We start from the raw sequence: 72089 nt of genomic DNA, 5'->3' as shown, positions 1-72089 counted from the left end.
AGTCCTTCTCCCTGTCAGATTTACCCAGTGGTTTCCCATTCAGTGTGTAATGGTGATATTGATTCCTTCTTCCCATGTGTATAACCTTACATTTATCATTGTTAAACCTCATCTGCCACCTTTCAGCCCAAGTTTCCAACTTATCCAGATCCATCTGTAGCAGAATACTATCTTCTCTTGTATTAACTGCTTTACATAGTTTTGTGTCATCTGCAAATATTGATATTTTACTGTGTAAACCTTCTACCAGATCATTAATGAATATGTTGAAGAGAACAGGTCCCAATACTGACCCCTGCGGTACCCCACTGGTCACAGCGACCCAGTTAGAGACTATACCATTTATAACCACCCTCTGCTTTCTATCACTAAGCCAGTTACTAACCCATTTACACACATTTTCCCCCAGACCAAGCATTCTCATTTTGTGTACCAACCTCTTGTGCGGCACGGTATCAAACGCTTTGGAAAAATCGAGATATACCACGTCTAATGACTCACCGTGGTCCAGCCTATAGCTTACCTCTTCATAAAAACTGATTAGATTGGTTTGACAGGAGCGATTTCTCATAAACCCATGCTGATATGGAGTTAAACAGCTATTCTCATTGAGATAATCCAGAATAACATCCCTCAGAAACCCTTCAAATATTTTACCAACAATAGAGGTTAGACTTACTGGCCTATAATTTCCAGGTTCACTTTTAGAGCCCTTTTTGAATATTGGCACCACATTTGCTATGCGCCAGTCCTGCGGAACAGACCCTGTCACTATAGAGTCCCTAAAAATAAGAAATAATGGTTTATCTATTACATTACTTAGTTCTCTTAGTACTCGTGGGTGTATGCCATCCGGACCCGGAGATTTATCTATTTTAATCTTATTTAGCCGGTTTCGCACCTCTTCTTGGGTTAGATTGGTGACCCTTAATATAGGGTTTTCATTGTTTCTTGGGATTTCACCTAGCATTTCATTTTCCACTGTGAATACCGTGGAGAAGAAGGTGTTTAATATGTTAGCTTTTTCCTCGTCATCTACAACCATTCTTTCCTCACTATTTTTTAAGGGGCCTACATTTTCAGTTTTTATTCTTTTACTATTGATATAGTTGAAGAACAGTTTGGGATTAGTTTTACTCTCCTTAGCAATGTGCTTCTCTGTTTCCTTTTTGGCAGCTTTAATTAGTTTTTTAGATAAAGTATTTTTCTCCCTATAGTTTTTTAGAGCTTCAATGGTGCCATCCTGCTTTAGTAGTGCAAATGCTTTCTTTTTACTGTTAATTGCCTGTCTTACTTCTTTGTTTAGCCACATTGGGTTTTTCCTATTTCTAGTCCTTTTATTCCCACAAGGTATAAACCGCTTACAGTGCCTATTTAGGATGTTCTTAAACATTTCCCATTTATTATCTGTATTCTTATTTCTGAGGATATTGTCCCAGTCTACCAGATTAAGGGCATCTCTAAGCTGGTCAAACTTTGCCTTCCTAAAGTTCAGTGTTTTTGTGACTCCCTGACAAGTACCCCTAGTTAAAGACAGGTGAAACTGCACAATATTGTGGTCGCTATTTCCTAGATGCCCAACCACCTGCAGATTTGTTATTCTGTCAGGTCTATTAGATAGTATTAGGTCTAAAAGTGCTGCTCCTCTGGTTGGATTCTGGACCAATTGTGAAAGATAATTTTTCTTGGTTATTAGCAGAAACCTGTTGCCTTTATGGGTTTCACAGGTTTCTGTTTCCCAGTTAATATCTGGGTAGTTAAAGTCCCCCATAACCAGGACCTCATTATGGGTTGCAGCTTCATCTATCTGCTTTAGAAGTAGACTTTCCATGGTTTCTGTTATATTTGGGGGTTTGTAACAGACCCCAATGAGAATTTTGTTACCATTTTTCCCTCCATGAATTTCGACCCATATGGACTCGACATCCTCATTTCCTTCGCTAATATCCTCCCTTAAAGTGGACTTTAGACAAGACTTTACATAGAGACAAACCCCTCCTCCTCTCCGATTTTTACGATCCTTTCTAAACAGACTGTAACACTGTAAGTTAACTGCACAGTCATAGCTTTCATCTAACCATGTCTCGGTTATTCCCACTATGTCAAAGTTACCTGTAGATATTTCTGCTTCTAGTTCTTCCATCTTGTTTGTCAGGCTTCTGGCGTTTGCGAGCATGCAGTTTAGAGGATTTTGTTTTGTTCCAATCTCCTCGCTGTGGATTGTTTTAGAAATGTTCTTACCTCTCATCTGAGTATGTTTTCCTGGGTCTTCTTTGTTCAAGTCTAATGTTTTTCTTCCCGTCCCCTCTTCTTCTAGTTTAACGCCCTCCTGATGAGTGTAGCGAGTCTTCTGGCGAATGTGTGTTTCCCAGGTTTGTTGAGGTGTAGTCCGTCTCTGGCGAGGAGTCCATCGTACCAGTAATTCACACCGTGGTCCAGGAATCCGAATCCTTGTTGTCTGCACCATCGTCTTAGCCAGTTGTTTGCATCAAGGATCCTGTTCCATCTCCTGGTGCCATGCCCGTCTACTGGAAGGATAGAAGAAAAAACTACCTGTGCATCCAGTTCCTTTACTTTCTTCCCCAACTCTTCAAAGTCTTTGCAGATTGTCGGTAGGTCCTTCCTTGCCGTGTCATTGGTGCCAACATGTATCAGAAAAAATGGGTGGACGTCCTTGGAGCTGAAGAGCATTGGTATCCTATCGGTCACATCCTTGATCATCGCACCTGGAAGGCAGCATACTTCTCTTGCGGTTATGTCCGGTCTGCAGATGGCTGCTTCTGTGCCTCTCAGTAGTGAGTCTCCCACCACCACCACTCTTCGTTGCTTCTTGGCTGTACTTTTTGCTGTCACTTGTTGCTGTGTGCCCTTTTCTTTTTTGCTTGCTGGTATTGCTTCATCCTTAGGTGTGCCATCTTCATCCTCTACAAAGATTTGATATCGGTTCTTCAGTTGTGTGGTTGGTGATTTCTCCATGGACTTCTTGCTTCTTTTGGTCACATGCTTCCACTCATCTGCTTTTGGAGGTTCTCTGACACTTTTTTCACCTTCTGTGCCCTTAATCATCAAAACAGTTAATAAGTAACATTTACCACATGTCTACTTCACATCAGCATCATTTTTAAACTTTTTTTTGTTAGGAAGTGCTAAATGTTTATCAGCAACTTGCAATGCTCCTCTGGGAAATATAATATGCAAATTTTCTCTTCTGAGAAAAAGAGGACTTAAATTCTATAGCGCCACCTGTTGCAAGTAGCGATCCTACAAGTCACATTCAACCCATTAACGAGTAGTGCAATATGACTTAGGATAAAAGCCAAATCAGTATCCCAATTCGCAGACACGGTGTTTCGGGCTGTTGGCACTCACATCAGCAGTATCAGCAATTTCTCATTTTTCCAACAAAATTTACAAAACCAATTTTTTTTAAGGAAAACATTTCATTTGAAGTAACGTTGATGGTCCTATATGACAGAAAATACCCAGAAGTGACATTATTTTAAAAACTGCACCCCAGAAAGTGCTCATAAACACATTCAAGAAGTTTATTAACTCTTTAGGGGTTTCACATTAAAGCAACGTGGGAGGAAAAAATTTACATTTTACTTTTTCCACAAAAATATTGCTTTAACTTGAAAGTTTGCATTTTCAAAAGTATAAAAAGAGAAAATGGACAAATTATTTGATGTGCAATTTCGCCCAAATGCAGCAATTCCTCTAAGGTGGTAGAAAACTACTGTTTTGGTGCATGGCAGGGCTTGAAAGGGAAGAAGCTACAATCAAATTTTGAAGCACAAAATGTTAGGACTGGCGGAACGCACCAAGAGAGATGATATAGATGCGTTCGCAGTCCGGGGTCCACCGTGCAGGTGAAACCTGCTGCTAGGAAATGACAGACTATATGGCGGTATCCAAAAGTATACACGCGTGGGTTAAACCTCACCCAGCGTGAAGAAAGCGATCCTGTTGTGTCACAGGACCGCGGTACTGCACATAGAGCGCGAGCAAGTGGTCAGCGAACTTAACCCCAACAGGGATTGTAGTCCGATTAGACCCTTGCTGGCACTACACCGCTACTGGGTGTGTAAGGAAATATATAATTATAGCACCGAAGTGCGAACTGTGCCGTGCTGGCAGGTTCCACAAAGCACCCAGACGTGGGTCAGGAAGCGCACACTGGCGCGTGGCACCGCACTGGCGGTCACAGCAATAGACGCTGATACGTGTGTGACACGTTGAGTGATTAGTCGGGCGCTAGATAGCAGCCATACACCATACGCGAACAGTCATACAATAGGGTAGGGGTATTTAAAGAACGACTTGCACTCACAACAAACACACGTATTAAATTGTACACTAGCGCATGGCCGTGCGGTCATGCGCAGTTTATATAGTTGCAGGACAGGAAGTGGCCACAGAAACTTTGCCCTTCCAAGACCTGCCAAGAGGACCAATAGAATGCGCTGCAGAGTCTGAGCACATGACCCTCGATCTCCAACGGGAGATCTTGCCCTGGGCATGCTCAGTGTGCGCAGACAAGGACTTAGTCCCAGAGAAGTCCACTCGCTGCTGACCAGCACTGACTTTAATGGCAGGAGCTGAAGAAGCAGCAGTAACTCTCTGAACAGAGTGAGACCGAGCAAGACGCTGGGACCGACGTCCCTGCTGAGCAGGCTCCACTGCGGCTGGATAGGAATGGGGGACCGCAGCGGAGACGGCTCGAGATTCCCCCTGTGCAGAAGCGGGAACTCGAGACCTAACATTACCCCCCCTCCTAGGGCCCCCCCCTCCTTGGGCCTCGCTACGCTTGAAGGCAGCAATGAGCTGTGGGGCCCGAATGTTTTCAGCAGGCTCCCATGACCTGTTCTCTGGACCATAACCCTTCCAATCCACCAGATAGAACTTTTTGCCGCGTACCACCTTACACCCCAAAATAGCGTTCACCTCGTAATCGTCCGTAGACGAACCCGATGTCCCGGCAGATGACTCGGAAAACCGGGACATGTATACGGGTTTCAAGAGGGACACATGAAAGGTGTCCGTGATACCCAAGCGAGGAGGAAGAGCCAGGCGGTAGACCACAGGATTAACCTGTTCGAGAACCTTGAAGGGACCCAAGTAGCGAGGAGCAAACTTAGTGGACTCAACTCGCAGCCTGATGTTACGGGCGGAGAGCCACACCAAGTCGCCAGGAGCAAAGGTCGGAGCGGGGCGCCGATGAACATCGGCGGAGGACCTCATTCTCTCCTTGGAAGCCCGAATGGCATCCTGAGTGCGATCCCAAATGTCCCGTGCCTCCACAGCCCAGTCTGCCACCCTGGAATCGGCGGAAGACACGGGCATGGTCACAGGTACCCGCGGATGCTGACCATAGTTAAGGAGGAATGGAGTCTGTCCAGTGGAGTCAGCTACAGCATTGTTAAGAGCAAACTCCGCCCACGGTAGCAAAGATGCCCAGTCATCTTGCTTAGCAGAGACAAAATGTCGCAGATATGTGACCAAGGTCTGGTTGGCTCTCTCCACCAACCCATTCGTCTCGGGATGATATGCCGAAGAGAGATTCAACTCGATACTGAGAAGGCGACAAAGCTCTCTCCAGAACCGAGATGCAAACTGGGGACCCCGGTCACTGACAATTTTGTCTGGCATACCGTGAAGACGGAAGATGTGTTTAACAAACAATGCTGCCAAGGCCCGTGCAGAAGGTAGCCGAGGAAGCGGCACCAAATGCACCATTTTAGAAAAATGGTCGGTGATAACCCAAATGACAGTACAGCCACGTGACTTGGGCAAACCCACCACAAAGTCCATCCCGACCATCTCCCAGGGCCTGTCTGCCACCGGCAGAGGGTATAACAACCCAGCTGGCCGTTGACGGAGAGACTTATTTTTGGCACAAGACATACATGCCCGAACGTAGTCTCCTACGTCACGAACCATATGTGGCCACCAATACATTCTCGCCAACAACTCAGATGTCCTCTTTGCCCCAAAGTGTCCACCCACTCTGGACGAATGAGCCCACGAGAGAACCTCCGGACGCAAATTGATGGGAACAAAAGTCTTGCCCGGAGGCACAGACTCAAGCGAAACCGGAGCTACGGTTCTCAGACTCTCTGAAGGGACAATGAGCCGAGGCTCGTCCTCCTCCTCCACAATTGATACCAGGGAGCGAGAGAGAGCGTCAGCACCAATGTTCTTCTCCCCGGCGAGATAATGTAGAGTGAAGTGGAACCGGGAGAAAAACAAGGACCATCTGGCCTGACGAGAATTCAGCCGCTGGGCTGTCTGTAAATAGACCAAATTCTTGTGGTCCGTGAAGACTTGGAATGGGAACTGAGCACCCTCCAAGAGATGTCTCCATTCCGAAAAGGCCAACTTCATTGCCAGCAGCTCCCTATTCCCGATGGAGTAATTTCTCTCCGCTGGTGAGAAGGTCTTTGAGAAGAAGAAGAATGGGTGCTTCCGACCTTGAGCATCGTTTTGATAAAGGACTGCTCCTGCACCAACGGATGAGGCATCCACCTCCATTAGGAATGGCTTATCCACATCGGGACGATGTAAGATGGGAGCGCTAGCAAAGTGGGACTTAATAGAAGTGAAGGCCTTGGAGACCTCTTCGGACCACAATTTAGGATTCGCTCCCTTCTTGGTGAGGGATACCAAGGGAGCCACCAGGGTTGAGAAGTGGGGGATGAACTGACGATAGTAATTTATGAACCCCATAAAGCGCTGCACTGCTTTCAGAGAATGGGGTTCCTGCCAGTCCATCACTGCCTGTAGTTTGGCAGGATCCATAGCCAATCCCTGGGCCGAGATGATGTAGCCCAGGAAAGGTAAAGACTCCTGCTCAAACATACACTTCTCCAACTTGGCATAGAGGGAGTTTGCCCGTAGGAGGTCGAAGACTTTGCAAACATCTCTCCGGTGGGAGTCAATATCTGGAGAGTAGATGAGAATATCATCCAGATAGACTACGACCGAGGTGGAAAGCATATCCCGGAAGATATCGTTCACAAAGTCTTGGAAAACGGCTGGGGCATTACAGAGCCCGAAGGGCATCACCAGATATTCATAGTGCCCATCCCTGGTGTTAAAGGCCGTCTTCCATTCGTCCCCCTCACGGATGCGAATCAGGTTGTAAGCACCCCGCAGATCTAATTTAGTAAATACCCTTGCTCCCCGAAGTCTATCAAATAACTCAGATATCAAGGGCAAAGGATACTTATTCTTAACGGTGATGGCGTTAAGACCCCTGTAGTCTATGCATGGGCGCAATTCCCCATTCTTCTTCTGCACGAAGAAGAACCCTGCCCCAGCAGGTGACACTGACTTCCTAATGAATCCTCTTGCCAGATTTTCCTGGATGTACTGTGACATTGCCTCCGTCTCCGGGAGAGATAGCGGAAAAACTCGACCCCGGGGAGGCTAAGCACCAGGCAAGAGATCAATAGGACAGTCATAGGGGCGATGAGGCGGAAGGACCTCCGCCGCCTTTTTGGAGAACACGTCTGCATAAGACCAATACTGCTTGGGGAGAGAGGATAGATCTGCGGGTACCTCAGTAGTAGCAACCTGAACGCACTCCCTCTGACATCTACCCCCACAAGATTCACCCCAACCCAGAATTCTGCCTGAGGACCACTCGATATGAGGAGAGTGGTACCGTAGCCAAGGTATTCCCAACAGGACCTCATCAATTCCTTCCGGAATGACGAGCAGAGAAATTATCTCCTGATGAGATAGCGACATGGGCAGAGTAAAAGGGATGGTCTGGTGTGTTATCTGTGAGGGCAATGTCGACCCATTCACCACTCGCACCGTTACTGGTTGAGCAAGCATTACCAGGGGTATTGCGTGACGTTGGGCGAAGGCAGAAGACATAAAATTGCCCTCCGCCCCAGAATCCACGCAGAGCTCTACCGAGTGGGAGAATGAGCCAATAGTAATTGTCCCCTTAAAGGACAACTTAGAGGCAAACGTCGCCGTGTCTAGTGTACCTCCACCTACTACCACTAGACGCTGACGTTTCCTCGACCGCTGAGGACATCTGGTGGCTAGATGTCCTGACTGCTGGCAAACATGACAGACCCTGAGTGCACAAGCGGTCCGGGACTTAGATCCTGCTTGTGACACTTCCCTGGCCTCATGTGGCTCAGGAACCAGGACCGGAGATTCCAGAGGTTTGGGGAAAGTAGGAGCCAGCCGAAACCTCTGCCTACACTGGGCTCGCTCTAACCTCCGCTCGTTAAAACGGAGGTCAATTCGAGTGGAGACAGTTATTAACTCCTCCAGTGTGGCAGGAATCTCCCTAGTGGCCAAAGCGTCCTTTACGTGGTCAGCCAAGCCCCTCCAAAATATGGGGATAAGAGCTTTATCCGACCAATCCAGCTCAGATGCTAAGGTGCGGAATTGGACGGCAAAATGACTGACCAAGGACTCACCCTGAGTTAATGCCAGCAATTGGAGCGCAGTATCATGGGTGACTTGAGGTCCTAAAAAGACCTGTTTCAGAGCGCTCAGAAACAGCGGAGCACTCTGCACCACATGATCGCCACGCTCCCACAGCGGCGTAGCCCATTCCAACGCCCTGTCCGACAATAGAGACAGAATAAATCCCACCTTAGCCCGCTCTGTGGGAAAACGTGCAGCCAGGAGCTCGAGGTGAATAGAGCACTGACTCACAAATCCCCTACAAAACTTGCTATCACCAGAAAATTTTTCTGGCAGCAGGAGGCGAGATAGTGTCGGAACAGGGGTGGCAATGGACATAGTAGCTGCAGCCACGCTGGCAGCCTGTACAGCTACTGCAGTAACATCCACAGCTGAAGTCGCGCTCTCGAGAGTCGCCAACCTACCCTCCAGCTGCTGGATATACCGCAGAGATTGCTGTTTGTCTGTCATCACTAGCCAGACCCTGGCGCTAGTGTAATGTTAGGACTGGCGGAACGCACCAAGAGAGATGATATAGATGCGTTCGCAGTCCGGGGTCCACCGTGCAGGTGAAACCTGCTGCTAGGAAATGACAGACTATATGGCGGTATCTAAAAGTATACACGCGTGGGTTAAACCTCACCCAGCGTGAAGAAAGCGATCCTGTTGCGTCACAGGACCGCGGTACCGCACATAGAGCGCGAGCAAGTGGTCAGCGAACTTAACCCCAACAGGGATTGTAGTCCGATTAGACCCTTGCTGGCACTACACCGCTACTGGGTGTGTAAGGAAATATATAATTATAGCACCGAAGTGCGAACTGTGCCGTGCTGGCAGGTACCACAAAGCACCCAGATGTGGGTCAGGAAGCGCACACTGGCGCGTGGCACCGCACTGGCGGTCACAGCAATAGACGCTGATACATGTGTGACACGTTGAGTGATTAGTCGGGCGCTAGATAGCAGCCATACACCATACGCGAACAGTCATACAATAGGGTAGGGGTATTTAGAGAACGACTTGCACTCACAACAAACACACGTATTAAATTGTACACTAGCGCATGGCCGTGCGGTCATGCGCAGTTTATATAGTTGCAGGACAGGAAGTGGCCACAGAAACTTTGCCCTTCCAAGACCTGCCAAGAGGACCAATAGAATGCGCTGCAGAGTCTGAGCACATGACCCTCGATCTCCAACGGGAGATCTTGCCCTGGGCATGCTCAGTGTGCGCAGACAAGGACTTAGTCCCAGAGAAGTCCACTCGCTGCCGACCACCACTGACTTTAATGGCAGGAGCTGAAGAAGCAGCAGTAACTCTCTGAACAGAGTGAGACCGAGCAAGACGCTGGGACCGACGTCCCTGCTGAGCAGGCTCCACTGCGGCTGGATAGGAATGGGGGACCGCAGCGGAGATGGCTCGAGATTCCCCCTGTGCAGAAGCGGGAACTCGAGACCTAACACAAAATTTACTAGAATAGATCGCACAATCATTGTTGCATTTGCAGAGCCCCTGATGTGCCTATACAGAGGAAACCCCTGACAAGCTATCTCATTTTGGAAACTACACCTCTTAAGAAATTTATTTACGTGTGTGGTGAGCACCTTGAACCCATAGGTGCTTCACAGAATTGTATAACGTTGTGCCGTGAAAATAAATAAATCACATTTTTTTTCACTAAAATGTTACTTTAGCCCTAACTTTTTCATTTTCCCAAGGATAACAGGAAAAAATGGACCATGAAATTTGTTGTCCAATATCTCCATACCCAACATATGGTCAGAAACTACTGTTTGGGCGCACGGCAGGGCTCAGAAAAGAAGGAGCATCATTTGACTTTTGGAGTGCAAAATTGGCTTAAATAGATTGCAGACGGCATTGATTGCATTTGCAGAGCCCCAATATGCCTAAACAGTTCAATACCCCTCAAATGACCTCATTTTGGAAACTGATCTAGAGGTGAGGTGAGAACTGTGAACCCACGGGTGCGGGTTTCGAACCACGAAAATGAATAAATACAAAATACAATTTTTTTTTATTTTCACAAGAGTAACACGAGAAGTGGACCCCAAAATTTGTTGGGTGGGTGTTTTCCAGAAAGAAGCAACAGTGGATGTTGCTGAGCGTAAATTGCAAATCAGGCATTTTTAGCGCCCGTACATTGCTGTGCTGTCCAGCCATCTATTCAGGGCTTGCAGATATTACTAAGACATGCGTATTATTTTTTAATTGTACTATTGTGCTTGTTAAAGTAATTTTGCCCTTTGCTGCCATCTACCCACCGTTATTATTTTAAGTTCTTATGTACAATGCCTTGCGAAAGTATTCGGCTCCCTGGAACTTTTCAACCTTTTCCCACATATCATGCTTCAAACATAAAGATACCAAATGTACATTTTTGGTGAAGAATCAACAACAAGTGGAACACAATTGTGAAGTTGAACCCAATTTATTGGTTATTTTAAATTTTTGTAAAAATTCAAAAACTGAAAAGTGGGGCGTGCAATAGTATTCGACCCTTTTAACTGAATACTTTTGCTCCGATTACAGCTGCAAGTCGCTTGGGGTATGTCTCTATCAGTTTTGTACATCGAGAGACTGAAATTCTTGCTCATTCTTCCTTGCCAAACAGCTCAAGGTCATTGAGGTTTGATGGAGATTGTTTGTGAACAGCAGTTTTCAGCTCTTTCCACAGATTCTCGATTGGATTGAGGTCTGGACATTGACTTGGCCAGTCTAACACCTGGATACTTTTATTTGTGAACCATTCCATTGTAGATTTTGCTTTATATTTGGGATCATTGTCTTCTTGGAAGACAAATCTCCATCCCAGTCTCAGGTCTTTTGCAGACTCCAACAGGTTTTCTTCAAGAAAGGTCCTGCATTTGGCTCCATCCATCTTCCCATCAATTTTAACCCTCTTTCCTGTCCCTGCTGAAGAAAAGCAGGCCCAAACAATGATGCTGCTACCACCATGTTTGACAGTGGGGATGGTGTGTTCAGGGTGATGAGCTGTGTTGCCTTTACGCCAAACATATCGTTTGGCATTGTAGCCAAAAAGTTTGATTTTGGTTTCATCTGACCAGAGCACTTTCTTCCACATGTTTGGTGTGTCTTGTTGCAAACTTTAACAAACACTTTTTATGGATATCTTTGAGAAATGGCTTTCTTCTTGCCACTTTTCCATAAAGGCCAGATTTGTGCAGTGTACGACTGATTGTTGTCCTATGGACAGACTGTCCCACCACAGCTGTAGATCCCTGCAGTTCATCCAGAGTGATCATAGGCCTCTGGGCTGCATCTCTGATCAGTCTTTTCCTTGTTTGAGATGAAAGTTTAGAGGGACGGCTGGGTCTTGGTAGATTTGCAGTGGTATGATACTCCTTCCATTTCAATATTATGACTTGCACAGTGCTCCATGGGATGTTTAAAGTTTTGGAAATCATTTTGTATCCAAATCCAGCTTTAAACTTCTCCACAACAGTATCACGGACTTGCCTGTTGTGTTCCTTGGTTTTCATGATGCTCTCTGTACTTCAAACAGAACCCTGAGACTATCACAGAGCAGGTGCATTTATGCGGAGACTTGATTACACACAGGTGGATTATATTTATCATCATTAGGCATTTAGGACAACATTGGATCATTCAGAGATCCACAATGAACTTCTGGAGTGAGTTTGCTGCACTGAAAGTAAAGGAGCCGAATAGTATTGCATGCCCCACTTTTCAGTTTTTGAATTTCCACAAAAATTTTAAATAACCAATAAATTTGGTTCAACTTCATAATTGTGTTCCACTTGTTGTTGATTCTTTACCAAAAATTTACATTTGGTATCTTTATGTTTGAAGCATGATATGTGAGGAAAGGTTGAAAACTTCCAGGGAGCCGAATACTTTTGCAAGGCCCTGTATTGCTCATGTAATTTACCATCATGCTTCTATCTCTGAAATTTCTCCTGTTTTTCCTCACATCCTTTCTTTCAGGTCAGGGCCATCTTACCAGAAACCAGCATTGGAGCTGGAGAAAGGATTCTCCTGTTATCGCTATCCTCCAACCTCCATCTTCTACTTCATCCTCGTCTCTTCATCTTCTCTGACATCTGAACCTCATAATTTATCAAGGTACTGTGAATAAATGAACTAAAAGTTTGTCCACTGCATCTTCCTTCCTGGATCATCCACGTGAGCTGGTCAGTAAGGCCAGAGTCACACTACAGCGAGATATGGCCGAGTCTCGCAGGTTAAAACCAAGCTCTGGCACCGGCACTCCGGAGTGGAGCGTGCGGCTCCATGTATTGCTATGCGGCTGCACGCTCCGCTCTGGAGTGCCGGTGCCAGAGCTTGGTTTTAACCTGCAAGACTCGGCCGTATCTCACTGTAGTGTGATCCCGGCCTAAGAGAGATGCCGGGATAGCAAGTAACCTATCAACTAATGATTGTACAGAGATCTGTGGTGACATCTTTCAAACACATCTCTCCTACGTACATCAATGGCAGAATAGATGCCCATACATTGTGATGATCTCGTGCCTCTGGATACATGGACTCACAAAAATTAAGTTGGCTCTCATCACTACAGAAATGCCAAACATGTGGACACTAATTGTTGTTTAGACCCCCTGTGGGGCTCAGAAGGGAAGGGGGCATTTGGATTTGGGGGTGGAAAATTTGATAGATTTCTTTTTGAGGGGGTGAGGAGCCATAGCACTTTTCCAGAGCCTTTGTGCTACTAGTAAAGTGGAAGCCCCCTATATTTCCATTGACAGATCTGAGTCAACACTTGCTTTTTTGTGGTTTAAATTGAAGCTTTTATTGGGAACATTTTACATAACATTTGGGATCACGTTTATCCGGCGCTCTACTCTGAGCATTTACATCAAAGTTTTCATCTAAATCTCCGAATGACGTGATTCAAATGAAACCCTCGATGGATCCAATCACTATGAGGCAATAAAGTTACTCTGGACTCCGTTTAGCCTCTCTTCAGTAGTGTCCTTTTTAGAGGTGCACAAAACTGTGTATGCATAAAAAGACGGACACTGCTGGAAGATAGGCCAGAAGGCATCATAAGTGTCTGTGTCTGCCCTATTATAGTAGATCTGGTTTTATTTATTTTTTACGCTGCTTGTCGTGCATTATAAGTGATTTTATCACACACTAAAAAACCTGGCTTTTTTTGTGGGACGGAGATGACGTTTTTATTATTTTATTATTACCATATTTATATATTTTGATCATTTTCTATTCTGATTTTTGGGAGGAAGAATGAACCTAAACCAGCAATTCAGGGATTTTTTTTTTATGCTGTTCACTGTGTGGTAAAAGTGATAAGATAGCTTTATTCTTCAGGTCGGCATGATCACAGCGATACATAGTTACATAGTTACATAGTTACATAGTTATTAAGGTTGAAGGAAGACTTTAAGTCCATCTAGTTCAACCCATAGCCTAACCTAACTTGCCCTAACCTGTTGATCCAGAGGAAGGCAAAAAAAACCCATGTGGCAAAGAATAAGCTCCACCTTGGGGAAAAAAATTCCTTCCCGACTCCACATACGGCAATCAGACTAGTTCCCTGTATCAACGCCCTATCAAGGAATCTAGTGTATATACCCTGTAACATTATACTTTTCCAGAAATGTATCCAGTCCCCTCTTAAATTTAAGTAATGAATCACTCATTACAACATCATACGGCAGAGAGTTCCATAGTCTCACTGCTCTTACAGTAAAGAATCCGCGTCTGTTATTATGCTTAAACCTTTTTTCCTCCAAACGTAGAGGATGCCCCCTTGTCCCTGTTTCAGGCCTATGATTAAAAAGATCATCAGAAAGGTCTTTGTACTGTCCCCTCATATATTTATACATTAACATAAGATCACCCCTTAGTCTTCGTTTTTCCAAACTAAATAGCCCCAAGTGTAATAACCTATCTTGGTATTGCAGATCCCCCAGTCCTCTAATAACCTTGGTCGCTCTTCTCTGCACCCGCTCCAGTTCAGCTATGTCTTTCTTATACACCGGAGACCAGAACTGTGCACAGTATTCTAAGTGTGGTCGAACAAGTGACTTTTATAGAGGTAAAATTATGTTCTCCTCATGAGCATCTATGCCTCTTTTAATGCATCCCATTATTTTATTTGCCTTTGTAGCAGCTGCCTGACACTGGCCACTAAATATGAGTTTGTCATCCACCCATACACCCAGGTCTTTTTCATTGACGGTTTTGCCCAGAGTTTTAGAATTAAGCACATAATTATACATCTTATTACTTCTACCCAAGTGCATGACCTTACATTTATCCCCATTAAAGCTCATTTGCCATTTATCAGCCCAAGCTTCTAGTTTACATAAATCATCCTGTAACATAAAATTGTCCTCCTCTGTATTGATTACCCTGCAGAGTTTAGTGTCATCTGCAAATATTGAAATTCTACTCTGAATGCCCCCTACAAGGTCATTAATAAATATGTTAAAGAGAAGAGGGCCCAATACTGACCCCTGTGGTACCCCACTGCTAACCGCTACCCAGTCCGAGTGTGCTCCATTAATAACCACCCTTTGTTTCCTATCCCTGAGCCAGCTCTCAACCCACTTACACATATTTTCCCCTATCCCCATTATTCTCATTTTATTTATCAACCTTTTGTGTGGCACCGTATCAAAAGCTTTTGAAAAGTCCATATACACTACATCTACTGGGTTCCTTTGGTCCAGTCCGGAACTTACCTCTTCATAGAAACTGATCAAATTAGTCTGACATGAACGGTCCCTAGTAAACCCATGCTGATACTGGGTCATGAGGTTATTCCTCTTCAGATACTCCAGTATATCATCCCTTAGAATGCCCTCCAGGATTTTACCCACAGTAGAGGTTAAGCTTACTGGCCTATAATTTCCGAGTTCAGTTTTTGTCCCCTTTTTGAATATTGGCACCACATTTGCTATACGCCAGTCCTGTGGTACAGACCCTGTTATTATGGAGTCTTTAAAGATTAAAAATAATGGTCTATCAATGACTGTACTTAATTCCTGCAGTACTCGAGGGTGTATCCCATCCGGGCCCAGAGATTTGTCAATTTTAGTGATTTTTAGACGCCGCCGCACTTCCTGCTGGGTTAAGAAGGTGACATTTAATGGGGAATTTTTATCACTAGTCATTTTGTCTGCCATGGGATTTTCTTGTGTAAATACTGATGAAAAAAAGTCATTTAGCATATTGGCTTTTTCCTCATCCTCATCCACTATTTCACCCAGACTATTTTTAAGGGGGCCAACACTATCATTTTTTAGTTTCTTACTATTTATATAGTTGAAGAATATTTTGGGATTATTTTTACTCTCTCTGGCAATGAGTCTCTCTGTCTCAATCTTTGCTGCCTTGATTTGCTTTTTACAGAATTTATTTAATTTTTTGTATTTATTTAATGCCTCCTCACTACCTACTTCCTTTAATTCTCTAAATGCTTTCTTTTTGTCACTTATTGCGCCCCTTACAGCTCTATTTAGCCATATTGGTTTCCTCCTATTTCTAGTATGTTTATTCCCATACGGTATATACTGTGCCCAGGACCTATCCAGGATGCTAATAAACGTCTCCCATTTTCTTTGTGTATTTTTGTGTCTCAGGATATCGTCCCATTTAATTGCACCAAGATCCTCTCTCATCCGTTGGAAATTTGCCCTCCTGAAGTTTAGTGTCCTTGTAACCTCTCTATTACACATCTTTTTAAAGGATAGATGAAAGCTTATTACTTTGTGATCGCTATTTCCCAAGTGCCCCCCAACCCTAATATTTGCTATGTGGTCTGGCCTGTTGGTTAATATTAGGTCTAGCAGTGCCCCCCTTCTTGTTGGGTCCTGAACCAGCTGTGAAAGGTAATTGTCTCTCACAGTTGTCAAAAACCGATTACCTTTGCTGGAACTGCAGGTTTCTGTTCCCCAATCTATTTCAGGGTAGTTGAAGTCCCCCATAATAATGACTTCTTGAGTCGCAGCTTCATCTATTTGCTTTACGAGGATATTTTCCATTGCTTCCATTATTTTTGGAGATTTATAACAAACCCCTATCAGTAATTTATTATTTTTTCCCCCTCCCCTTATCTCCACCCACAGGGATTCTACATTTTCATTAAATTCACCTATATTATCACGCAGGATGGGTTTTAAGGACGATTTTACATATAGACACACCCCTCCCCCTCGCTTATTTGTACGGTCATTTCTGAACAGACTATAGCCCTGCAAGTTAACAGCCCAGTCATGGCTCCCATCCAGCCACGTTTCAGATATCCCCACCATGTCATAATTATGCTCCAACAACATTAGTTCTAATTCGTCCATTTTGTTGGCAAGGCTTCTGGCATTAGTATACATGCATTTGATGTTCCTCTCTGTACCTCTACTCTTTCTTAAATTATTAACTGTTCTAACCCCACCCCCCATGCCACCGCCACCCCCAACTTCCTTATTTGTGCCCAGGTCTCTGTCTGCACTATCTTCCCCTCCTATAAATTGAATACCCTCCCCCCCAATCCCTAGTTTAAACACTCCTCCAACCTTCTAGCCATTTTCTCCCCCAGCACAGCTGCACCTTCCCCATTGAGGTGCAGTCCATCCCTAGCGTACAGCCTGTAGCCAACTGAGAAGTCGGCCCAGTTCTGCAGGAACCCAAACCCCTCCTTCCTACACCAATTCTTGAGCCACTTATTAACCTCCCTAATCTCCCGTTGCCTCTCTGGCGTGGCACGTGGTACAGGGAGTATTTCGGAGAATACCACGTTGGAGGTCTTTGCTTTCAGCTTGCAGCCTAATTCCCTGAAATCATCTTTAAGGACCTTCCACCTACCTCTAACTTTGTCATTTGTGCCAATGTGCACCATGACCGCTGGGTCCTGACCAGCCCCTCCCAGTAATCTGTCCACCCGATCAGCGATGTGTCGGACTCGAGCGCCAGGTAGGCAGCACACCGTTCGACGATCCCTGTCTTTGTGACAGATTGCCCTATCTGTTCCCCTAATAATTGAGTCCCCCACTACCAGCACCTGTCTGGCCTGCCCTGCTCTCCTATTTCCCTCCTTACTGGAGCAGTCACTCCCCCGGTTTTCAGAGGACATGCCTGGCTGCAGCAGTGCTACCCCTGTACTGGCACCCCCCTCATCTGCCAACTTAGCAAACTTATTGGGGTGTTCCAGATCAGGACTAGCCTCCCTGGCACTCTTCCCTCTACCCCGCTTCCTAACTGTCACCCAGCTTGCTACTTCACTGTCCTGCAGCCCCATCCTACCATCCCCCCCCTCATCTGTCCCATTGAGCGTCTGCTCCGTGAGCAGAAGACTCCTCTCCATATTGTCAATGGATCTCAGTGTTGCCAGCTGCACATTTATATAATTTTTAAAATGTTTTGCTGCTTTTACACGATAAAAACTAATTCATAGAAACATTTATAGAAAAAGTATTGTCTTTACATTGCTATATTCTGATAGCTTTCTTATTTCTCCACTGATAAAGCTGTATGGTGGCTTGTTATTTTGTGGGACAAAAAGACGTTTTCATCAATACCACTTTTATTTACACTTGACTTTTTAATCGTATTGTATTCCACTTTTTGTTCAGCAGTACGATGAAAAAGATTTTAGTTTTTTTGCCATTTTTTATGGCGTTCGCTGAAGGGGTAAACTAGTGTGACAGTTTTATAGATCAGGCCATTCCGGAAGCGGCGATGCCAAATATGTGTACTTTTGTAGTTTTTTCCCCCCATAAATATACCTATTTATTGGTATAATATTTTTTTTTATTTATTTTACTTTTTTTTTACATTTTTACTTTGCCCCTCTATGTGACTTTTACTTTTATCACTCTGCTTGCTGGTATAATGCAATGCATTAGTATTGCAATGCACTATACCTATCAATGCCGCATTGGCAGAAGCCTCTTAGACCATGCTCCTTGCATGGCATAAGCAGGCTGCCGTAGCCATAGCAACGATCAGGCCATTCCACGATAGTGATGATTGGACAAGAAAGGGAGCTCCCTCTCCTAACCTCCTAAATGCTGTGGTCACTATCAATTGCAGCATTTTTAGGGGTTTAAATGGCCCAGGGCGCTCATGACCGTGAAACCCGGAGGTCGTGCATTACTCACGCCGTGCTTCCAGATGTGATCATGCAGGCACAGCAACTAACGTCAATGGTCGTGAAGGGGTTAAACAGCAACCACTATTTTTATTTCATAAATCAATAGTATACATGAAAATAACCAACTTTGTATATATCTTATCAGAAAAAATTAGCTTCTTTTTCTACCAAAATTAGTCAGCCTTTATCAAAATTCTCAATTCTGATGTAAAATATGTATTCAGTTAAGAAAGACTTTCCCATTACTGAGATAGGAGGTGGCAGCTGCTACGGATATATTTCTGTGTAGACGGGAGGAGGGAGGAGCTAGAAACAGAGCTCCTCCCTCTTTGTCGTCTCCCTTTTATCTAGATAGAATCTCCTCAGTAGCAGCCGCCATCTCCTTTCTTAGTAGTGTAACAATTTGTCTTCACTGAATACAGATTTTCGATAATGACTGATCAATTGTGCAGAGAAAGAAGCAAATTTCTCTGATAAGATATAAAAAATAAAAATCAGATGACGGTTACTCTTTAACTGAAATATTCTGAGACCGGTAAATCACATATACCTTTTCAATTGAATATGTTTATGCTTTTTTACTTTCCCTTTTGTTTTGTATATGTCAGTCAGTGATTTGTATTAGATTCCACCAAGAGTTGTAGACTTCTTCGGAAAATGTAAGACTTGATGTCAATGATAATTAAAAGGATAAAAGTAGGATTAAATAGCTTTCCATCTCCCTAATTCCTACTGACGTAAGGGTGTACCACTTCATGACTCTTTATGATCTCACTGTTAACAGTTCCTTATTTTCCATAAATAGTTAATGACCTCTTCACCGTATATTAAATGAAGTCACGCTTCTTCATTGTGTATTTAACTTTGACCTTCAGAGTTCATAGCCAATTTCTCAAGACATTTACACTTCAATAAACTCATGTCTTATTTTATTATATTATTGTAACCTTAACTTATTTCAATAGTCACACTTACCATAAAGTCTAAGCTGAGATTTTGTCATAGTTCCACTTCAGAGATGTGGTCAAACAATTATGGAGGTATCTAACCCTTGGTATTCATTAGAAATAAAATCCGATTGCTAGTATTTCTCATATTACTGAATTTGCTTTGATTAGTCTACTTATTCTTCATTGTAAAACAGCAACATACAGGTGCTTCTCACAAAATTAGAATATCATCAAAAAGTTAATTTATTTCAGTTCTTCAATAAAAAAAGTGAATCTCATATATTATATAGAGTCATTACAAACAGAGTAATCTATTTCAAGCGTTTATTTCTGTTAATGTTGATGATTATGGCTTACAGCCAATGAAAACCCAAAAGTCATTTTCTCAGGAAATTAGAATACTTTATAACACCAGCCTGAAAAATGATTTTAAAATCTGAAATGTTGGCCTACTGAATTGTATGTTTAGTAAATGCACTCACTACTTAGTCGGGGCTACTTTTGCATCAATTACTGCATCAATATGGCGTGGCATGGAGGTGATCAGCCTGTGGCACTGCTGAGGTGTTATGGTAGCCCAGGTTGCTTTGATAACAGCCTTCAGCTCATCTGCATTGTTGGGTCTGGTGTCTTATCTTCCTCTTGACAATACCCCATAGTTTCTGGGGTTAAGGTCAGGCGAGTTTGCTGGACAATCAAGCACAGTGATACTGTTGTTTTTAAACCAGTTATTGGTACTTTTGGCACTTTTGGTACTTTCGCCAAGTCCTGCTGGAGAATGAAATTTCCATCTCCAAAACGGCTGCTCTGACTTTGGTCTTGATAAAACACAGTGGACCTACACCAGCAGATGACATGGCTCCCCAAACCATCACTGATTGTGGAAACTTCACACTAGACCTTGGAAATCAATGTCCCAGAGTCTGGGGGAAGAGTGGGGAGAGGCACACAATCCAAGTTGCTTGAGGTCTAGTTTTTATTTTAGGCATTGTCTGTTTGGTGGCCACAGGGTGAATGTGCACCTACACACTGCACTTATACCAACATATGTTCTAACTCATTTCTTTGGTTTTGCTTTTTTTTTTGTACTTTGTACAGACAGTGGCATATCCCCCCTTTTGGGGCTGGGCTTTTGTCCACAGGCAGATGTCTAAACCAATGAACCAGGATCCTGCTCTGGCCCCAAAGGTCTGTTAAGGTCTGCTGACACAGAGTGAATTTTAATAATAGAGATAGGACCGTCCCAATTAGGTACATGTTGTATACCTTGATATTACTGAATAAAAACATTATACAAAGACCAAGACTTACATTACCACCATACTCTGGTAGATACCCACATTTTGCAGACAAAATAATGGGTTATCATAGAATTATCGAATGTTAGAGTTGGAAGGGATCTTCAAGACATTGTGTCCAACCCCCTATGCAATGCAGGATTCACTAAATCATCCCAGACAGATTTCTGTCTAGCCTCTGTTTAAGACTTCCATTGAAGGAGAACTCACCACCTCTCATGGCAGATTGTTCCACTCGTTGATTTCCCTCACAGTCAAAAAGATTTTTATAATTTCTAATCTGTGTCCTCCCACTCAGTTTCATCGCATTGCTTCTAGTCTTTCCTTGTGCAAATGAGAATAAAGCTGATTCCTCTACAGTGTGACAACCCTCTATTTGTAGACAGCTATTAAGTCTCCTCTCAGTCTTCTCTTTGCAAGCTAAACATTCCCAAATCCTCTAATTGGTCCTCATAGGACATTATTTGCAGACAGGTCACTATTTTGGTCACTCTTATCTGAACTATGTTTGTGTCTTTTTAAAATGTGGTGCCCAGAAATCTGGGTTACAGGGCAGGTATTTAAAATTACTCACACCTACTTTCTGATTGGAGTCTTTCATATTTCCTGTGTTTTCCACATGGATCAGACCAACGTGACAGCTTCTCCTTGACAATCATTTGTCTGTGTAATTTTCATCTTCTTACCTTTGATTTCTTACCTTCCAGCACTGGCATCATCTATTCACAACTAGTGATGAGCGAGTATACTTTGGGTCTTCCCGAGCACGCTCGGGTGGTCTCCGAGTATTTGTGACTGCTCAGAGATTTAGTTTTCCTTGCCTCAGCTGAATGATTTAAAGCTATTAGCCAGCTTGATTACATGTAGGGATTCCCTAGCAACCAGGCAAACCCCACATGTACTCAGGCTGGCTAGCAGCTGTAAATCATTCAGCTGTGGTGATGAAAACTAAATCTCCGAGCACTCACAAACACTCAGAGACCACCCGAGCGTGCTCTGGAAAACCTGAGCAATGAGTATACTTGCTCATCACTATCACTGAGCCTGTTGCTGTCCTGTTTGTCCATAGAAAAATATTAAAAATGAGAGACCTCAGTGGTTGACACCGTTTAACCCCTTAAGCCCCAAGGGTGGTTTGCACATTAATGACCGGGCCAATTTTTACAATTCTGACCACTGTCATTTATGAAGTTATAACTCTGGAACTCTTCAATGGATCCTGATGATTCTGACATTGTTTTCTCGTGACATATAGTACTTCATGATAGTTGTAAAATTTCTTTGATAAGACTTGCGTTTATTTGTGAAAAAAATGGAAATTTGGCGAAAATTTAGAAAATTTCGCAATTTTCCAACTTTGAATTTTTATGCCCTTAAATCACAGAGGTATGTCACACAAAATACTTAATAAGTAACTTTTCCCACATGTCTAATTTACATCAGAACAATTTTGGAACCAAATTTTTTTTGTTAGGGAGTTATAAGGGTTAAAAGTTGACCAGCAATTTCTCATTTTTGCAACACCATTTTTTTTAGGGACCACATCTCATTTGAAGCCATTTTGAGGGGTCTATATGACAGAAAATAACCAAGTGTGACACCATTCTAAAGAAGGCAACCCTCACAGTGCTCAAAACCACATTCAAGAAGTTTATTAACCCTTCAGGTGTTTCACAGGAATTTTTGGAATGTTTAAATAAAAATGAACATTTAACTTTTTTCACACAAAATTTACTTCAGCTCCAATTTGTTTTATTTTACCAAGGGTAACAGGAGAAAGTGGACCCCTACAGTTGTGGAATTTGTCCTGAGTATGCTGATACTCCATATGTGGGGGTAAACCACTGTTTAGGAGCATGGCAGAGCTCGGAAGGGACGGAGCGCCGTTTGACTTTTCAATGCAAAATTGATGGGAATTGAGATAGGACGCTATGTTGCATTTGGAGAGCCACTAATGTGCCTAAACATTGAAACCCCCCACAAGTTGGAAAGTAGACCCCCTACTGTGGTGTGTGGTGACTGAGCACTTTGACCCACCAAGTGCTTCACAGAAGTTTATACCACTGTTTGGGCGCATGGCAGAGCTTGGAAGGGAAGGTGGCGTTTGACTTTTCAATGCAAAATTGACTGGAATTGAGATGGGACGCCATGTTGCATTTGGAGAGCCACTGATGTGCCTAAACCTTGAAACCCCCCATAAGTGACACAATTTTGGAAAGTAGACCCCCTAAGGAACTTATCTAGATGTGTTATGAGAGCTTTGAACCCCCAAGTGTTTCACTACAGTTTATAACGCAGAGCCGTGAAAATAAAAATTATTTTTTTTTCCCCCAAAAATTATTTTTTAGCCCCAGTTTTGTATTTTCCCAAGGGTAACAGGAGAAATTGGACTCCAAAAGTTGTTGTCCAATTTGTCCTGAGTATGCTGATACCCCATATGTGGGGGGAACCACCGTTTGGCCGCATGGCAGAGCTCGGAAGGGAAGGAGCGCCATTTGGAATGCAGACTTAAATGGATTGGTCTGCAGGCATCACAGTGCGTTTGCAGAGCCCCTAATGTATCTAAACAGTAGAGACCCCCACAAGTGACCCCATATTAGAAACTAGACCCCCAAGGAATTTGTCTAGATGTGTTGTGTGAACTTTGAACCCCTAAGTGTTTCACTACAGTTTATAAGGCAGAGCCGTGAAAATATTGTTCTTTAGCCCCCCAAGTTTTTATTTTCCCAAGGGTAACAAGTGAAATTGGACACCAAAAGTTGTTGTCCAATTTGTCCTGAGTACGCTGATACCTCATATGTTGGGGTAAACCCCTGTTTGGGCGCACGGGAGAGCTCGGAAGGAAAGGAGCACTGTTTTACTTTTTCAACGCAGAATTGGCTGGAATTTAGATCGGACACCATGTGGCATTTGGAGAGCCCCTGATGTGCCTAAACAGTGGAAACCCCCAATTCTAACTGAAACCCTAACCCTAGCCTTAACCCTAGCCCCAACCCTAGCCCTAACCCTAACCCTATTTCTAATCCTAACCCTAGCCCTAACCCTAGCCCTAAGCCTAACCCTAGCCCTATCCCTAACTCTAGCCTTAACCCTACCCCTAACCCTACCCCTAACCCTAGCTCTAACCCTAACCCTAGCCCTAACCCTAATGGGAAAATAGAAATAAATACAATTTTTTAATTTTATTATTTTTCCCTAACTAAGGGGGTGATGAAGGGGGGTTTGATTTACTATTTATAGCGTTATTTTAGTGGATTTTTATGATTGGCAGCGGTCACACACTAAAAGACGCTTTTTATTGCAAAAAATAGTTTTTGCGTCTCCACATTTTGAGAGCTATAATTTTTCCATATTTTGGTCCACAGAGTCATGTGAGGTCTTATTTTTTGCAGGACGAGTTGACTTTTTTATTGGTCACATTTTCAGGCACATGATCACTTTTTATTCCGATTTTTGTGAGGCAGAATGACCAAAAAACAGCTATTCATGTATTTCTTTTTTTTTGGGGGGGCGTTTATACCGTTCCACGTTTGATAAAATTAATAAAGCAGTTTTATTCTTCGGGTCAGTACAATTATAGCGATACCTCATTTATATTTTTTTATGTTTTGGCGCTTTTATATGATAAAAACTATTTTATAGAAAAAAATAATTATTTTTGCCTCGCTTTATTCTGAGGAGTATAACTTTTTTTATTTTTTCGCTGATGATGCTGTATGGTGGCTCGTTTTTTGCAGGACAAGATGTCGATTTAAGCGGTACAATGGCTATTTATATCTGTCTTTTTGATCGCGTGTTATTCCACTTTTTGTTTGGCAGTATGATAATCAAGTGTTGTTTTTTGCCTCGTTTCTTTTACCACATTCACTGAAAGGGTTAAGTACCGGGAGGGTTTATAGGTGGAGTCGTTATGGACGCGTGTTAGGTCTCGAGTTCCCACTTCTGCACAGGGGGAATCTCGGGCCGTCTCCGCTGCGGTCTCCCATTCCTATCCAGCCGCAGTGGAGTCTGCTCAGCAGGGACGTCGGTCCCAGCGTCTTGCTCGGTCTCGCTCTGTACAGAGAGTTACTGCTGCTTCTTCAGCTCCTGCCATTAAAGTCAGTGCTGGTCAGCAGCGAGCGGACTTTTCTGGGACTAAGTCCTTATTTGCGCACACTGAGCATGCCCAGGGCAAGATCTCCCGTTGGAGATCGAGGGTCATGTGCTCAGGATCTGCAGCGCATTCCATTGGTCCTCTTGGCAGGTCTTGGAAGGGCAAAGTTTCTGTGGCCACTTCCTGTCCTGCAACTCTATAAACTGCGCATGACCGCACGGCCATGCGCTAGTGTACAATTATTATGTGTGTGTGTAGATGGATGTATGTCGAAGGATGAAAGCTCCTAAGTATCCCTCCCTAGAGTTGTTGATTGCTCGCTGATGATGGTAGCTCTCTAGCGCCCGACTATCCATCTGTATGTTACACACATCACAGCGTCCTTTAGCTGTGCCTGCCAGTACGGCGCCGTGCGCTTGCCTTGCGCTTTCCATACCCAAGCCTGGGTGGTTAGTGGCGTCCATCAGTGCGGCATCGCACGCACTCTTGTGCTCATACATTACTGTTAAGGTTCTTTTCACACCCAGTTGCGGTGTTGTGCCAGCAAGGGTCTAATCGGACTTCAATCCCTTTTGGGGTTAAGTTCGCTGACTACTTGCTCGCGCTTTATGTGCGGTACCGCGGTCCTGTGACTTAACAGGATCGCTTTCTTCACGTTGGGTGAGGATTAACCCACGTGTTTATACTTTCAGTAACGCCATATAGTCTGTCATTTACTAGCAGCGGGTTTCGCCTGCACGGTGAACCCCGGACTGCGAACGCATCTATATCATCTTTCTTGGTGCGTTCCGCCAGTCCTAACAACGCGGCGATACTAAATATTTGTATGATTAGATAAAGAAATGTATTTATGGGAACAATATATATTTTCTTTTCTTTATTTAGCTTTTTTTTTCTACACATGTAAATATTTTTTTTTTACTTTCTAGCATTGCCCCGGGGGGGCATCATGTTATAGGGTCAGATCGCTGATATGACACTTAGTAGAGCACTTTGTCAGATCAGTGATCTGACAGGCAGGGCTGTAGGATTACCAGCGCTTGCTCTGAGCAGGCGCTTGTAAGCCACCTCCCTGCAGGACCCGGATGTAGCCCCATGGCCATTTTGGATCTGGGGCCTGCAGGGAGGAGACGCTTGGTACAAGGTGAGCATATCGCCTTGTACCGAGGGTCTCAGGGAAGCATGCAGGTAGCCCCCTCCCTGCGTGATGCTTCCCTGTGCCGCCGGAACGCTGCGATCATGTTTGATCCCAGTGTTTCAGGGGTTAATGTGCTAGGGGCGGTCCATGACCACTCTTGGCACATAGTGCCGGATGTCAGCTACGATAGTCAGCCCTGGGTGAGTATAATGTAACCTCTTTTTCTCATCTTTTAGGATACATCGGGGGCTTATCTGCAGCATTCCAGAATGCTGTAGATAAGCCCCTGATGCTGGTGCGCTTAGCTCAACTTCGATTTTGAGGGTCACAGGATCCCTTTAAAGAAGTTGCATTTCTGTATGGGAAATTTATACAGGTTTCTTAACATGGTGGGTCATTGTTAGGCCTCTGACTATAATAACAATCCAGGATTGGAGTTATCTCTGATAATGGACATTAGAGCATTGAGCTTGCTGATATAGTTAATACAGGTAGCACCCACTAGTCATTGCCTTTGCACAACTGAGCAACTGTCATCACTGTACTGTAATAGTACAACTGTCTGTATAGGTAACAACACAGGTTATACTGCCATTTTTTTTATTTAAGAATCTGTCATATTGATTCCAGAAAAAAAAATGTGGCAAACACCATTAACCCTTTTCTGCCATCAGACGGAAAAGTACGTCCGATGGCAGATCCCCTGCTTTCATGTGGGCTCCGGCGGTGAGCCCGCATCAAAGCCAGGACATGTCAGCTGTTTTGAACAGCTTACATGTGCCCACAATAGGTGCAGGTAGAATCGCGATCCACCCACGCCTATTAACTAGTTAAGTGCCTCCGCCAAACAAGTGCTTCTGGCCATCCGGCCAGAAATGTGCACACAGCTGATCCCGTTACATGATCCGGGGTCATCGGTGCGTTGGCATAACAACCAGAGGTCACCTGAAGACCTCTATGGTTGTTGATCCCAGATTGTGGTTGGCGCTCATAGCAATGCAGTAATTCTGCTGCATAGCAGCGATTTGAGCATCAGCCGATCACGCTATGCCAGCTTCTAGCCTCCCATGTAGGCTCTTGAAGAATGGCAAAAGTAAAAAAAAATGTTTTAAATATGAAAATAAAAATCACCCCCCTTTCGCTACATTCAAAATAAAACAATAAAAAAAACTACACATATTTGGTATCACAGCATTCAGAATCACCCGATCTATCAATAAAAAAAAGATTTAACCTGATTGCTAAACAGTGTAGCAAGAAAAAAAATCAAAACCCCAGAATTACATTTTTTTGGTCGCCATGACATTGTATAAAAAGGTAATATCGGGCGATTAAAAGATCATATCTGCACTGAAATGGTATCATTATAAACATCAGCTCAGAATGCAAAAAATAAGCCCTCACCCGACCCGAAGTCCAAAAAAATGGAAACGCTACGGGTCTCTGAAAATTGCCCTTTTTTTTTTTTAAGCAAACTTTGGAATTTTGTTTCACCACTTAGATAAAAAATAACCTAGACATGTTTGGTGTCTATGAACTCACAATGGAGAATCATAATGGAGGGTCAGTTTTAGCATTTAGTGAACCTAGCAAAAAAGCAAATCAAAAAACAAGTTTGGTATTTTTTGCAATTTCACGCACTTGGAATTTTTTTCCTATTTTCTAGTACACGACATGGGAAAACCAATGGTGTTGTTCAAAAGTACAGCTCGTACTGCAAAAAATAAGCCCTCATATGGCCATATTGACGGAAAAATAAAAAAGTTATAGCTCTGGGAAGAAGGGGAGCGAAAAACGAAAACGTAAAACCGAAAAAAAGATCTGAAGGTTAAGGGGATAAGTACCATAACCCATAATATAAATGTTTTCTCCTCTAGACGCATTACTTATCAGGGTTCGCTCAAACCAACATATATATCAGACGAGTGCTATCCGAATCATTCTATGGGGCAGTGCTAATAGATGATTTATTTTCACTGACAAAATCTGTTACTGGAAAAAATCACAGTATTTCACTTTGAAATCGAATGCTATTCACCCATTCAATTCTATTGGTAAGTGGACTGCACTCGGATGACAATGGAGAAGATGGAGAAATTTTGTTCTCCATCTACTCTTAATGAAAAATAATTGGATCACACTATGCTGACACTCTGAACAAACTCTGATCAGTGTTTCAGCAGAGTTTCATTTGCATGATCAGCTTGATTCTCTCGAATGAGAGAATCTATGGCTGCCTGTCTGGAGCCTATGGCTAGAGTCACATAAAAACGTATAAAAAAATCGGTCTGAACCTCACTGCCGAGGGTCACATGAGTGTTCTCCATATGGTAATGCGATAATGTGATTTTCTCTCAGCCATTTATCTGTATGCCATCAGTATGGCTTTACATTTCTCACAGATGTTCCCTATGTACTGTCCCTATAAATTAACTGCCTCAATGGTCTGAAATGAATAAAAACCTACTCACGAAGGCTAAGGGTCTGCAAGAAACTTAGTCCTCAGATCTTCCAAATAGAGGCCCAGCTGGTGTCTTGTTTGTAATGGTTTGTGAAAAACATATGTGACAGGCTAACCTTAAACACAACTGAGCGGGTTCTTTTAAATTTGGTCTTGTCTCAACGTTACGAGGAGCCTTACCCAGTGATTGTTGATCTGTGGAGGAGTGTTCCTGACTTTTTTCAAAATTCAATTGTTATTTTCAATTTTCAATCAAAAAATACAACAAAAAGAAACTAAATAGCTAGGACAATATCAGAATCAATACATCATAGAATATAAGTCTAACGTCCAAGTTCCTGGCTTTTTTATAGGTTGCCAGGAAAATCTGCATGCCAAGCTTCCTGTTCTTAGCTGATGCAATTTCCTGGCGTAAGGGAAATGTGTGCGTATTTGTCACATGCTATACGGATGGTCCATGTGGCATCCAAGTTTTTCTGGCACCCATAGGCTTGCATTGGCGAGTCTCGGACGATTTACGCTTACAATGGCAGCCTGCTGTGATTTTGTTCAAAAGCCAAAAAACGCTGATCTGGATTGCCTCATTGAATAACATTCGTCCGAAAGCAATGCGATGTTTTATTGCATAGCACTCAGCCAATTGTTCGGTAGTGTGACTCCAGCCACACAGTGCGTATGGAGATCGAACGTCAATACTGAATGGATGTTAGTATCAAATAACTGTTCATGGACTGCACATAGTGTAGACCCATAGGGTCTCCATTTACTGCCATATTTGCAAATGACGTATTAAGCTAAAAAATAAACTAAGGGTTGAATGAACATAATAGGAGAACAGTAGACTTTCTACATAATTTTTCTTTTTTTGTTTTAACATTTTATTGTGTACCATCTGCATGCTTTACACAGTAAATGCATCATATCAATATTTTTTTTTAAAGTTTGGTCTTCATTGAAGGAAAAAATCTGATAATTCCATCCACGCCTACAGAAAACTCCTCTTGCCAATGATTCCAGTGCAATTGCCAAGACTTATTCTTCTCAATAGAAATATCTGATGGTAAAAAAAAAACACACTCCTTAATATTTATACAAAACCAAATATAAATAGTGTAATATCACTTTAATATTTTAATAACCTAGAGGAAACGTTAGCGCTCAGTATTAACTATATCAAGCGTACAGGCATGTCCCAGTGATCTTAGCACAACACAGCAATACCCAGGTCTTTTATGCACATATGAGGGAGCAGTTAACAGAATGCAATGAAATGAGCCAGAAATATTTCACATTTTGTTGGCATCTGTGAGCATTGCAATATGAGAACCATATGACTATGGGCAGATTGGTAGATCAGCTCAAGCATGTGCAGTACATCTTGACCTATGTCTGTTGGATGGAACACTTGGTTTTCTCCTTTATTTTCAGTTCACTTGTGAGAACAGTTTTAGGATAACAGATTTGAGCATCACATGTCCTTGTGTATGAAATAATAAATATGTGCAAAATAAATGTTTTTTTAACAATTTTCTATTATAAACTTTGTTGAAATTGTTTTTACAGTCCAACAAAGTAAATTATTATTATTATTTATTATTATAGCGCCATTTGTTCCATGGCTCTTTACATGTGAAAGAGGATATACATAAAAAACCCCCGAGTAAAGTAATCTTAAACAATACAAGTCACGACTGGTACAGGAAGAGAGAGGACCCTGCCCGCGAGGGCTCACAATCTACAAGGGTTGGGTGAGGATACAGCAGGTGAGGGTAAATAAATGTTAGTAGCTATTGGGGCTCATCATTACATATATACAGTTTACTATAAAAAACAGAAGAGGTTATGTATTTTTGCTATGTTAGTCTAGTCGAAGGGACTGTAAAACTGAGAATAACATTTAAAAATAAAAGTTGATGTGCGTTACAGTCAATTGTTTACTCTAAGCTTATGTTCACACACCATTTTTGATCGTCTCATAGTTTTAAGGTTAAAGGTAGATACAAGTCATTCAAGTTCAACCTATAACCTAACATGTTGATCCAGAGGAAGGCAAAAACCCATAAGGCCAATGCTAATTTTTCTTTTATTAGAGGAAAAATTCCTTCCCAACTTCACATATGGCAATCAGACTAGTTTCCTGTGTATCAACGTCCCTTCAACAGAATCTAGTATGCATAACCTGTAATATTATATTTTTCAAGAAAGGCCTCCATGCCCTCCTTTTATTATTGTAGTGAATCAACCATTACAACATCATGTGGCAGAGCGTGTCATAGTCTCACTGCTCTTACAGTAAAGAATCAGCGTTTGTTATTATGATTAAACGGTCTTTGCTCTAGTCGTAGAAGATGTCCCCTTGTCTCCCTCGTAGGCCTAGGTGTAAAAAGAGCAAAAGGTCATGTGAAAGTTCTCATATATTTGTACATTGTAATAAGCCTTCATTTTTCCAAACTGAATAATAAGTGTGAACCTGACTTGGTATTGCAGCCCAACCATTCCCTTCATAATCTTTGCTCTAGTTCACTTACATTCTTCTTATACACCAAAAGTGTACACAGTATTCTAAGTGTGGCTGTACTAGTGACTTCTATATAGGCATTTTATGGTCTCTATTTTTTTCACTAAGAAAAGTCCTGGCAAATGCATACAATGGAGGTTGTGAAGGATGCCTAATAGTGATATCTGTTATTCATAGACTGATATGGGATGGGCTAAAAGGATTTATCATTTTTTATGATGGATCCATTTAACTGTTACTATTATAACCTATGAGTCATGAACCCATTAAATGTGTACTTAATATTGGCATCTGTCACCTATAGATTAGTATGGTATCTATGTTACGAGCTTGATTGTGTTAAGGGTTATTCTCATGATCTTCAATGGGTAAAATTGGAAAGCCAATCAACTTTGTAATTTACAAAGATTCTTTCCATTGTCAAGAACTCGGGATTTTTCATCTCATTACTTGAGGTGCGCGACTTAGGTCATCAGCCACTGCTGCAGTCATGGGTGTCTAGCTTCCTTGGCAAGAGTGCAGTACATACATGCTCTTTTGCCGGAGCACTGGATCTGGCTAGTTTCAGTGCCACTGCATTCCTCCAATGCTGCAAAGGCAAGATGCCTGAGCTTTTGCCAACCCATGAGGAGCATGTCACCTCTTTGCAAGCAGGAAGCCATGAGGCACAGGAATGTGCTCCTGAATAATGAAAATGAGACAACACCTTAAAATAGTCTATATGTAACAGTTGCCATTTGCCATTGTTAGGTATCCATTTCATGGATCACGCACCTGTTGGCTATAATAACCTCAATGAACTTAAATCAAAATCTATTGGAAAACCCATGACACATTAGTTACATGGATCCTTGTGATGCATATCCGTCACCATTGGATGTTTGCTTTTTCTTTTAACTGAACCCTGTGGGATGGAACTTTGTTGCTTGGTATGCTTTTCATACATTTTTTGTCCTGTACTGATATATACAGTGGGGCAAAAAAGTATTTAGTCAGTCAGCAATAGTGCAAGTTCCACCACTTAAAAAGATGAGAGGCGTCTGTAATTTACATCATAGGTAGACCTCAACTATGGGAGACAAACTGAGAAAAAAAAATCCAGAAAATCACATTGTCTGTTTTTTTAACATTTTATTTGCATATGATGGTGGAAAATAAGTATTTGGTCAGAAACAAACAATCAAGATTTCTGGCTCTCACAGACCTGTAACTTCTTCTTTAAGAGTCTCCTCTTTCCTCCACTCATTACCTGTAGTAATGGCACCTGTTTAAACTTGTTATCAGTATAAAAAGACGCCTGTGCACACCCTCAAACAGTCTGACTCCAAACTCCACTATGGTGAAGACCAAAGAGCTGTCAAAGGACACCAGAAACAAAATTGTAGCCCTGCACCAGGCTGGGAAGACTGAATCTGCAATAGCCAACCAGCTTGGAGTGACGAAATCAACAGTGGGAGTAATAATTAGAAAATGGAAGACATACAAGACCACTGATAATCTCCCTCGATCTGGGGCTCCACGCAAAATCCCACCCCGTGGGGTCAGAATGATCACAAGAACGGTGAGCAAAAATCCCAGAACCACGCAGGGGGACCTAGTGAATGAACTACAGAGAGCTGGGACCAATGTAACAAGGCCTACCATAAGTTACACACTACGCCACCATGGACTCAGATCCTGCAGTGCCAGACGTGTCCCACTGCTTAAGCCAGTACATGTCCGGGCCCGTCTGAAGTTTGCTAGAGAGCATTTGGATGATCCAGAGGAGTTTGGGGAGAATGTCCTATGGTCTGATGAAACCAAACTGGAACTGTTTGGTAGAAACACAACTTGTCGTGTTTGAAGGAAAAAGAATACTGAGTTGCATCCATCAAACACCATACCTACTGTAAAGCATGGTGGTGGAAACATCATGCTTTGGGGCTGTTTCTCTGCAAAGGGGCCAGGACGACTGATCCAGGTACATGAAAGAATGAATGGGGCCATGTATCGTGAGATTTTGAGTGCAAACCTCCTTCCATCAGCAAGGACATTGAAGATGAAACGTGGCTGGGTCTTTCAACATGACAATGATCCAAAACACACCGCCAGGGCAACGAAGGAGTGGCTTCGTAAGAAGCATTTCAAGGTCCTGGAGTGGCCTAGCCAGTCTCCAGATCTCAACCCTATAGAAAACCTTTGGAGGGAGTTGAAAGTCCGTGTTGCCAAGCGAAAAGCCAAAAACATCACTGCTCTAGAGGAGATCTGCATGGAGGAATGGGCCAACATACCAACAACAGTGTGTGGCAACCTTGTGAAGACTTACAGAAAACGTTTGACCTCTGTCATTGCCAACAAAGGATATATTACAAAGTATTGAGATGAAATTTTGTTTCTGACCAAATACTTATTTTCCACCATAATATGCAAATAAAACGTTAAAAAAAACAGACAATGTGATTTTCTGGATTTTTTTTTCTCAGTTTGTCTCCCATAGTTGAGGTCTACCTATGATGTAAATTACAGACGCCTCTCATCTTTTTAAGTGGTGGAACTTGCACTTTTGCTGACTGACTAAATACTTTTTTGCCCCACTGTATATTTATGTCATCCAGATAGAAATAGAGCCGTTGGACATGTACAGTTGTGCTCAAAAGTTTACATACCCCAGCAGAATTTTTGCTTTCTTGGCCTTTTTTCAGAGAATATGAATGATAACACCAAAACTTTTTCTCCACTCATAATTAGTGGTTGGGCGATGCCATTTACTGTCAAACTACTGTGTCTTCTCTTGTTAAATCATAATGACAACCCTAAACATCCAAATGACCCTGATCAAAAGTTCACATACCCTGGTGATTTTGGCCTGATGACATAAATAGAAGTTGACACAAATGAGTTTGACTGGCTACTAAAGGTAACTTCCTCACCTGTGACCTGTTTGCTTGTAATCAGTGTGTGTGCATAAAAGATGAGTGAGTTTCTGGGATCAATGAGAAATGATCAATGAGTGGAACAGGCTGCCATGAGTGGTGGTGAGTTCTTCTTCAATGCAGAGGCTGGACAGATATCTGTCTGAGATAGTTTAGTGAACCCTGTATTGAGCAGGGGTTTGGACACGATGACCCTGGAGGTCCCTTCCAACTCTAACATTGTATCTCAAAACAACGAACACAGAATTATAAAATCCAGTTGATAAGGGGGATCCATTGTAGTGATAAATAAGACCTATTATGCTACAGAAATACTTTCCCAAGTAGATTATAGATGCACTTGCATGCCAATCTTTAAAGACTTGATTTCACAAATAACCAAAGAAATAAATGTTTTTAACAGAAGTGTTAAAAAAGGAGTTATTGATAACAAATTTGGCAATTTTCTCATTAATCATCATCCGTTTATTCTGATGCCTTACACATTGCAAACAATACACAAAAATCTTACACATTCACCAGGACGACTGATAAGCGCCTCTACTAATTACATCCTTTCACCATTAACGATACTGTTGGAAAAAATCCTTACTCTTCTTTTATCTAATGTACTATCATTCTTAAAGGACACTTTTTCTTTTTTTTTCATTTCTTGATCAGCATGACTGCATTGGGACATATTCCACCTGACTGCCTATTAGCAACAATGGACACGAACAGTCTATATACTAGCACAGACAAAAGGGGGGCATTGAATAGGATATCTACATGACTCTGGAATCCGACGTGATTATATCATGTTTTCTTTTCACTTTGATAAACTGTATGATAACTATGGCTAGTTCTCTAACGTGTCTTTTTATTACCGACTGTTTTATGTATTCTACACTTTGTTTACGTTTGTATACACAGATCTTCTTGAAAAAGGCTATATAGCAGGAACTTTGGATTGGGTTAATTATCTCTCAATCACTAGTTGACTTAAGATTGTTAATAAATTACATTTGGATTCATCTCATCCTAGGATATGTACGAGTATGTCAGGAACTTTCCAGCATACACCCGAAACGCAGGTGAAAAAATGCAGTATGAATCCAACCTAATGTATTTGCTCAGGAATGATAAAAATCCTACATTCTGCTGATCGGTAAAACTACTACTAATCTCTAAACCTAGTATAAAATGAAAGTTCTCAAGGGGTTCTTTGGAGTTCGAAAAACATGGTTGTCTTTTTTCAGAAACAAGAAGACTCAACACCACTTCCAACTTGTGGACAGCTATTGCACTCTGGAAAATAAGCCACCATGTGTTTTTTAATGATGCACAGTGCTACTCTTTTTAGTTTTTAGAGTACGCAGAGGTGAAACTTGTTATGTCCAAACTCCTAATTTGGGTCAAGAAGGCATAGCTTTATAAAGACAAAGAGAGGCATAGTGCTGCCATGATGGTAATGGTGCAATCATAAGGCAGGTCACTTGGCAGAAACATTGGTGATATTTGCTATAAAGTTTAAACATCTACATGAGTGCAATATATTCATATTTAAGAAGCCTTGCTTGCTTTTTTTGGCATTTGTCCAATACAACTGCATGAAAACTAAAGGAAGACTGGACCGGAAAGTTACACCTCTATAAGCACAATAGAGAACATTCCTCAAAAAATCCAAATATGTCAAATACTTCAAGAAGAATAAACTATGAAGTGCAAGCATGTGAAAGTCACGGGAAGTCAGATGCTGTTTGACTTCAAATGCATATCAAAGCTTTAGTACAATGATTTTAAGAAGCAATTTGATATAAATGTTATCCCCTAAGCCATCCTATGTCTGTAATGTAGTGTAGCTGCATTAAAATACTTACCGATTCCAGACTTTCACTAGTTCATGATTTCAGAGCATGGCCTTGGTCTCTGCTGGTCCTCAAGTGACCTTAAATTAGACTAGTCAGATCAGAGAGGTTTGTGCATGGACTGGAAGTCGCTTTCACAATGTACATCTTTGGAGCAACATCCTGAGGTTCTATAGGCTTGCATTGGTGGAAATAAAGCCGCATTGCAGAGTCGTCGCTGTATTAGCTGGCAAAAGTGAGGAATGCTCACATGACTCGGAAGAATGCTGGAAAACTGAGAGAATGGCAATCAGTAAGTATTTTACACCACAGGAGGGATTAGGAGGCATTAGGGGATAACATGATTGCTAGCATAGAAAAAACTCAGAAAAAATGCATACCATGAGATACAGCCTCCCCAAAACCCTGTCTGATGACAAATGCACATTTAGCAGGATGCAGCAGGCCTCCACTGATAAAGGCAAGGGGCAGCACAGGTGCAAACTACTGATAAAAACAGCCACCCCTGCACCAGCCAGACATTGCAGGGGTTGGCTGCCTAGTAGAAAAAATGCACATTGATATAACTCACATAGGATGCCAGTCACACAGGTAAGTGTGATGCACAGTGTCTGGTATGCAGTCTATTAATGACACCCCTGTATTAACAGGCGGGTTCCTTAGCACCATAGTATGCAGCACACTGTGACAGACGCCCCAAAAAACCAAACCAACAAAAAGAGGCCTGGCCACATCTCGCAAAAAAAGATGCTATAGTACAAACAATTAATGCATATGATAAACACATACAGTGGGGCAAAAAAGTATTTAGTCAGTCAGCAATAGTGCAAGTTCCACCACTTAAAAAGATGAGAGGCATCTGTAATTTACATCATAGGTAGACCTCAACTATGGGAGACAAACTGAGAAAAAAAAATCCAGAAAATCACATTGCCTGTTTTTTTAACATTTTATTTGCATATTATGGTGGAAAATAAGTATTTGGTCAGAAACAAAATTTCATCTCAATACTTTGTAATATATCCTTTGTTGGCAATGACAGAGGTCAAACGTTTTCTGTAAGTCTTCACAAGGTTGCCACACACTGTTGTTGGTATGTTGGCCCATTCCTCCATGCAGATCTCCTCTAGAGCAGTGATGTTTTTGGCTTTTCGCTTGGCAACACGGACTTTCAACTCCCTCCAAAGGTTTTCTATAGGGTTGAAATCTGGAGACTGGCTAGGCCACTCCAGGACCTTGAAATGCTTCTTACGAAGCCACTCCTTCGTTGCCCTGGCGGTGTGCTTTGGATCATTGTCATGTTGAAAGACCCAGCCACGTTTCATCTTCAATGCCCTTGCTGATGGAAGGAGGTTTGCACTCAAAATCTCACGATACATGGCCCCATTCATTCTTTCATGTACCCGGATCAGTCATCCTGGCCCCTTTGCAGAGAAACAGCCCCAAAGCATGATGTTTCCACCACCATGCTTTACAGTAGGTATGGTGTTTGATGGATGCAACTCAGTATTCTTTTTCCTCCAAACACGACAAGTTGTGTTTCTACCAAAAAGTTCCAGTTTGGTTTCATCAGACCATAGGACATTCTCCCAAAACTCCTCTGGATCATCCAAATGCTCTCTAGCAAACTTCAGACGGGCCCAGACATGTACTGGCTTAAGCAGTGGGACACGTCTGGCACTGCAGGATCTGAGTCCATGGTGGCATAGTGTGTTACTTATGGTAGGCCTTGTTACATTGGTCCCAGCTCTCTGCAGTTCATTCACTAGGTCCCCCCGCGTGGTTCTGGGATTTTTGCTCACCGTTCTTGTGATCATTCTGACCCCACGGGGTGGGATTTTGCGTGGAGCCCCAGATCGAGGGAGATTATCAGTGGTCTTGCATGTCTTCCATTTTCTAATTATTGCTCCCACTGTTGATTTCTTCACTCCAAGCTGGTTGGCTATTGCAGATTCAGTCTTCCCAGCCTGGTGCAGGGCTACAATTTTGTTTCTGGTGTCCTTTGACAGCTCTTTGGTCTTCACCATAGTGGAGTTTGGAGTCAGACTGTTTGAGGGTGTGCACAGGTGTCTTTTTATACTGATAACAAGTTTAAACAGGTGCCATTACTACAGGTAATGAGTGGAGGAAAGAGGAGACTCTTAAAGAAGAAGTTACAGGTCTGTGAGAGCCAGAAATCTTGATTGTTTGTTTCTGACCAAATACTTATTTTCCACCATAATATGCAAATAAAATGTTAAAAAAACAGACAATGTGATTTTCTGGATTTTTTTTTTCTCAGTTTGTCTCCCATAGTTGAGGTCTACCTATGATGTAAATTACAGACGCCTCTCATCTTTTTAAGTGGTGGAACTTGCACTATTGCTGACTGACTAAATACTTTTTTGCCCCACTGTACATTATATGAGGTATTGGTTTAATATTTTGGCCAAAATAAGTAAGCTCGCAACCCAATGTCAAGGGTCCTTGATGAAATTGGTGAAATATTGGATCCATGTTCCAGAAAACACTCATTTTGTATGTATTATATAGCAACAGACATAACAAAGATTCATTGGGTGAAAAATTTTGCCAATTGATGGTACATTTTTATTTAGTGGAAAGACGCTAGCCGGGTATACATTTTTCAGTGGACAAAAGATCTCTTCTTAAAAGTATGTTCCCATATAAATCTTTGAAGTTTCAACTGGTTTCAATATAAATGTATGGCACCAAATTGTACAGCTGTCAAATGTGTATTTGTGATACAGTGGTGGAAATAAGTATTTGATCCCTTGCTGATTTTGTAAGTTTGCCCACTGACAAAGTCATGAACAATTGAAGAGTCTATAATTTTAAGGGTAGGTTAATTTTAACCTTGAGAGAGATAGAATATCAAAAATAAAATCCAGAAAATCACATTGAATAAATGATATAAATGTATTTGCATTTTGCAGTGAGAAATAAGTATAAGTATTTATTTGATCCCTCTGGCAAACAAGACTTAATACTTGGTGGCAAAACCCTTGTTGGCAAGTACAGCAGTCTGACGTTTTTTGTAATTGATGATGAGGTTTCGCACGTCAGGAGGAATTTTGGTCCACTCCTCTTTGCAGATCATCTCTAAATCATCAAGATTTTGAGGCTGTCGCTTTGCAATTTGAAGCTTCAACTCACTCCATAAGTTTTCTATGGGTTTAAGGTCTAGAGAATGGCTAGGCCACTCCATGACCTTAATGTGCTTCCTTTTGAGCCACTCCTTTGTTGCCTTGGCTGTATATTTTGGGTCAATGTCTTGCTGGAAGACCCAGCCACCACCCATTTTTAATGTTCTGGCGGAGGGAAGGAGGTTGTCACTCAGGATTTTACAGTACATGGCTCCATCCATTCTCCCATTGATGCGGTGAAGTAGTCCGGTGCACTATGATTGAAAGTGGGGATGGTGGTTATTGGGTCATAGGCAGCATTTCTCTTAATCCAAACATGACGAGCTGAGTTAATGCCAAAGACCTCACTTTTTCTCTCACCTTCTTCATGATCAAGGATACCCCACGAGGTGAGATTTTGCTTGGTGCCCCACAATGATGTCGATTGACAGTCATTTTGAATTTCTTCCATTTTCTTACTATTGCACCAACAGTTCTCTCCTTCTCACCCAGCATCTTACTTATGGTTTTGTAGCCCATTCCAGCATTGTGCAGGTCTATGATCTCATCCCTGACATCCTTATAAAGCTCTTTGGTCTTGCCCATGTTGTAAAGGTTAGAGTCTGACTGATTAATTGAGTCTGTGGATAGGAGTCTTTTATAAAGGTGACTATGTAAGACAGATGTCTTTAATGGAGGTAACGAGTTGATTAGGAGCGTCTAACTGGTCTGTAGGAGCCAGAACTCTTAATGGTTGGCAGTGGATCAAATTCTTATTTCTCACTGCAAAATGCAAATACATTTATACAATTTATGCAATGTGATTTTCTGGATTTTATTTTTGATATTCTATCTCTAAATGTTAAATTTAACCTACCCCTAACATTATAGACTGTTCATGTCTTTGTAAGTGGGTAAACTTACAAAATCAGCAAGAGCAGGGGTGTCAAACTGCACTCGAGGGCTGCAAACAGGTCATGTTTTCAGGATTTCCTTGCATTGCACAGGTGATAATTTAATCACCTGCAGAGAATGATTCCAGCACCTTGTGCAATGCTAAGGAAATCTTTAAAACACGCATGGTTTGAGGCCCTCGAGGAATGCAGTTTGACACCCCTGAGCAAGATATCAAATACTTCTTTCCCCCAACTGTATGGCTAAAATGGGTATGGCTGTACTGGGAAAACTAGACAATTGTTTGGTCGGGTTATTCAGCCATCAAATCACATCTATCCATTGTGTATGACCACCTTTATTCTACCTGTATATTTTACATAGTCCTCTCCTCGAAATAAATTATTATGATCATGTGAAATCCAAATGAATCAATATTTTGAAACTTGTTATATTGTGAGAGTAACCTTTTGGGCTTGTTGCTAATATTGCTGCTATTGGGCCTTATTGGACCCATTTTCACTAATGCCCATATATACCCTATGTTACCATACACCCCGAGCTGTAATTTTGTATTCATTGATAATTTTGGATGCTTTGCCTTTTTTTTTTAAATGAAAAATGGGTTTTTCATTACAACAAAAAAATAAAAAAAATTCCCCATGAACAGTGCCCCATTTGCCAGTTTTTGCTTCAAACCTGAGACTGAGCTGTTGTGCCAAGCAGAGCCTCTGAGACTATTGGAGCTGTTTTTGTTAACTAAGCAGATCCTGTTTTCATACCGTTACTTTACACATGTAAAATATATTCCATATGATAAATTTCCTGTGTAGATTTTAAGTGCATATGTAAGGATATTGTCCGAAATCCTGCCTTCAATTGCCAAAATGTAGCTTCAATGATGATTATATTAAAGGTATTATAAGAAAAACAGGACAGCAATGGAAGAAAGGGTACAAAAGTGCTCTGATGAAGATTTTAATTAACTCATGAACTTTTAATTAAAACTATAATGTGTCAGGAAATGAATTATACCTGCATTATAAAAGCTCGGTTTTATGCTTAATATTCTGTCTTATTTCTTTTATGGAAGTAAGACATTAAAGTAAAAAATTATATGGTTAACACTAGCAGCGCTACTGAAGACATTTCAAAAGGATTGGATAAACTATTTCTTATGTATAATACATCTCTTTGGGGTAAAGTTCTGTTCTAAAGTACAGCTCATCACTTTCTAATGTTACTCACCTTAAAATGGCTTTGTGCAAAGTTTGAGAGCTAACATTTCAGAAATAACATGAACCTTAAAGAGATCACCTTGGGGTTATCAGGCTCAAACAGCTGATAACTGTGTCACTTTGCTAAGACTCTGGGGGCTTTTAACCCCTTTCTGACCTCGGACGGGATAGTACGTCCGAGGTCAGATCACCTGCTTTGATGCAGGGCTCCGCGGTGAGCCCGCATCAAAGCCGGGACATGTCAGCTGTTTTGAACAGCTGACATGTGCCCATAATAGGCGCGGGCAGAATCGCGATCTGCCCGCACCTATTAACTAGTTAAATGCCGCTGTCAAACGCAGACAGCGGCATTTAACTACCACTTCCGGCCGGGCGGCCGGAAATGATTGCATCGCCGACCCCCGTCACATGATCGGAGGTCGGCGATGCTTCAGAATAGTAACCATAGAGGTCCTTGAGACCTCTATGGTTACTGATCCCCGGCAGCTGTGAGCGCCACCCTGTGGTCGGCGCACACAGCACACCTGCAATTCTGCTACATAGCAGCGATCTGATGATCGCAGCTATGTAGCAGAGGCGATCGGGTTGTGCCTGCTTCTAGCCTCCCATGGAGGCTATTGAAGCATGGCAAAAGTAAAAAAAAAAAGTAAAAAAAATGTGAAAAGAATAAAAAAAATATAAAAGTTTAAATCACCCCCCTTTCGCCCCAATCAAAATAAACGAATAAAAAAAAAATCAAAACTACATGTATTTGGTATCACAGCGCTCGGAATCGCCCGATCTATCAATTAAAAAAAAGCATTAACCTGATCACTAAATGGCGTAGCGAGAAAAAATGCGAAACGCCAGAATTACGTTTTTTTGGTCGCCGCGACATTGCATTAAAATGCAATAACGGGCGATCAAAAGAATGTATCTGCACCAAAATGCTATCATTAAAAACGTCATCTCGGCACGCAAAAAATAAGCTCTCAACCGACCCCAGATCATGAAAAATGGAGACGCTACTGTTAGGGCGGTCTGCAAGTCAGACCCTCAGGGATATTGGATGGCTGCCAAATGTGTGAGTTGCTCTGGAAATGACGGACAGAGATCAGATGTGGTATCTGTATCAGCTGCTGTGTTTATTCAAGGAAGGACATTCAGTTATATACACTTTTGAGTAGGCGTATACATCATGTTTGTGCGCAAATCAACTGTTTATTACATATGAGATCATTCTTAATTCATCAGGTGATCTTTACCAAAAAGGTAACTTGGGTTTGAGACACGTAGGGGCTAATGTCCTAAGTCTCCTTTCTTGATTAGGTTTTTACCTTATCTCAGCAGTCCTAGTAGTCAACAAGATGACTTAGCAGAACCAGGCATGTCTGGACATATTCAGAGACATATATATGAATTATGAAAACCCATTAAGGTGGTCCCTGATTTCCACATCACTACGAGTATCGGAAAATGGCGCAATTTTTTTTTTTTTTTAGCAAAGTTTGGAATTTTTTTTCACCACTTAGGTAAAAAATAACCTAGTCATGTTAGGTGTCTGTGAACTCATACTGACCTAGAGAATCATAATGTCAGGTCAGTTTTAGCATTTAGTGAACCTAGCAAAAAAGCCAAACAAAAAACAAGTGTGGGATTGCACTTTTTTTTGCAATTTCACCGCACTTGGAATTTTTTTCCCGTTTTCTAGTACACGACATGCTAAAACCAATGATGTCGTTCAAAAGTACAACTCGTCCCGCAAAAAATAAGCCCTCACATGGCCAAATTGACAGAAAAATAAAAAAGTTATGGCTTTGGGAAGGAGGGGAGTGAAAAACGAACACGGAAAAACGAAAAATCCCAAGGTCATGAAGGGGTTAATGATTGTCTATTATTATTATTATTAGTATTATTATTAGTAGTATTTATTGTTATAGTGCCATTTATTCCATGGCGCTTTACATGTAAGGAGGGGTATACATAATAAAAACAAGTACAATAATCTTAAACAATACAAGTCATAACTGTACAGGAGGAGAGAGGACCCTGCCAGCGAACGCTGCAGCATTCCTGAGAAAAGGATACGTTAATATCAGCCACGGAATGAGCTGCCCAGGAGACTAGTTAGATAGGGGTTCCCATGTGGCTTCTCCCTCCAGCTCTCTTGAGTGTTGGGTCTCTCCCTGCCTGCATGTGTCCACATTGACCTGTCACTCAAAGGCAGCGGTAGGAGAGAAGTCGCCGGAGCCCCAACTGTATGACTAGTCGTGCCACTCAGTGTCAACTTTTAAAGTATTTAATCTGGAACAGCCAGTGCCATTTGCTACGTGCATCAGGCATCATGTGTTAACTGCCAGGTTCTCATTACAAAAGCACTCGCATGAAGAATGTTTTTACTGAATCTGTGTATATTTGAACAGGTAGTGTGAGTGTGTTAATATCCTCACCTATCACTGCCTTCTCCAGGATCCAGCGCCATTATGCTCCTTTTTTCAATGACATCATCGCTCTTTAGACTCTCCGGCTCACAGTATGCTTTATTAAAATGTAAGCCTATGGAGACTTGTTCTGATGCTCAAGATTTACATTGTACTACCCGCTTCCAAGGCACACAGAACGCAGTGTGACATGGAGAGTCCGAAGACCAGGGATATCACTGAGAAGAGGAACAGAACGATGCTAAATTCTAGGGTTCAGCAGTAGGTGAGTATGTTAACCCCTTACCAACAACCAACATACACATATGGCACAACCTGGTAGCGGGTGCATGGAGCAGGCTTACGAGTTGAGCCCGACCAATTCCCATTAAATAATGACTATGTATCAAAGCATGTACCTGCCTCTAACAGCCGCAAATGGAAATAAGCTCTGCGCTAAACCTAGCGAGTCTGCTTCAATCTACTCCAATACTGTCATTTTACCCAGTACAGAAGATTACATCAAGATCTTAGGAATATGATGACTTCCAGCTATCATGTCACATGGTATAGCGCAGCCAATCAGGAGCAACTATCATAGCTTGTATAAAAGCCAAGGCAGGGAATGCAGCAGACATTATAGAGTGGTGTAGGGTAGTGGGAATATGTTAGATAACATTGTTCTGCAATAGGTAGTGGAAAAGAAAGCCATAAAAAGACAAATATTCTGAACTGTTGTACGATTGCAGCAAAAAAGAACATGAGAGTAATAGTCTTTGAATCGTGCAGAAATTCAGTTGATTAGTGAGAGAGCAAATTTGTCAGCAGCAGGCACAAATTTAGTGTGATCGATCAGTTATATGGTGTAGCTGACACCTGTTCAGCTGCATTTGAATTAAAATTACGCTTTTTTCACCATTCTTAATACACTAAAAACAGCAGCAAGCCACAGAAAAAATCTGAAATGAGTGTCAGTCAGAGACAATGCGACTAATAGTCACAAGTGACTCTATTGAATATTTTTATTTCATGTGCAATCATTATTGGGAAGGGGGCATAATATTTTAAAACATTTTAAATTGTACCTGTAAAAAACATTTGCATATCTGTTTTACTTCTCAAATGTTACAACTGTATATGCTACACAAATAGAGCAATCTATTGCAGGTGTTATTTTTTATGTGTAACTAACATTTCTTTTCATAATTTTTGGTAGTTTATTCAATTAAGCTCATATACAGTATTTGTAGCTTCCTTGAGTACATATGTCCCAATGGCCTTGCCAATCTACACACATTTAATTTTAGTATATTTTTATATACCAATGGTTCCCTATAAAAGTTAACAGGACTATAATTTGACGTTGATACTATGAGTACTCAATGGCATCCATGCATATCCAACCTGAATGAAAAAATGAGGAAACAACCGTACATTCATGTGTTGCACTTCTCATATCACTGGGTATGGCAATAGATGGAATAGTGTAAAAGAAAGAAAGACCCATACTTCGGCTAAGAATGTGGGAGTCATTAAAGCAGCCTAAGGACCAATACTGCCACCAGCCATCAAGGCAAAAATACTACTAACCACAATTACCACAATTACTAACCAATAGTACTTAGTAGTCACAATTCTTCTCCTTTGCTTCTGGCAAGCGTATCAGTGAGGAGGAAGCAGAAGGCATTATAGAACTCATGGCATTTCATTCATCTCAGTCACAGCAGGATGATGTTGCCTCTAACAGTGACACCATCATTTTGAGTTGGTGTTCCTCGCAAAATGTTGAAACTGATCACAGATAACTAAGAGGGATAAACTTTGGTCCGATTTTAATTTGATAAAATAAAAAGATTGTCAGTGCACAGTTATTAAATGAACTGCCCGTTACTATGTGGCTATTCTTAGTGATGAGCGAACATGCTCGGTGATACAAAGATAGTACTCAAGTATCTGGATGCTCAGATATGCTGGGCACTTGTCTAGCATTGGTTCGTGGTCGGGTTGAATTGTTGAATCCCCACATGCATGTTTGGCACCTGTTACACAGCCAATAAACATGCAGGGATTGCATACAATGCAAACAGACAAAATTGCTGTCCACCAAGTCAGTGTACGGCATTAACATTAATTAAGATTTGCCAATGAAGGCAACTGATTCCTAACTAAAGACAGTTAAAAATTGACTTTTAATGAACGTGCGTACAATATAATAATTCCCTATATATATATATATATATATATATATATATATATATTTATCAACTGAAAATATGTCTTATATTCTAGGTTCTTTAAAGTAGCCACCTTTTTCTTTGATGACTGCTTTGCACACTCTTGGCCTTCTCTTCATGAGCTTCAAGAGGTAGTCACCGGAAATGGTTTTCACTTCACAGGTGTGCCCTGTCAGGTTTAATAAGTGGGATTTCTTGCCTTACAAATGGCAACCCCAAGGACCATCAGTTGTGTTGAGCAGAAGTCTGGTGGATACACAGCTGATAGTCCTACTGAATAGACTGTTAGCATTTGTATTATGGCAAGAAAAAAGCAGCTAAGTAAAGAAAAACAAGTGGCCAACATTACTTTAAGAAATGAAGGTCAGTCAGTCTGAAAAATTGGGAAAACTTTGAAAGTGTCCCTAAGTGCAGTTGCGAAAACCATCAAGCGCTACAAAGAAACTGGCTCACATGAGGAATGCCCCAGGAAAGGAAGACCAAGAGTCACCTCTGCTTCTGAGGATAAGTTTATCCGAGTCACCAGCCTCAGAAATCGCAGGTTAACAGCAGCTCAGATTAGAGACCAGGTCAATGCCACACAGAGTTCTAACAGCAGACACATCTCTACAACAACTGTTAAGAGAAGACTTTGTGCAGCAGGCCTTCATGGTAAAATAGATGCTAGGAAACCACTGCTAAGGACAGACAACAAGCAGAAGAGACTTGTTTGGGCTAAAGAATACAAGGAATGGACATTAGACCAGTGGAAATCTGTGCTTTGGTCTGATGAGCCCAAATTTGAGATCTTTGGTTTCAACCACCGTGTCTTTGTGCGACGCAGAAAAAGTGAATGGATGGACTCTATATGCCTGGTTCCCACCGTGAAGCATGGAGGAGGAGGTGTGATGGTGTTGGGGTGCTTTGCTGGTGACACTGTTGGGAATTTTTTCAAAATTGAAGGCTTACTGAACCAGCATGGCTACTACAGCATCTTGCAGCGGCATGCTATTCCATCCAGTTTGCGTTTAGTTGGACCATCATTTAATTTTCAACAGGACAATGACCCCAAACACACCTCCAGGCTGTGTAAGGGCTATTTGACCAAGAAGGAGAGTGATGGAGTGCTACGCCAGATGACCTGGCCTCCACAGTCACCAGACCTGAACCCAATCGAGATGGTTTGGGGTGAGCTGGACGGCAGAGTGAAGTCAAAAGGGCTAACAAGTGCTAAACATCTCTGGGAACTCCTTCAAGATTGTTGGATGACCATTTTGGTGACTACCTCTTGAAGCTCATCAAGAGAATGCCAAGAGTGTGTAAAGCAGTCATCAAAGCAAAAGGTGGCTACTTTGAAGAACCAAGAATATAAGACATATTTTCAGTTGTTTCACACTTTTTTATTAAGTATATAATTCCACATGTGTTAATTCATAGGTTTGATGCCTTCAGTGTGAATTTACAATTTTCATAGTCATGAAAATACAAAAACATTTTTAAATGAGAAGGTGTGTCCAAACGTCTGGTCTGTACTGTATATACAGCAGATTTTCCGTGTCTCCTATGTGATGTGTATACACCAGTCACAGTATCTTCTATGTAATGTATATAGAATCATAGAATGTTAGAGTTGGAAGACACAACCAGGGTCATCATGTCTAACCCCCTGCTCAGTGCAGGATTCATCAAACCATCTCTGAAAGATTTATGTCCAGCATCTGTTTGAAAAATCTCATTGAAGGAGAACTCACCACCACTCGTGGCCACCTGTACACTCATTGATCACCCTCACTGACAAAAAGGATGATGTATCTGCAATGTGACATCCCTTCAGATATTTGTAGACAGGTGTAACGCTCCTCTTAGCCTTCTTTTTTGTCAAAATAAACATTCTAAAATATATTAATTGCTCCTCAGAGGACATAGTTTGAAGTCTGCCCACCATCCTGGTAGCTCTTCTCTGAACTTGCTCCAGTTTTTCAATGTCTTCATTAAAATGTGGTGCCCAGAACTGGACACAGTATCCCAGATGAGGTCTTACCAAAGAGGAGTAGAGGGGATTAATTACTTCACGTAATCTAGACTCTATGGTTCTCTTAATACATCCCAGAACTGTGTTTGCTTTTTTTGCTGCTGCATCACACTGTTGACTCATGTGTTGCTTAGTTCTATTGCTCCAATTCTGTGGATGTAATTTTTGTTTTCTAGCCCAGAATAGATATACATCATTCCCAGTGTATTCTATGTGATATGTAGATAGCAGCCTCAGTGTCTCCTATGTGATGTATAATGCATTCTCAATTTCTTCTATGTGATGTATATACATCAGTCCCAGTGTATCCTATTTGATGTCTATATACCAGTCTTGGTGTTTCCTAAGTTAAGTATATACAATAGTCCCAATGTCTCTTTTGTGACATATAGCTGTCTCGGTGTCTCCTGTGTGATATATATTTACAGCAGTCTCAGTGTATCCTATGTGATGTATGCACAGCAGTCCAATAGCCTCCTATGTGATATATAGAGTACATAGTAGTGTCTGTAAGTATTATGTGATCAGTGATGAAGTAGCCACTTTGAGGAGACATTATGTGTAATATAAATTTACTGCAGGAATAAGTTCTTTACAAAACATATTGCAAAGAGTTAACTGCGCTTCAAACGGATACAATCCTGGAAAAGCAGTTGAAAGACCCAACATTATCAATACCACCTCACCAAGGAAAAGCAACTCTAGTCATCACGATAGGGGTGAGTTCATTAAATGTTTGACCAAATATAGCAGAGTGACTTTAAGTTGATAATTCTGTATAAGCCCCAAATGAGTTTATAAATATCCAAAAGGCTCATAGCAGTAAAAAAATCTTGAGACCCTTGTATTAAATAGTAAAATGTGACCAATAATTCAAAATGTATTCTCTTCATTACTTTATTTTTTGTTTCACCCTTACCAGGCTTTCTCAAGGTTATTATTCACTTTCAGAATGTCTGTTCATAGTATGAGATTGTCTTTTAATGTGAATTGCTTAAGCTGTTACTCTTAGGGTGTGAAGCATGGAGAACATGATTTGAAAAGAATGATTTATGACAATACAATATCTGAGAGGTGTAGCATTTGATTTTTTACCAGCCATTTAGATTCCAACATATCACATTACACTTTACTTAATTCCTAATACTGAACAAAGCCAAAGCGGACATTTTTACATTTTAATTTAGCTATCCGCTGTATATTACATAAATAAAACGGGGCACTGTGTTTTCATAGTAAAATAAATCAGTTCACGCTATGTTGAAATTGCCAGCCTGAATGAATGTTATCGAATGGATAAGAAGACTTCTTTTGAAAGGCAATACTCCATTTCTCAACAAGAATCAATCAGATTTTGCTGACCTTCATGTTGATCAGTAGGGGGTGAACACTGGCACTAAATCATTCTGATCTACAGATGAGATTAACATATTCATATTTGTTTGCCAAACGTGTGCTTTAATTTAAGCTTCATCTGATTGATGCCTGTAATTTATGCTGTTTAGAGCTAGAGCGTCATATTTTTTCTTCTTTTTTTCCAAGCTAACAGGGGGGAGACTTTCTTGGAAACAGATAAAGGAGATGGAACTTAATTTGTAGCAATGTGACCACAGCCACACATGTTCTAGAATTAATGTCCTTCATTAAGGTGAAAAATATCAGCTGTATGTACATTGGGTATTTAATTAAATTGGTCATCAGGACAAATAACAAGTGCTTCAGCGAAAAGATTTAGAAAAGTTCTTATGCAATATGAGACTCATTAATATATAGGACTATTGGATGTCCTGGATCACTGTCATAATTAAATGGGGGAAGTTAAAAAGTTTACATAAATGTGTAACTATTTTGCCGGAAAAAAAGGGTAGAATTTTAGATGGATCTGATATACTTTTGTTGAACTTGGTATTCAAGCTGTGGTTACTACAGTTCAAATAGCTGTGGAAATACGGTATGTTTTATAAATTGCTAAAGTAAAATCGAGGTCAGAGTATAATGAGTTTCCCATAAACAGGACATTGTGTTCATTGCTCATTAAGCACTGAGATGTATACTGACATTGCACTCACCATAAAGACTAGGGTCACACAATCATATTTTCTATTATTTGAGAAAATCAGTTCCTTTATGCTAATCTTACTTTGATTAGAGTGTGAGCACAGTGTGATCCCATTTCTCAATGAGCGGAAGAAGGAAAACAAGTTTCTCCATCTTCCCCATTCTGTTAGTCCATGAAAATCACACACACAAAAATAATCAGGTCTGATATTTTTCTACGAACGTAATGACTTGCGTGGTCGAGACCGATCCAAGTATTGGATGCAAATCATTCTTGCTGCATTGTCCCATAGAGAAACATTGGTCCAAGTGCGATCTGATGTTTTGTCAAATCAGACTCGGACCAAAAATGCAGTTGACTACATGAGCCCTAAAGAATATTACATTTTTTTTAACACAATTCTGACTATGAAAATCAAACTGTACTACTTGCATAAAGGAGGGTTATGTTGGGTAATACATTGTTGATTTACCTTTGTATATTTTGAAAGTACAAAAGTGCTTGATAGTGATAGATCCAACAAACTATTTGGACTTTTTAATAAAATTGTTAGATAGTATGGAGAGAAGTATAATTTACAGGGTTCTCCAGGTTTGGCATAAAGAATTAGCTTTTTACCAAAAACATTAACATTACCACTGTTTTCTTTAGTTTGGGGCTGTTACTACAGCTCTGGTCCATTTACTTTTTTCATAGGAATCTCCCAAAAACTTGAACCATATTTATAATGTGTTTTGTACACATTCTGCTCATGTCTGTTTGGCTTATTATGCAGCATTGTGTGTCAAAGGAATGCACCAAAATTTTTGTGTCAATTTCTGGCACAAAGTACGCTAGCTAGTAGATGGTGTAAACGTAGAGCCTGATTCATCAAGACTGGCGTTGGTCAAACCGATCTTGATGAGGAGATGTGCTGGAGTTTGAAGCTCCTGATTCATGAAGACAGTTAAGCCTCTTCCAGAACTTGGTGTGTCAAAAGACTCTGTGTGCGCCTTGCACAAATCCAACTAGTAAGATTTGTGGCTAAACAAATGTTACCACTTTTCACTCATTTGATGACCAGCGGTCATAATGGCCCCAACCCAGCTCTGCCCAAGTCAAAAAGCTAAAAATAGCAAAAATGTTTGCATAGCCACAAGTTACGCCAAAAAAATTAGACTATTCAAAGCTTTTTAAGCAAGAACACTGTTGTAAAAGCTTTGATGAATCAGACCCAAATAGTAGAAAGAAGATATGCACAATTTAGCAAACTACATTATCCATGACGGTAAATTTGTTGCATTTTAAGACTGTCCAATCTCAGTTTGCACTAAAAGTTAGACAGCATTGACTATTATGCTGTACTGTATGCTGTATTTGGAAATAAAGATTAAATGAAATTCTACTGTTTCTTAGCATAGCATAGTAAAGAAAAAAAGAAAATTAGTATAAAAATTAAAAACGTACAGTAAATAAGTACTAAAGCAAATATTTTATTTTACAAAACACATTTACGGTAATAAATACACATTTTCATATCCAACACATATATAATACATATGGTATAAAATACATGCAGTTGTGTGAAAACGTGTTTGTCCTCTTCCTGATTAACTGGTTGAGCCAACCTTAGCAGCTACAACTGCAATCAAGCTGTTAGGACTGGTGGAACGCACCAGGAAAGAGGATATAGATGCGTTCGCAGTCCGGGGTCCACCGTGCAGGCGAAACCCGCTGCTAGTAAATGACAGACTATATGGCGGTACTTTAAAGTATACACACGTGGGTTAAACCTCACCCAGCGTGAAGAAAGCGATCCTGTTAAGTCACAGGACCGCAGTACCGCACTTAGAGCGCGAGCAAGTAGTCAGCGAACTTAACCCCAAAAGGGATTGAAGTCCGATTAGACCCTTGCTGGCACAACACCGCAACTGGGTGTGTAGAGAACCTTGTCAGAAATATATGAGCACAAGAGTGCGTGCGATGCCGCACTGACGGACGCCACTAACCACCCAGACTTGGGTATGGAAAGCGCAAGGCAAGCGCACGGCGCCGTACTGGCAGGCACAGCTACAGGACGCTGTGATGTGTGTAACATACAGATGGATAGTCGGGCGCTAGAGAGCTACCATCATCCGCGAGCAGTCAACAACTCTAGGGAGGGATACTTAGGAGCTTTCATCCATCGACATACATCCATCTACACACACACATAATAATTGTACACTAGCGCATGGCCGTGCGGTCATGCGCAGTTTATATAGTTGCAGGACAGGAAGTGGCCACAGAAACTTTGCCCTTCCAAGACCTGCTAAGAGGACCAATGGAATGCGCTGCAGAGCCTGAGCACATGACCCTCGATCTCCAACGGGAGATCTTGCCCTGGGCATGCTCAGTGTGCGCAAATAAGGACTTAGTCCCAGAGAAGTCCGCTCGCCGCTGACCAGCACTGACTTTAATGGCAGGAGCTGAAGAAGCAGCAGTAACTCTCTGTACAGAGTGAGACCGAGCAAGACGCTGGGACCGACGTCCCTGCTGAGCAGACTCCACTGCGGCTGGATAGGAATGGGAGACCGCAGCGGAGACGGCTCGAGATTCCCCCTGTGCAGAAGTGGGAACTCGAGACCTCACACAAGCATTTGCGATAACTGGCAATAGGTCTTAGTGGAAATGCAATAACGCAATAATAATTTTGACATTTTTGAAGAAAATGTTCGGGAAGCCGAACACGAATCTGAATGTGCAACGTTCGTGCCAACTTTGAGATTGGTGAACGTTTTCCAAACAAGTTTGCTCATCTCTAGTCATTGTCAAAAGTCTCAATTCTGAGGTAACATCTGTATTCAATGCAGACAGACATTCCCATTACTGAGATAGGAGATGGAGGCTGCTACGAATACAAATCTATGTAGTCGGAAGGAAGGGGGAGCTAGAGACAGAGCCCCTACCTCCTCCTCATCCTCTCCACATAGGCTCTCATCAGTAGACCTGAAGAACGTCTGTGGAATCAGACAATGCATGTATCGCTCACCCCGATAATGATGGGTATCACCCACCCCAATAATGATGGTAGTGAGGCGCTTCAAAAAGGAGGCAGGTCACTGAATAATCAGTGACCTGTCAAAGACACACAGAAGCAAGTGGAGGAGCAGAAGAAAACCCTATCCCCAGACCCACCTCGATGTACAGAAGACGTTATTAGAAGAAAACTTAACAGGCACATTAACCCCTTCATGACCCAGCCTATTTTGACCTTAATGATCTGGCCGTTTTTTGCAATTCTGACCAGTGTCCCTTTATGAGGTAATAACTCAGGAACGCTTCTACGAATCCTAGCAGTTCTGAGATTGTTTTTTCGTGACATATTGGGATTCATGTTAGTAGTAAATTTAGGTCGATAATTTTTGCGTTTATTTGTGAAAAAAATAGAAAACCTGGCTAAAATTTTGAAAATTTCACAATTTTCAAATTTTGAATTTTTATTCTGTTAAACGAGAGAGTTATGTAACACAAAATAGTTAATAAATAACATTACCCACATGTCTACTTTACATCAGCACAATTTTGGAAACAAAAATTTTTTTTTGCTACAAAGTTATAAGGGTTAAAATTTGACCAGCGATTTCTCATTTTTACAACGAAATTTACAAAACCGTTTTTTTTAGGGACCACCTCAGATTTGAAGTCAGTTTGAGGGGTCTATATGGCTGAAAATACCCAAAAGTGACACCATTCTAAAAACTGCACCCCTCAAGGTACTCAAAACCACATTCAAGAAGTTTATTAACCCTTCCCAAGGGTAAAAAGAGAAACTGGACACCAAAAATTATTGTACAATTTGTACTGAGTATGCCGATACCCCATATGTGGGGGGGGGGGGGGGAACCACTGTTTGGGCGCACGACAGGGCTCGGAAGGGAAGGAGTGCCATTTGACTTTTTCAATGAAAAATTGGCTCCAATCTTTAGCGGACACCATGTCACGTTTGGAGAGCCCCTGTGTGCCTAAACATTGGAGCTCCCCCACAAGTGACCCCATTTTGGAAACTAGACCCCCCAAGGAGCTTATCTAGATGCATAGTGAGCACTTTGAACCCCCAGGTGCTTCACAAATTGATCCGAAAAAAGGAAAAAGTACTTTTTTTTCACAAAAAATTTATTTTAGCCTTTTCATTTTCACATGGGTAACAGGATTAAATTGATCCTAAAATGTGTTGGGCAATTTCTCCTGAGTAGATCGATACCTCATAAGTGGTCACAAACCACTGTTTGTGCACACGGCAAGGCTCGGAAGGGAAGGAGCACCATTTGACTTTTGAATTAAAAATTAGCTCCAATCGTTAGCGGACACCATGTCGTGTTTGGAGAGCCCCTGTGTGCCTAAACATTGGAGCTCCCCCACATGTGACCCCATTTTGGAAACTAGACCTCCCATGGAACTAATCTAGATGTGCAGTGACCACTTTAAACCCTCAAGTGCTTCACAGAAGTTTATAACGCAGAGCCATGAAAATAAAAAATCATTTTTCTCTCCTCAAAAATAATTTTTTAGCCCACATTTTTTATTTTCACAAGAGTAACAGGAGAAATTGGACCCGAAAAGTTGTTGTCCAGTTTGTCGTGAGTACGATGATACCCCATATGTGGGGGGAACCACTGTTTGGGCACACGTAGGGGCTCGGAAGGGAAGTAGTGACTTTTGAAATGCAGACTTTGATGGAATGGTCTGCGGGCGTCACGTTGCGTTTGCAGAGCCCCTGATGTGCCTAAAAAGTAGAAACCCCCCACAATTGACCACATTTTGGAAACTAGACCCCCCAAGGAACTTATCTAGATGTGTGGTGAGCACTTTGAACCCACAAGGGCTTCACAGAGGTTTACAACGCAGAGCCGTGAAAATAAAAAATCATTTTTCTTTCCTCAAAAATTAGGTTTTAGCAAGCAATTTTTTATTTTCACAAGGCAACAGGAGAAATTGGACCCAAATAATTGTTGCCCAGTTTGTCCTGAGTATGCTTGTACCCCAAATGTGGGGGTAAACCACTGTTTGGGTGCACATCGGGGCTCGAAAGGGAGGGAGCACCATTTGACTTTTTAAATGCAAGATGGACTGGGATCACTGGTGGCGCCATGTTGCGTTTGGAGACCCCTGATGTGCCTAAACAGTGGAAACCCCTCAATTCTAACTCCAACCCCAACCCCAACACACCCCTAACCCTAATCCCAACTCTAGCCATAACCCAAATCACAACCCTAACACCAACACACCCCTAACCACAACCCTAACCCCAACACACCCCTAACCCTAATCCCAACCCTATCCCCAACACACCCCTAACCCTAACCATAACCCTAACCACAGCCTAATCTTAACCCTATTTCCATCCCTAGCCCTAATTCCAACCCTAACACTAATTCCAACCCTAACCCTAAGGCTATGTGCCCACGTTGCGGATTCATGTGAGATTTTTCCGCACCATTTTTGAAAAATCTGCAGGTAAAAGGCACTGCCTTTTACCTGCAGATTTACCGCGGATTTACCGCGGATTTCCAGTGGTTTTTGTGCAGATTTCACCTGCGGATTCCTATTGAGGAACAGGTGTAAAACGCTGCGAAATCCGCACAAAGAATTGACATGCTGCAGAAAATACAACACAGCGTTTTCGCGCTGTATTTTCCGCACCGTGGGCACAGCACATTTGGTTTTCCATTGGTTTACATGGTACTGTAAACCTGATGGAAAACTGCTACGAATCTGCAGCGGCCAATCCGCTACGGATCCGCAGCCAAATCCGCTGTGGATCCGCAGCCAAATCCGCACCGTGTGCACATAGCCTAATTCTAACCCTAACCCTAGTTCTAACCCTAATTCTAGCCCTAACCATAACCCTAACCCTAGTGGGGCAAAAAAAAAATATTTTCTTTATTTTATTATTGTCCCTACCTATGGGGGTGATAAAGGGGGGGGTTATTTAATATTTTTTTTATTTTGATAGGTTTTTATTAGATAGGTTCTATCACAGCGATCAAAATGTACCTGTAACGAATCTGCCAGCCGGCAGATTCAGCGGGCGCACTGCGCATTCGCCTGCCATTTTGGAAGATGGCGGCCCCCATGAAACAGATGGACGGACACCGGGAGGGACACAGGAGGTTGGTAAGTATGAGGGGAGGGTATCGGACAGTGGGGGGGGAGATCGGACTGTGGGGGGAGCCAACAGGAAGACGGAGGGGAGCGGAGGACAGCAAATGACAGGACTGAGGACGGAGGAAAGCAGATTGTGGCGGGGGTCAGATCACGATTTCCAGCCATGGCTCATGCTATTGCAGCATCGGCCATGGCTGGATTGTAATATTTCACCAATTTTCTTTGTTGAAATATTACTATCGCTCTGATTGAATGTGAAACATCACTTTCAACAGCCAATCAGAGCGATCGTAGCCATAGGGGAGGGGGGAGAAGCCACCCCCCGGGCTCAAGTACAACTCCCCCTGTCCTTACAGGTCAGGTGAAATTACAGTTAACCCCTTCACCTGGCCTGCAGGAGCGCGATCCGACCATGACGTATATGCTGAGTCACAGGTCGGATTGGCACAGGTTTTCATGACGCATACGCTGCGTCAAAGGTCGGGAAGGGGTTAAATAATAAACAGAGATTCGCTTCCTTCACCAGAGGTATCAGTTTATTCAGCTTAACAGCGTCATTATGGCCATGACTTTACTTTATAGTGCTAAAACCTTCTGAGACTTCTAGAGATGAGCGAATACATTTTAATGAAATTGAATTTTACTACAATTTTGCAAAAATTTGCATTCACCATAATGCAGATTTTTTATAATTCGCACTGTGTAGATTCTGCACAATAGACACCATTTTTATAAATCATGAAGGGTCATTAAAAGTTAAAAAAAATAAAAAATCATTATACTCACCTTGCTACTCACCTCTTCAGCCCCTCTGCTCCTCTCTGTCACCTGTCCAGCCTTCAGTGCATCTTCTAATCTCCACCGCCAGTGCTGAAATCCACGTGCCTCTCACATTGAGCCAGGACTTTCAGCTTTGATGAGGCCCAGGATGGTTCTGCGATTGCATGTGCAAGAACACAGCACATGTCATGACGCAATGACCTTCCATGCACTTGCACAGTACCCTTACAACCTCATTAGAGCTGGAAGTCCCAGCTAAGTGTGAGTGGCCCACGAATTTCAGCACAAGTGGTGAGAATCATAATAAGCAATGAGGACCGGAGTGGATCTACTTGAAAAACTCCTTACAAAACGTGTGCACACGCCCTAATTTTTCTTGTTTACAAAAACTCTGCCTTGCTACAAAAATATTTAGAATTGAGAGTCCTCAGTGGTTGATACCTTTTAATGGCTAACTGAAAAGATGGTAACAAATTGCAAGCTTTCGAGACTACTGGCTAACACGGTACCAAGATATATTTCTTTCCTGCCTTGCTACATTAATTCTAAGGCCGGGATCACACATATGCGAGATACGGCCGAGTCTCGCAGGTGAAAACCCAGCTCTGGCGCCAGCATTCTGGAGCGGAGCGTGCAGCTCCATGTATTGCTGTGCAGCTGCACGCTCCGCTCTGGAGTGCTGGTGCCAGAGCTGGGTTTTCATCTGCGAGACTCGGCCGTATCTCGCGTATGTGTGATCCCGGCCTAATAAGAAAAATGTCCTAATCAAAAAGGTAACATAAGGAACTGTAGGCACCATAGAGTGATATGGCTCCATGTAAGTCACAGAGCTGCAATATTCTTTTGTGCATTAGTCCTACAACTGTATGTAGGATATAAAGTATTTTATGCAGCTTGAGTCATGTGTATCAGTTTCCATAATTTTGCAACCAGCAGAATAATTTAAAAAAATAGCTTATGGAAAAAAAGTGAAAGATGTTAACCCCTTCCCGACCCATGACGCCACGTAGGCGTCATGAAAGTCGGTGCCATTCCGACCCATGACGCCTATGCGGCGTCATGGAAAGATCGCGTCCCTGCAGATCGGGTGAAAGGGTTAACTCCCATTTCACTCGATCTGCAGGGACAGGGGGAGTGGTAGTTTAGCCCAGGGGGGGTGGCTTCACCCCCTCGTGGCTACGATCGCTCTGATTGGCTGTTGAAAGTGAAACTGCCAATCAGAGCGATTTGTAATATTTCACCTATTATAACGGGTGAAATATTACAATCCAGCCATGGCCGATGCTGAAATATCATCGGCCATGGCTGGAAATACTAGTGTGCCCCCACCCCACCCCACCGATCGCCCCCCCAGCCCTCCGATCTGGCCGGTACACTGCTCCGGCTCCCCTCCGTCCAGTGCTCCGCTCCCCCCCGTGCTCTTGTCTGCTCCCCCCGTGCTCCAATCACCCCCCCGTGCTCCAATCACCCCCCTGCACTCTGATCCACCCCCCCGGTGCTCCGTTCCACCCCCCCGTGGTCCATTCCAGCCCCCCCGTGCTCCGTTCCACGCCCCCGTGCTCCGTTCCACGCCCCCGTGCTCCGTTCCACCCCTCCCGCACTCCGATTCCCCCCCCGTGCTCCGATCCCCCCCCGTGGTCCCCCCCACCCCATCATACTTACCGATCCAGCCGGGGTCCCGTCCGTCTTCTCCCTGGGCGCCGCCATCTTCCAAAATGGCGGGCGCATGCGCAGTGCGCCCGCCGAATCTGCCGGCCGGCAGATTCGTTCCAAAGTGCATTTTGATCACTGAGATAGATTATATCTCAGTGATCAAAATAAAAAAAATAATAAATGACCCCCCCCTTTGTCACCCCCATAGGTAGGGACAATAAAAAAATAAAGACATTTTTTTTTTCCACTAATGTTAGAATAGGGTTAGGGTTAGGGGTAGGGTTAGGGTTAGGGGTAGGGTTAGGGGTAGGGTTAGGGGTAGGGTTAGGGTTAGGGGTAGGGTTAGGGGTAGGGTTAGGGTTAGGGGTAGGGTTAGGGGTAGGGTTAGGGCTAGGGTTAGGGTTTCGGTATGTGCACACGTATTCTGGTCCTCTGCGGATTTTTCCGCTGCGGATTTGATAAATCCGCAGTGCTAAACCGCTGCGGATTTCTGGCGGATTTACCGCGGTTTTTCTGCGCATTTCACTGCGGTTTTACAACTTCGATTTTCTATTTGAGCAGTTGTAAAACCGCTGCGGAATCCACAAAAAGAAGTGACATGCTGCGGAATGTAAACCGCTGCGTTTCCGTGCAGTTTTTCCGCAGCATGTGTACAGTGATTTTTGTTTCCCGTAGGTTTACATTGAACTGTAAACTCATGGGAAACTGCTGCGGATCCGCAGCGTTTTCCGCAGCGTGTGCACATACCTTTAGAATTAGGCTATGTGCACACGGTGCGGATTGGCCGCTGCGGATTCGCAGCAGTGTTCAATCAGGTTTACAGTACCATGTAAACATATGAAAAACCAAATCCGCTGTGCCCATGGTGCGGAAAATACCGCGCGGAAACGCTGCGTTGTATTTTCCGCAGCATGTCAATTCTTTGTGCGGATTCCGCAGCGAATTACACCTGTTCCTCAATAGGAATCCGCAGGTGAAATCTGCACAAAAAACACTGGAAATCCGCGGAAAATCCGCAGGTAAAACGCAGTGCCTTTTAGCGCAGGTTTTTCAAAAATGGTGCGAAAATATCTCACACGAATCCGCAACGTGGGCACATAGCCTTAGGGTTAGGGTTGGAATAAGGGTTGTGGTTATGGTTAGGGGTGTGTTGCGGTTAGGGTTGTGTTTAGGGTTATGGCTACAGTTGGGATTAGGGTTAGGGGTGTGTTGGGGTTAGTGTTGGAGGTAGAATTGAGGGGTTACCACTGTTTAGGCACATCAGGGGTCTCCAAACGCAACATGGCGCCACCATTGAGTCCAGCCAATCTCGTATTCAAAAAGTCAAATGGTGCTCCCTCACTTCCGAGCCCTGACGTGTGCCCAAACAGTGGTTTACCCCCACATATGGGGTACCAGCATACTCAGGACAAACTGCGCAACAATTACTGGGGTCCAATTTCTCCTGTTACCCTTGTGAATCAAAAAAAATGCTTGCTAAAACATAATTTTTGAGGAAAGAAAAATGATTTTTTATTTTCACGGCTCTGCGTTGTAAACGTCTGTGAAGCACTTGGGGGTTCAAAGTGCTCACCACATATCTAGATAAGTTGCTTGGGGGGTCTAATTTCTAAAATGGGGTCACTTGTGGGGGTTTCTACTGTTTAGGCACACCAGGGGCTCTGCAAACGCAACGTGACACCCGCAGACCATTCCATCAAAGTCTGCATTTCAAAAGTCACTACTTCCCTTCTGAGCCCCGACATGTGCCCAAACAGTGGTTTACCCCCACTCATGGGGTATCAGCGTACTCAGGAGAAACTGGACAACAACTTTTGGGGTCCAATTTCTCCTGTAACCCTTGGGAAAATAAAAAATTCTGGGCTAAATAATTATTTTTGAGGAAAGAAAACGTATTTATTATTTTCACGGCTCTGCATTATAAACTTCTATGAAGCACTTGGGGGTTCAAAGTGCTCACCACACATCTAGATAAGTTCCTTTCGGGGTCTAGTTTCCAAAATGGGGTCACTTGTGGGGGGTTTCTACTGTTTAGGCACATCAGGGGCTCTGCAAACGCAACGTGACGCCCGCAGAGCATTCCATCAAAGTCTGCATTTCAAAACGTCACTACTTCAATTCCAAGCCCCGGCATGTGCCCAAACAGTAGTTTACCCCCACATATGGGGTATCACCGTACTCAGGAGAAACTGGACAACAAATATTGGGGTCAAATTTCTCCTGTTACCCTTGGGAAAATTAAAAAATTCTGGGCTAAATAATTATTTTTGAGGAAAATAAACGTATTTATTATTTTCACGGCTCTGCATTATAAACTTCTATGAAGCGCTTGGGGGTTCAAAGTGCTCACCACACATCTAGATAAGTTCCTTTCGGGGTCTAGTTTCCAAAATGCGGTCACTTGTGGGGGGTTTCTACTGTTAAGCCACATCAGGGGCTCTGCAAACGCAACGTGACGCCCACAGAGCATTCCATCAAAGTCTGCATTTCAAAACGTCACTACTTCACTTCCGAGCCCCGGCATGTGCCCAAACAGTGATTTACCCCCACATATGGGGTATCATCGTACTCAGGAGAAACTGGACAACAACTTTTGGGGTCAAATTTCTCCTGTTACCCTTGGGAAAATAAAAAATTGCAGGCTAAAAGATCATTTTTGAGAAAATAATTTTTTTTTTTTTTTCATGGCTCTGCGTTATAAACTTCTGTGAAGCACTTGGGGGTTCAAAGTCCTCACCACACATCTAGATTAGTTCCTTTGGGGGTCTAGTTTCCAAAATGGTGTCATTTCTGGGGGATCTCCAATGTTTAGGCACACAGGGGCTCTCCAAACGTGACATGGTGTCCGCTAATGATTGAAGCTAATTTTCCATTTAAAAAGCCAAATGGCGTGCCATCCCTTCCGAGCCCTGCCGTGCGCCCAAACAGTGGTTTACCCCCACATATGGGGTATCTGCGTACTCAGGACAAACAGGACAACAATATTTGGGGTCCAATTTCTCCTATTATCCTTGGCAAAATAGGAAATTCCAGGCTAAAAAATCATTTTTGAGGAAAGAAAAATTATTTTTTATTTTCATGGCTCTGCGTTATAAACTTCTGTGAAGCACCTGGGGGTTTAAAGTGCTCAATATGCATCTAGATAAGTTCCTTGGGGGGTCTAGTTTCCAAAATGGGGTCACTTGTGGGGGAGCTCCAATGTTTAGGCACACAGGGGCTCTCCAAACGCAACATGGTGTCCGCTAACAATTGGAGCTAATTTTCCATTCAAAAAGTCAAATGGCGCGCCTTCCCTTCCGAGCCCTGCCGAGTGCCCAAACAGTGGTTTACCCCCACATATGAGGTATCGACGTACTCGGGAGAAATTGCCCAACAAATTTTATGATCCATTTTACCCTACTGCCCATGTGAAAATGAAAAAATTGAGGCGAAAAGAATTTTTTTGTGAAAAAAAAGTACTTTTTCATTTTTACAGATCAATTTGTGAAGCACCTGAGGGTTTAAAGTGCTCACTAGGCATCTAAATAAGTTCCTTGGGGGGTCTAGTTTCCAAAATGGGGTCACTTGTGGGGGAGCGCCAATGTTTAGGCACACAGGAGCTCTCCAAACGCGACATGGTGTCCGCTAACGATGGAAATAATTTTTCATTCAAAAAGTCAAATGGCGCTCCTTCCCTTCCGAGCCTTACCATGTGCCCAAACAGTGGTTTACCCCCACATGTGAGGTATTGGTGTACTCAGGAGAAATTGCCCAACACATTTTAGGATCCATTTTATCCTGTTGCCCATGTGAAAATGAAAAAATTGAGGCTAAAAGAATTTTTTTGTGAAAAAAAAGTACTTTTTCATTTTTACGGATTAATTTGTGAAGCACCTGGGGGTTCAAAGTGCTCACTATGCATCTAGATAAGTTCCTTGGGGCGTCTAGTTTCCAAAATGGGGTCACTTGTGGGGGAGCTCCAATTTTTAGGCACACGGGGGCTCTCCAAACGTGACATGGTGTCCGCTAAAGAGTGGAGCCAATTTTTGATTCAAAAAGTCAAATGGCGCTCCTTCCCTTCCAAGCCCTGCCGTGCGCCCAAACAGTGGTTTACCCCCACATATGAGGTATCAGCGTACTCAGGACAAATTGGACAACAACTTTCGTGGTTCAGTTTCTCCTTTTACCATTGGGAAAATAAAAAAATTGTTGCTAAAAGATAATTTTTGTGACTAAAAAGTTAAATGTTCATTTTTTCCTTCCATGTTGCTTCTGCTGCTGTGAAGCACCTGAAGGGTTAATAAACTTCTTGAATGTGGTTTTGAGTACCTTGAGGGGTGCAGTTTTTAGAATGGTGTCACTTTTGGGTATTTTCAGCCATATAGACCCCTCAAACTGACTTCAAATGTGAGGTGGTCCCTAAAAAAAATGGTTTTGTAAATTTCGTTGTAAAAATGACAAATCGCTGGTCAAATTTTAACCCTTATAACTTCCTAACAAAAAAAAATTTTGTTTCCAAAATTGTGCTGATGTAAAGTAAACATGTGGGAAATGTTATTTATTAACTATTTTGTGTCACATATCTCTCTGGTTTAACAGAATAAAAATTCAAAATGTGAAAATTGCAAAATTTTCAAAATTTTCGCCAAATTTCCGTTTTTATCACAAATAAACGCAGAATTTATTGACCTAAATTTACCACTAACATGAAGCCCAATATGTCACGAAAAAACAATCTCAGAACCGCTAGGATCCGTTGAAGCGTTCCTGAGTTATTACCTCATAAAGGGACACTGGTCAGAATTGCAAAAAACGGCAAGGTCTTTAAGGTCAAAATAGGCTGGGTCATGAAGGGGTTAAAGATGTTTTCTTTTTCATTTCAGTAATCAACAATAGGTTGGAAGAAGACAAGTTATTATAATTGTCAAGTTGGAACTCAAATTACCGTGAAACACAGCCCTGGTAATGATATCACAATTTTATTGTCACCTGTAGTGCAGCTAATTGTGGAATTAATAAAAGAAATGTTAAAAAGTAAAATAATAATAGAAATTATGTTGCACTATGGGTTTCACCTTGGAGTCATAATAGGATATATTTCTGCTACTGTGAGAAACTCACTAATTACCAACAAATCTTTAAATAGTTATCATTTATGTAATTTGTTAAAGAATGTAAGAAAATAGATAAATAAAACATCATAATAATACTACTACAATAATTGGTCTACCTTTAAAAACACACAGCACAAGTAAGATAAAGATGTCTTTCTGTGATGGTACAGAGCTCTGTATTCCTGCCATGATCTCACACTGAAGGGCTCATTACAGAGCTGTCATTTTTATCTGTGATAATATTCAAAATTTATTTTATTAACTTTATGAGCTACAGCTGATAAGATTAGAATATTAAGAAGAGGATGTAAAAATGGCAATGATTGAATAATTACCATTAACTACACTACTAGTGTATATCAGTGTGTGTATGTGTGTATTTACAAGCTCTGCTTAAATGAGTACACCCTGTTTGAAAAGTAAGATTTTAATCAATAGCTCACTTAACACAAAAAAAATATTCAAAATTATGACTGAGTTTCCTAGAACATTGTTAAGCTCCTAACATAAAAGTTAGATTTATAATATAAATTGAATTACAAAATCTTCAGTTTTACTCAAATTAGTTAATGAAAAATGAATGCAACCCACATCAAAAATCATTACATCTTGTGTGATCTTCCTGATTTTTAACAGGAGTACCAAGTCTTCTAGGCATGGATTGAACAAGTTGGTGACATATTTCAACATCGATCTTTTTCCATTCTTCAAGAAAGACCTCTTTTAGAGTCTGGATGCTGGATGGAGAGTGATGCTCAACTCGTCTATTCAGAATTCCCCATATGTGTTTGATTGGGTTCAGATAAGGAGACACTTGGCCACTGAATCATCGCTTTCACCCTGTTCTTCTTCAAAAATGCTACAGATGTATGTTTTTGATCATTGTCATGTTGGAAAAGTGCACGTCAACCAAGGGTAATGTAGAGCAGTACATTTCTGAATTCATGATACTGCCTATGAAAGATAGCTCACTGACACAGGGAATCCTCATTCAGCCCTACATAAGGACACTGCCAGCACCACATTTCACTGTTGGCACCATGCATTTACAAATAATGCACATCTACCAAAGGTATGGAGTGATGGCAGCATCTTCTCTTTCAATATAGTGCACCACATTTGTGAATTCATGTTACCTTCAATGATATGGAAACAGGAACACATGGGCTACTTGCACAGTGAACAAGTCTGTATGATCATGTTCACACACCACCAAGAAACCTGAAGACACAAAAGAGAATAGTAAAACCAAAAACACTCAGTTTGCAAAAATGTTGCAGTAATCCGCAAGTGCTAGTAAAAGATGTAAAAACAGGGTATTTGGTTGATACGTTTTTTGCAAAAAATGTATACTAAGCTGCTCTACCAATCTTCACGATATACCCTTATCAGAGCAGTCCTAACTAATGTATGCAATCCCTATCTGATGTATTTAAAAACCTGATCATCTGTATATAACCTGTGTGAACAGGGTTCAGAGAGGAAAAATCCATGTGTGCATACAGGGTAGAACAGCTTTTGTGCAGATAGCCCAAAAGGAGTGGTGGAACTCCCCAGTCTTGTAGACACAAGAGAACAATTATGGAAACAGGAACACATGGGCTACTTGCACAGTGAACAAGTCTGTATGATCATGTTCACACACCACCAAGAAACCTGAAGACACAAAAGAGAATAGTAAAACCAAAAACACTCAGTTTGCAAAAATGTTGCAGTAATCCGCAAGTGCTAGTAAAAGATGTAAAAAACAGGGTATTTGGTTGATACGTTTTTTGCAAAAAATGTATACTAAGCTGCTCTACCAATCTTCACGGTATACCCTTATCAGAGCAGTCCTAACTAATGTATGCAATCCCTATCTGATGTATTTAAAAACCTGATCATCTGTATATAACCTGTGTGAACAGGGTTCAGAGAGGAAAAATCCATGTGTGCATACAGGGTAGAACAGCTTTTGTGCAGATAGCCCAAGAGGAGTGGTGGAACTCCCCAGTCTTGTAGACACAAGAGAACAATTATGGAAACAGGAACACATGGGCTACTTGCACAGTGAACAAGTCTGTATGATCATGTTCACACACCACCAAGAAACCTGAAGACACAAAAGAGAATAGTAAAACCAAAAACACTCAGTTTGCAAAAATGTTGCAGTAATCCGCAAGTGCTAGTAAAAGATGTAAAAAACAGGGTATTTGGTTGATACGTTTTTTGCAAAAAATGTATACTAAGCTGCTCTACCAATCTTCACGGTATACCCTTATCAGAGCAGTCCTAACTAATGTATGCAATCCCTATCTGATGTATTTAAAAACCTGATCATCTGTATATAACCTGTGTGAACAGGGTTCAGAGAGGAAAAATCCATGTGTGCATACAGGGTAGAACAGCTTTTGTGCAGATAGCCCAAGAGGAGTGGTGGAACTCCCCAGTCTTGTAGACACAAGAGAACAATTATGGAAACAGGAACACATGGGCTACTTGCACAGTGAACAAGTCTGTATGATCATGTTCACACACCACCAAGAAACCTGAAGACACAAAAGAGAATAGTAAAACCAAAAACACTCAGTTTGCAAAAATGTTGCAGTAATCCGCAAGTGCTAGTAAAAGATGTAAAAAACAGGGTATTTGGTTGATACGTTTTTTGCAAAAAATGTATACTAAGCTGCTCTACCAATCTTCACGGTATACCCTTATCAGAGCAGTCCTAACTAATGTATGCAATCCCTATCTGATGTAATTAAAAACCTGATCATCTGTATATAACCTGTGTGAACAGGGTTCAGAGAGGAAAAATCCATGTGTGCATACAGGGTAGAACAGCTTTTGTGCAGATAGCCCAAGAGGAGTGGTGGAACTCCCCAGTCTTGTAGACACAAGAGAACAATTATGGAAACAGGAACACATGGGCTACTTGCACAGTGAACAAGTCTGTATGATCATGTTCACACACCACCAAGAAACCTGAAGACACAAAAGAGAATAGTAAAACCAAAAACACTCAGTTTGCAAAAATGTTGCAGTAATCCGCAAGTGCTAGTAAAAGATGTAAAAAACAGGGTATTTGGTTGATACGTTTTTTGCAAAAAATGTATACTAAGCTCCTACTACTCTGTTCTACCCTGTATGCACACATGGATTTTTCCTCTCTGAACCCTGTTCACACAGGTTATATACAGATGATCAGGTTTTTAAATACATCAGATAGGGATTGCATACATTAGTTAGGACTGCTCTGATAAGGGTATACCGTGAAGATTGGTAGAGCAGCTTAGTATACATTTTTTGCAAAAAACGTATCAACCAAATACCCTGTTTTTTACATCTTTTACTAGCACTTGCGGATTACTGCAACATTTTTGCAAACTGAGTGTTTTTGGTTTTACTATTCTCTTTTGTGTCTTCAGGTTTCTTGGTGGTGTGTGAACATGATCATACAGACTTGTTCACTGTGCAAGTAGCCCATGTGTTCCTGTTTCCATAATTGTTCTCTTGTGTCTACAAGACTGGGGAGTTCCACCACTCCTCTTGGGCTATCTGCACAAAAGCTGTTCTACCCTGTATGCACACATGGATTTTTCCTCTCTGAACCCTGTTCACACAGGTTATATACAGATGATCAGGTTTTTAAATACATCAGATAGGGATTGCATACATTAGTTAGGACTGCTCTGATAAGGGTATACCGTGAAGATTGGTAGAGCAGCTTAGTATACATTTTTTGCAAAAAACGTATCAACCAAATACCCTGTTTTTTACATCTTTTACTAGCACTTGCGGATTACTGCAACATTTTTGCAAACTGAGTGTTTTTGGTTTTACTATTCTCTTTTGTGTCTTCAGGTTTCTTGGTGGTGTGTGAACATGATCATACAGACTTGTTCACTGTGCAAGTAGCCCATGTGTTCCTGTTTCCATAATTGTTCTCTTGTGTCTACAAGACTGGGGAGTTCCACCACTCCTCTTGGGCTATCTGCACAAAAGCTGTTCTACCCTGTATGCACACATGGATTTTTCCTCTCTGAACCCTGTTCACACAGGTTATATACAGATGATTAGGTTTTTAAATACATCAGATTGGGATTGCATACATTAGTTAGGACTGCTCTGATAAGGGTATACCGTGAAGATTGGTAGAGCAGCTTAGTATACATTTTTTGCAAAAAACGTATCAACCAAATACCCTGTTTTTTACATCTTTTACTAGCACTTGCGGATTACTGCAACATTTTTGCAAACTGAGTGTTTTTGGTTTTACTATTCTCTTTTGTGTCTTCAGGTTTCTTGGTGGTGTGTGAACATGATCATACAGACTTGTTCACTGTGCAAGTAGCCCATGTGTTCCTGTTTCCATAATTGTTCTCTTGTGTCTACAAGACTGGGGAGTTCCACCACTCCTCTTGGGCTATCTGCACAAAAGCTGTTCTACCCTGTATGCACACATGGATTTTTCCTCTCTGAACACTGTTCACACAGGTTATATACAGATGATCAGGTTTTTAAATACATCAGATAGGGATTGCATACATTAGTTAGGACTGCTCTGATAAGGGTATACCGTGAAGATTGGTAGAGCAGCTTAGTATACATTTTTTGCAAAAAACGTATCAACCAAATACCCTGTTTTTTACATCTTTTACTAGCACTTGCGGATTACTGCAACATTTTTGCAAACTGAGTGTTTTTGGTTTTACTATTCTCTTTTGTGTCTTCAGGTTTCTTGGTGGTGTGTGAACATGATCATACAGACTTGTTCACTGTGCAAGTAGCCCATGTGTTCCTGTTTCCATAATTGTTCTCTTGTGTCTACAAGACTGGGGAGTTCCACCACTCCTCTTGGGCTATCTGCACAAAAGCTGTTCTACCCTGTATGCACACATGGATTTTTCCTCTCTGAACCCTGTTCACACAGGTTATATACAGATGATCAGGTTTTTAAATACATCAGATAGGGATTGCATACATTAGTTAGGACTGCTCTGATAAGGGTATACCGTGAAGATTGGTAGAGCAGCTTAGTATACATTTTTTGCAAAAAACGTATCAACCAAATACCCTGTTTTTTACATCTTTTACTAGCACTTGCGGATTACTGCAACATTTTTGCAAACTGAGTGTTTTTGGTTTTACTATTCTCTTTTGTGTCTTCAGGTTTCTTGGTGGTGTGTGAACATGATCATACAGACTTGTTCACTGTGCAAGTAGCCCATGTGTTCCTGTTTCCATAATTGTTCTCTTGTGTCTACAAGACTGGGGAGTTCCACCACTCCTCTTGGGCTATCTGCACAAAAGCTGTTCTACCCTGTATGCACACATGGATTTTTCCTCTCTGAACCCTGTTCACACAGGTTATATACAGATGATCAGGTTTTTAAATACATCAGATAGGGATTGCATACATTAGTTAGGACTGCTCTGATAAGGGTATACCGTGAAGATTGGTAGAGCAGCTTAGTATACATTTTTTGCAAAAAACGTATCAACCAAATACCCTGTTTTTTACATCTTTTACTAGCACTTGCGGATTACTGCAACATTTTTGCAAACTGAGTGTTTTTGGTTTTACTATTCTCTTTTGTGTCTTCAGGTTTCTTGGTGGTGTGTGAACATGATCATACAGACTTGTTCACTGTGCAAGTAGCCCATGTGTTCCTGTTTCCATAATTGTTCTCTTGTGTCTACAAGACTGGGGAGTTCCACCACTCCTCTTGGGCTATCTGCACAAAAGCTGTTCTACCCTGCATGCACACATGGATTTTTCCTCTCTGAACCCTGTTCACACAGGTTATATACAGATGATCAGGTTTTTAAATACATCAGATAGGGATTGCATACATTAGTTAGGACTGCTCTGATAAGGGTATACCGTGAAGATTGGTAGAGCAGCTTAGTATACATTTTTTGCAAAAAACGTATCAACCAAATACCCTGTTTTTTACATCTTTTACTAGCACTTGCGGATTACTGCAACATTTTTGCAAACTGAGTGTTTTTGGTTTTACTATTCTCTTTTGTGTCTTCAGATTTCTTGGTGGTGTGTGAACTTGATCATACAGACTTGTTCACTGTGCAAGTAGCCCATGTGTTCCTGTTTCCATAATTGTTCTCTTGTGTCTACAAGACTGGGGAGTTCCACCACTCCTCTTGGGCTATCTGCACAAAAGCTGTTCTACCCTGTATGCACACATGGATTTTTCCTCTCTGAACCCTGTTCACACAGGTTATATACAGATGATCAGGTTTTTAAATACATCAGATAGGGATTGCATACATTAGTTAGGACTGCTCTGATAAGGGTATACCGTGAAGATTGGTAGAGCAGCTTAGTATACATTTTTTGCAAAAAACGTATCAACCAAATACCCTGTTTTTTACATCTTTTACTAGCACTTGCGGATTACTGCAACATTTTTGCAAACTGAGTGTTTTTGGTTTTACTATTCTCTTTTGTGTCTTCAGATTTCTTGGTGGTGTGTGAACATGATCATACAGACTTGTTCACTGTGCAAGTAGCCCATGTGTTCCTGTTTCCATAATTGTTCTCTTGTGTCTACAAGACTGGGGAGTTCCACCACTCCTCTTGGGCTATCTGCACAAAAGCTGTTCTACCCTGTATGCACACATGGATTTTTCCTCTCTGAACCCTGTTCACACAGGTTATATACAGATGATCAGGTTTTTAAATACATCAGATAGGGATTGCATACAATAGTTAGGACTGCTCTGATAAGGGTATACCGTGAAGATTGGTAGAGCAGCTTAGTATACATTTTTTGCAAAAAACGTATCAACCAAATACCCTGTTTTTTACATCTTTTACTAGCACTTGCGGATTACTGCAACATTTTTGCAAACTGAGTGTTTTTGGTTTTACTATTCTCTTTTGTGTCTTCAGGTTTCTTGGTGGTGTGTGAACATGATCATACAGACTTGTTCACTGTGCAAGTAGCCCATGTGTTCCTGTTTCCATAATTGTTCTCTTGTGTCTACAAGACTGGGGAGTTCCACCACTCCTCTTGGGCTATCTGCACAAAAGCTGTTCTACCCTGTATGCACACATGGATTTTTCCTCTCTGAACCCTGTTCACACAGGTTATATACAGATGATCAGGTTTTTAAATACATCAGATAGGGATTGCATACATTAGTTAGGACTGCTCTGATAAGGGTATACCGTGAAGATTGGTAGAGCAGCTTAGTATACATTTTTTGCAAAAAACGTATCAACCAAATACCCTGTTTTTTACATCTTTTACTAGCACTTGCGGATTACTGCAACATTTTTGCAAACTGAGTGTTTTTGGTTTTACTATTCTCTTTTGTGTCTTCTACCTTCAATGATATGTAGCTTCCCAATACCAACAACGCTCGTGCAGCACCACATAAAGACACTGCCACCACCATATTTCACTGTATGCACCATGTGTTTTTTTTCTAAATACATGGTGCCTACAGTGAAACATGATGGTGGCAGTGTCCTTACGTGGGACATGCATGAGTGCTCCTGATGTTTGTATGATTTGACTTTCTTGGAACTAAAGTGTAGGCCACCTAAAAAACAACCCTATAGCATTATTTATGTCACGATTTACAATTGGACCAATGCAGTCGGGTTGGTAACATTCTCCTAGAATTCACCAAACTCATACTCATCCATCAAACTAATCTTATCATTGTGCTTGCTGATATAAGGCTTGCATGCAGCTGCTCGTTAAAGAAACCCATGCCATGAATATTTCCATTTTTGTACTGATATTAATGCCAGTAGGGGTTTTAATCTCTGCAGTTAATGAGCCATCAGAGCATTCTTGGATGAGTTGCTGTGGTTCCTAAACACTTCTGCTTTTCAGTAACACCACTCACAGTTGATGGTGTAATATTTCAGAGGGAAGATATTTCAGGAACTGACTTTTTACAATAGTGACAACCTAAGAGAGGACCATGCTGGCATCACTGAGATTTTTAGAATTACCCACTGTTTCACAAGTGTTTATAAAGGCATGGCTGCGGGCTACATTTTGTATACCTGTGGAAATTGAACTAAATAAAAAACCTGAAATCAGTGTTTAATAGGTATGTTCCAATATATACAGTGGGGCAAAAAAGTATTTAGTCAGTCAGCAATAGTGCAAGTTCCACCACTTAAAAAGATGAGAGGCGTCTGTAATTTACATCATAGGTAGACCTCAACTATGGGAGACAAACTGAGAAAAAAAAATTCAGAAAATCCCATTGTCTGTTTTTTTTAACATTTTATTTGCATATTATGGTGGAAAATAAGTATTTGGTCAGAAACAAAATTTCATCTCAATACTTTGTAATATATCCTTTGTTGGCAATGACAGAGGTCAAACGTTTTCTGTACGTCTTCACAAGGTTGCCACACACTGTTGTTGGTATGGTGGCCCATTCCTCCATGCAGATCTCCTCTAGAGCAGTGATGTTTTTGGCTTTTTGCTTGGCAACACGGACTTTCAACTCCCTCCAAAGGTTTTCTATAGGGTTGAGATCTGGAGACTGGCTAGGCCACTCCAGGACCTTGAAATGCTTCTTACGAAGCCACTACCTATGATGTAAATTACAGACGCCTCTCATCTTTTTAAGTGGTGGAACTTGCACTATTGCTGACTGACTAAATACTTTTTTGCCCCACTGTATGTCATGTTCTTTAAGTAATAATTTGTTGTTC

At 41.8% G+C, this 72089-nt stretch overlaps 1 long non-coding RNA gene across 1 annotated transcript; it reads right to left on the bottom strand.

Annotated features, from left to right (window-relative positions):
- Window positions 1-29391: 29391 nt before the first annotated feature.
- Window positions 29392-35950, bottom strand: LOC138641454 (uncharacterized). The gene is made up of 3 exons (XR_011313848.1): window positions 35801-35950; window positions 30803-30884; window positions 29392-29565 (listed from the first exon to the last, which is right to left on the bottom strand). It is a non-coding gene; the product is annotated as an uncharacterized lncRNA (long non-coding RNA).
- Window positions 35951-72089: the final 36139 nt, after the last annotated feature.

The sequence above is a fragment of the Ranitomeya imitator genome, chromosome 6 (assembly GCF_032444005.1).
Source record: "Ranitomeya imitator isolate aRanImi1 chromosome 6, aRanImi1.pri, whole genome shotgun sequence".
Classification (NCBI taxonomy): Eukaryota; Metazoa; Chordata; class Amphibia; order Anura; family Dendrobatidae; genus Ranitomeya; species Ranitomeya imitator.
Note: the sequence above shows the minus strand (reverse complement) of the source record. Positions and strands in the feature narration are given on the sequence as shown.